The sequence below is a fragment of the Bufo gargarizans genome, chromosome 4 (assembly GCF_014858855.1).
Source record: "Bufo gargarizans isolate SCDJY-AF-19 chromosome 4, ASM1485885v1, whole genome shotgun sequence".
In the NCBI taxonomy this organism is placed as follows: domain Eukaryota; kingdom Metazoa; phylum Chordata; class Amphibia; order Anura; family Bufonidae; genus Bufo; species Bufo gargarizans.
In genome coordinates, this window is record NC_058083.1 from 328401811 (window position 1) to 328473899 (window position 72089).

Below are 72089 nucleotides of genomic sequence, written 5' to 3' on the forward strand. Positions count from 1 at the left end.
ACAAAGAGGGTGAGCACTTTCACAAGGCTCTGTTATGTATATTCAACTCTAATTGAACCCTTTTCAGGGACAGCTGTCATTGGCAGCTACAGAGCTCACCAAAATCACCCAGGAGCCATTACATTACAAAGTCAATCTGTATGACTTAAATTAATTAAGGGAAAACAGAGATTTCCTTGAGTGAAGGATACCACTGAGAGCTGGAGGGGAGAATAGCATCCAACCTCTCTTGTCTTCAAGCAATGATTGATGAGGTATGGCTTGGTTCTAAAGGCCCATTTACACTTAGAAATGTCCTACACCACATTTAGTGATAGCCAGCACCAGTACAAACAATTGTTATTGACCTTTAATTCTTATTAGTAATACAATGTACAAGTCGGAGGGCAAACAATTCATTGATATCACAATTTTCACTAACAATAAATTATATTCTCAATTTTCTTTAGACTTTTTTTTTTATAACCAAATTACCACTTGTTAGTACATATTAGGACCTCCAATCACATTGGACATCTGTTAAAACCATTAAATCAGATGCAATGCAGACACTTTGAATATGAACAATAAACCATGGTCTTTCTGATCTGTCCACTCTTCCAGTGCTTCACAGCAAAATCTTAGACTTAGTTTGAACAGTTATCCAGTTCTACAATTACCAAACCTAAACCCGACTGGCCAGATAAGATTGTCCTATCTAGACATTTATGACATATTCATAGGATACACCAGAAGATGTGAGTCCCACCTCTGGGATCTGCTTCTGTCTAGAACGGTGCCCTGTCACATTTTGCCGTGAATGCAGATGAGACCCATTGCATTGAATGGAGAGAGCTGTACATGCTCAGCATCCTCACCATTCCTGATGACATGTGATGGGGCACTGTTTTTGACATAGGAGTGAGTACGAGAGATGGAACTCATACCCAGGACCATCATCAGGGCAGTACTGGAAGTACTGCAGTCACGGTCTGGGAGAAGCTGGGGTTCCAGGCCCAGTCACATTGTTGGATTTATTAGTATTCACTTCAGTGCAGGGAATACTAATGAAGCTGTGTGACTCTTCCATTTGATATAGGTTTATGGAGCGGTCCTCTCTGAAGTTGCTTTACAGGTCTCTGTTAGAATTGACCCCAGACCTTCTGCATGGCAGGCAGGTTACCTCTACACTATAGAACCACATTGTTGAAGAGATAGCTAGGGATAGATTTTATGTGCCTAAAAAGCTACTAAATGGTATAATTATTTTCAAAAATGTTTATCTGCTTGCTTACTGCCACACGACTTTGTGTCAGGATGATCAGCTGTTAACTGTAACCCACTGTATAAAAGCAGAGGTTTACATTATGATCTGTTGTCACTGTCACTAGACAGCTGCGGTAACAGTGAAGATCCCTGAGACCAGCCGAAGTGTTCTCAGTGCATGACTTTGCAGTGACAAGCTGACACTGTGAAGAAAAGCTGGCAGGGATGATCTTGGCTAAGATCGTTGATGTGAGTGCAACCCCTACTGTCTGTAAAATTATCTATGATCCTGCTGTCTGTGTATTAACCCCTTCCTGCCCTGACTGTGGCTAATTCACATTTTTTTTTCATTAAAAACTAAAACAAATAAAAAGTAAAATAAAAAAGTTATAGCTATAGTTATTAGTTTTAGCAATAGTATAGCAGACTATGTACACAGACACATAGTAAAATAGACTTTGCTTGTAAAATATACAAAAGTACACTCATTTTTTCCTTTTTCTATCATATATCCTTTATAAAAAAACTAAAAACTAAAATCTAAAGCCTAAAATTTCCAAATTTCCCAAGATGAATAACTTTGGGGACCAGTAGATAAGTTACAGAAGTAGCATCCATTTTGACAGTACAAACATACGATAATGGTTTTATAAATGTTTTGTAACAGAAAAAATTGAAAATAACGAGTGGCTCACGAAAATGTAGTCTGCCTCCAGCAATATATATAGAGAGGCTGAGCACTCTCCCAATGGACCACACAGGGACTATTCAAAGATTATTGTATTTATTACACCAATATATAAATAAAAAGTATATAATAAACAAAATACACACTAAAAAAAAAAAATTCTAATAAAAATATACATAAATGTTAAACCTGTTCAGATTAAGAGCATAAATAATTGAATGGCGGTGGCATGCAAAAGAATATTATATGCAACTTGGATGAAGAAATATGTCCTGATTAAAAGGAAAGAAAATCGATGGCACTTCGATATTTAAATCTTCGACAATGTGAAGATAAATTTTCCACAATGTGAAAGTGAGTTTTATGAAGATAAATTTTCGACTAATTGTCCAGACTGAAATTCGATGTTTACTTTCGATTCTTTAATCGATTATATTGTATTCAGTCAATATTCCCTGTATGGCAAAACACACACTCTTGTAAAATGCCGTCTGACTATAGCACACAGTGGCGTCCCACGTGGCTAATGGAGTCAGATTCGGCGGTACCTGTTAGTAGCAGTTCAGCAGGAGCAGTGTGAGCGAAGTGGCCCTCCGTGTAGAGATTCTTTGATAAGAAGATTTTGATTATGACTCTATCAGTTCAAGGGTCGGAATCTTCGCTATATGTCAGAAAAGTTCATCAGGGTAATAAAGTCGATTTAAGTTGTTGAATTCAGGACGTCCATCAGCTGATGTGCGGGTCTCTTGAAACCAATGGACGTCCTGAATTCAACAACTTAAATAGTATGACAAAAAACAAACTATGTTGGCTGATGCTTGCAACTCTTCAGAAATGATGCTGCGGAAGAAAAATTGTCCTGCTTTTTCCAACTAGATGAAACAACATGCTGCACCTCACGGAACTCACTGGCACAGGATCATGAAATGCTTACGGAGGAGCGAACTGTGAATAAGGGGTTATGGCCACTATGTTCCCCAGACTTATCCACAGCGATTTTTATCAGTGAGAAAATTTAAAACAGAAAGTATCCGCTAACAATCCACATCCTCTGGATGAACTCACGGAAAACATCACAGACACCACCCACAGCATAACTGCTGAAGAGCTGCAAACAGTATCGGCCAACATAATACGTCAGAATTTACTGGTCTTCGTTGGGAATTGACCCTTCTGCATGGCAGGCAGCAAGTTTACCACTACAGTATAAATTCAAACTGTTAGGACTCATGCACACCAATGTATTTTTTGCCTGTGTCCGTTCTGTTTTTTTTTGACGGCCCATAGGCGGAACCATCCACAATGGGGCTGCAAAAAAAACGGAAATGGCTCCATGTGCATTTCATGTCTGTATGTCAGTGTGGCCTTCCGCAAAAATAAAAATAAAACATGTCCTATTATTGTCCGCATTATGGACAAGGATAGGACTGCTCTATTAGGAGCTGGCGGTTCTGTTCCGCAAAATTTGAAATGTAGGGTTGTTTCGGGTATCTAATTTTCTATACCCAATTGATACTTTTGTCTGGTATCGACCTCGATATCGGGATTTGAATTTTTTTTCGATACTAGGCTTTGCTATTGCACAGTCTAGTATCAGAGAACATGGAGCACGCTGCTCTCAGCACGCTCCATGTTCTCAGCAGCTCAGGGGATAAGAAAGCAATCTCTCCCTCCCCCTGAGCCGCTGCTGCACTGCGCCACCAATGAAAGTAAATGTTTAATACAAATTCAGGAGGCAGATGCTGGTGGGGAGCTGCGATCAGCGGCAGTTAACCCCTCAGGTGCCGCACCCGCCTCCTGTATTAAATGTTAATTATGATTGGTGGTGCAGTGCGCCCACCCCCTCCTCCCCATTATTAAAATAATTGGTGGTGCAGTGCGCTCCTTCCCCTCAACCCCCCCAGTTTTAAAGTCATTGGTGGCGCAGCGCGCCCCCTCCCCTCAACCCCCCCAGTATTAAAATCATTGGTGGTGCAGTGCGCCCCCTCCCCCCCACCCCCCAGTATTAAAATCATTGGTGGCAGTGGCCACAGTGTCCCCCTCCCCTCCTCCTCATTGGTGGCAGTGGCAGCTTCTGATCAGAGCCCCAGCGGTGTAATCCTGGGATTACGATCGGTTACCATGACAGCCAGGACGCTACTGAAGCCCTGGCTGCCATGGTAAGCTCCCTGTTGCCGTGTGCACAAAGCACAGGACAGCAGGGAGAGTGTGAAGTCCTATTCACCCTAATAGAGCTCTATTAGGGCAATGTTTCCCAACCAGTGTGCCTCCAGCTGTTGCAAAACTACAACTCCCAGCATGCCCAGACAGCCTTCGGCTGTGCGGGCATGCTGGGAGTTGTAGTTTTGTAACAGCTGGAGGCACACTGGTTGGGAAACACTGTATTAGGGTGAATAGGACAAGGGATTTAAAGATCCCAGGTTCTAGCCCCTAAGGGGGGAAATAAGTTTAAAAAACACACCTAAATATTAAGTGTAAATCACCCCCTTTCCCAATTTTACATATAAAATATATTAACAATAAATAAATAAACATATTATATATGGCCATGTCTGAAAATTCCAAACTATTAAAATATAAAAAATGTCCTGTTATGGGCCGGACGTTCCATAAAATGCGGAATGCACGCAGCTTTTTTTGCAGTTTTATTTTTTTTGCATGTTATCGAATGGTATCAAGTATCTCAATACTTTTTTATGATATCAAAACCGAATCAAAATGTTTCTTATCGAAAGAACCCTAGTGGGATGCGCACAGCAGGTATCTGTGTTCTGTGGATCCGCAATTTGCAGACTGCAAAACAACAATGGTCATGTGCATGAGCCCTTAAAAGAATAGGATCTTCAATGCCTAAAAAGATCATGGTTTGCCTTTATGGGACTCCGAATTTCCTGATGGTAGCTCTGCTCACATTTGTAGGAAGTTTTTGGCATTTGTCCAGATTTTTATTTTGTTTTATCTCTTTAAAAAAATAACATTTAAAAAAATTGTCTTTGCGTCGCCATATTCTGACATATATCTAGCTGATTGAGGCTTGTTTTTTATTTGGGGTGAGCTCTTGTTTTTATTTTAAATATGCGATCTTATGATCACTTGTACGATAGACTGCAATAGAGTACTATTACAGTGGAATTTGTACAGGCTTTCTGTCACAGCTTTACGGGCAGCTTACTGTGACAGGCCTGGGAGCCTTCACAAAGCCCCAGGTTGTCATAGCAACCGATCAGAGCTCTGCAATTTTGCCGCTACAGCTGCGATGTGAGGGCAGAGGGAGTCTAAGCACTCAGATGCCATTGTTAGTGACCACAGCATCTGAGCAGCTAAATGATAACTCCTGTCCCAGTCATTACTATCAGGTGCCGACTGTATTACACAGCTGATGACCCCACTTACTATTACATCCAGGGACCTGAAAGGGTTAACGGTGCATCGAAACAAAATTTAAAAAGTCATGGATCTCACCCTATGAGTTGAATTTCACCCTATGCATTGCAAAAGGAGACATCTATGGCAACATTTATGGTGAAAACATGCAGAATAAATTGATATGTTGCAAACTTAAAGGGGGTGTCTCACTTCAGCAAATAGCATTTATTATGTAAAGGAAGGTAATACAAGCTACTTTCTAATGTATTGTTATTATCCATATTGCTTCCTTTGCTGGCTGAACTAATTTTTTCATATTATTCACTGTTTGTTTACATGGTTACGACCACCCTGCAGTCCATCAGTAGTGGTTGTACTTGCACTCTATATAGTAAAAAATGCCAGCCTATCTGGTGGCCAGGACTGTGGGACCACACATAAGCTACAGTTTTTTTCCTATAGTGTGGAAGCACGGCCACTACTGCTGGATTGCAGGGTAGTCGTAACCATGGATACAAGCAGTGTATAATGTGATGAAAAAATAAATCAAGCCAGCAAAGGAGAAAATATGGACAATCACAATACATTAGCAAGTGTCTTGTATTAACTTTGTCTACATAATAAATGCTGTTTGTTGAAGTTAATATCTGTTCAATATGTCAATTTCCATATGAATTCCACACAGATTTAAACAGTGTAATGGATGACATTTGTGTAACTCTCATGCCTTTGCTGCTGCTGTAAAATACTGAGGAATTTCTGTCCACCAATCTCTGTCCACAAAAATCTGAAGTCATTATTTTCTGACCAGGGTCCTATGAAACCCTAACGTTTCTTGGAACCTGGTAAGGACTTACACAGAAAACAGTAATTGCTGAGACTTTTACAGTAGGGCTTAGAGATGAGCGAATCGAATCAGACGAAGTGGAATTCGATCCGAATTTCAGGAAACATTCGATTTGCAACAAATGCGAATTTCCTCGCGCTTCGTGGTAACGAATCGCAATTTGTCCTAAAATGGTGGCTACATGTGTGAGGACATGGGGCAAGGAAGGCCGGTAGACCCATAATGCCGTGCATTGAGCCAATCAGCAGCCAGCCAGCCCTGTTTTGTCACTGCCCTATAAATACACAAAGTGAAGCAGCCGGCACTCCTTTCTTATTCATACGCGGTGCACGTGTCCAGGGTCCGCGTCCCACAATCATACAAAGAAGAAGACCGTCACTCGCTGAGTTAGATGAAAAGGCTTCTGTTTTATTGCCACAAGCAGGACAACAAGTGACACGTTTCGACTCTACAAATCGGGTCTTTGGTTTGACAAATAAATACATAAATACGGAGGCCATCTTAGAGTCAGACATTTTCCAGTGTTCTGAGTGCAGGGACAGACATGAGGAGGCGCTAGGAACTGCAATAGAAAAAAAACTCATTGTGAAAAAAAAATGAAAAAACGATTTATAAGTGCAGGGAAAGGATAGAGAAGAATCATTTCACAGCATCTTAGAGCAGAGAGAGAGAGAGAGAGATGTCAGAAGGCGCTAGGGACAGTGCCAGAAAAGCGATTTACAAGTGCAGGTAAAGAATAGGGAGGAATCATTTCACAGCATCTTGAAGTGCAGGGAGAGATGTCTGAAGTCACTAGGGACAGTGCTAGAAAAACCAATTTGTTCTTGTTCTAGGGTTGCTAGTGCTATATTGAAAATCTTTTAGTGGCTTATATCTGTGGAAAAAGAAAAATATATACGTATTTCACTTCTGCAGTTATATGTGTTGAAATTCTACAGAAATAAAAAAATATACGCACTTCACTGGTGCACTTGTTTGTGGCAAAAGAGTTTAGTGGCCTATTTCATTATAAAAAGAAAAACAAATTACACACTTCACTGGTACATTTATTTCTGATAAAAGCATTACTGTCCTATTTCAGTACAAAAAGATAAAAATATTCTCAGTTCACTTCTGCAGTTATATGTGTTGAAAGCATTTACTGACCTATTTCAGTACAGAAATAAAAATATATAAGCACTTCACTGGTGCATTTATTTCGGCTAAAAGCATTTACTGGCCTATTTCAATACAAAAATACAAATATATTCTCATTTCACTTCTGCAGTTATATGTGTTGAAATTGGTCAGAAAGAAAAGAATATACGCATATCACTTGTGCACTTATTTGTGGCAAAAGTGTTTAGTGAAAAAAAATATAACAGAAAAGAGAAAAAAAAGCAAAGATAAAAACATCCTGCACGATATGATAAATAAATATGTGGATGTCCCTGGCTACATTTATGAAAAAAATAAAAAAATCACAGAAAAAAAAGATAATACACTAACAAAATAGATTCAAGCATTACCGTATTTTTCGCTTTATAAGACGCTTTCCCCCCCCCCCCCCAAAAGTGGGGGGAAAATGGCCGTGCGTCTTATAAAGCAAATACTTCGCTGGCTGCTATGCTGCACAGCGCGGCCAGCAAAGTATCAGTGTGGAGAGAGGAGGCGGGGACACTCATGGCAGGGTGCAGTGACTCTACTCTAATACACCGGACCCCGCAACTGTTAAATACATTCTTTTTTTAATTTATCATATTTTATTTATAATGCAAAAATACATATCCACATAACATTTATAATATTATAAAGTCTAAGATCGTCCCCGACCCACCCCACCTGTCCCCCCCCCCCTCCCAACCTTGCAGGAAATAGAAAAAAAAAAAAAAAGGGAAAAAAATATAATAAAAAGAAAAATTCCGAATTAATTAAACCATATCCCAGTCTTCCCACAGTTTACCCCATTTTAAATAGGATCCTCTTTGTTTATACAGAATCCTCTCATAGCTTTTCACTTTCTCGACCAAGGCCAGCCAGTTGCTGCAATCTGGAGCGGAGGGGCTAAACCATAGACTGTTAAATACATTCAATCTGATCTATATCTAATTGTATATGCTTTGTACCGTACTGTAGTACCGTAAGTATAGCATTAAGACAGCGCAGACCAGCATCTCCCTTGGTCATGCGCCGCCTGCCCCAGCTCCCTCTGTCATGCACCGCCTGCCTGTTAATTCATAAAGTGAGATAAGCAGGTAGGCGGCGCATGAGGCGGGAGCTGGGGCAGGCGGCGCATGACCGAGGGAGCTGGGGCAGGTGGCGCATGAGGAGGGAGCTGCAGCAGGTGGCGCATGAGGAGGGAGCTGCAGCAGGCGGCGCATGACCGAGGGAGAAGCTGGTCTGCGTCGTCTTAATGCTATAACTGTACCGTACAGAGCATATACAATTAGATATAGATCAGATTGAATGTATTCTGTGTAATCCACAGATCCCCCATCAGTGTCATCCACAGATCCCCCATCAGTGTCATCCACAGATCCCCCATCAGTGTAATCCACAGATCCCCCATCAGTGTCATTCACAGATCCCCCATCAGTGTCATCCACAGATCCCCATCAGTGTCATCCACAGATCCGCCATAACAGTGCATCATCCACAGATCCCCCATAACAGTGCGTCATCCACAGATCCCCCCATAACAGTGCGTCATCGAAAGATCCCCCCATAACAGTGCATCATCCACCAGATCCCCATAAAAGTGTGTCATCCACAGACCACCATTAGTTCAAAACCTACCAAAAGCACACCTTTTGGTTCAAAATATTTTTTTCTTATTTTCCTCCTCAAAAACCTAGGTGCGTCTTATAAAGCGAAAAATATGGGATATAAGGACTAAGCCCTCACTCTGATGTAATAAAAGATGAGACTCTTAGCCAATATAGTTTGATCAAAACACTTCTGTGCCCACCTACCCCTGCCAAAGTGTAATAGCAAGCGATCAAAAAGTCATACGCACCACAAAATAGTACCAATCAAACCGTCATCGCATCCCGAAAAAAAATTAGCCCCTACACAAGACAGTTGCCCAAAAAATAAATAAAACTATGGCTTTCAGAATGTGGAGACACTAAAAAATCATTTTATTTTCAAAAATACTTTGTTATGTAAAACTGAAACAAACAACCATATTTGGTATTGTCGCATCCGTGACAACCTGCTCTATAAAAATACCTGTCAGATGAATGTTGTAAATAACAAAAAATAAAATGGCATTCACAAAATGATCCAAACATGAAGTAGACATATGGGGAATATAAAGTAACTATTTTTGGAGGTATTACTATCAATTATAAAAGTCATTATAAAAAAGTGGGCGGAGCCACCAACAACCAATCAAATTTCACTCCATTGATTTTCAATAGAAAACAATAAAACTGCTGCCATTTGCAGTGGATGTGCGATCCATTTCCTATTTTTCTCCAATTGTTAAAAGTTCTTTTTAAACTCCCCACCTTCAAACATATCTCTATCTAGGCATCCACATCTATAATTTTATTGATATTTTTGTATATTTATTTATTTACTGTATCAGCTAATAATTCCCTCGCAATAATGGTAATACTTTTTCCAATTGAATATTTATATTAAATGGGAGTATTAAATGGGAACTAGTAATATATCCCCATTTCTTATTAATCCAGTATATACATTAGGATACAGGTTTCACTTGGCTCTCTCAATTATTAATCGTTGTTCTTCACTTCATGTGGAGATTATATTTATGATTCTCTATGGAGGACAGTGATTGTATTTAATGGGTGATCCCAACCACATACATATGATTAGTTCTTTCTTCTACAATTGTCTATTAGTCTTATCATGGTTCTTTTACACTCCTTTTAGTATGCCGCATTATAAGAAATATCTGGGTCAGACTGCAAAACGGGCCACTGACATTGTAAGATATCGCATATCTGTTGATGAGCCTTGTCATATGAATCTATGATTCTCGGAGTGACATTATCCTTGGTCCTCATTTTGGGGATAAGGAGTTGACCACGGTCAGTACTCATTGAGTGATGAAATGCCCTTTTTAATGTGTACTGTGGGTACCCCGATTCAGAAACCAAGTCCTCAGATCACATGCAACGGCTTTAAACTCACCAAGTTCAGAGCAATTTCTTCTGGCCCTCAGGTACTGCCCTTTCGGAATACCTCTTCTCAGGGCCAGCGGGTGTCCACTCTACAAATGTAGGAGACTATTACTGGATGTTTGTTTTCTGAACAAATTGGTGGTTATTCTTCTGTCCATGCCTATTGTGATCATGAGGTCTAGGAATGTGATTTGGCGCTCATGAATTTCTGATGTAAAGTGCAAGCCTAGCTAATTTATATTCAGTTCCGCCACAAAATTTGTGAAGCTCTCTTTGGTTCCTTTCCATAATGCCAACATATCATCGATGTATCCCATCCAGAGCTGTATAGATTATGTGTACTGCTCCATCATGTCACCAAACACAACCTCCTCTTTTTCCCTCCAGCCCAGATAAAAGTTTGCAAAAGTCAGGGTGCAGGGACTGCCCATGGCAGCCCCCCTGAGCTGGTGGTAAATGTGCCGATCAAAGAGTAAAATGTTACGTGTGAGGACAAAATCCAGCAGTTTGTTCAGGAAGATGTTATGGCGATGGCAATGCTCGCCTCTCTGTTGGAGGAAAACTTTGACAGCCCAAACACCCATTTTTATGAGATATAGAGCTGTACAGGGCCTCCACATCCGTGCTAGCAAACCGCACATCATCCTCACATTGGATGCCGTCCAACTGCTGTAAAACGGGCCTAGGGTGGTAAGACAGCCACAAATGGACGCAATATCATATCAACATACTTGCTGATATTGGCAGTGAGGCTGCCTATACCTGAAACAATGGGTCTACCCTTCAGTTGTGTACCCTGCTTATGTAATTTGGGTAGACTGTAGAAGGTAGCAAGAACCGGAAACTTATGTAGTAGGGTTGAGTGAACCCGAACTGTAAGAACTTTAGGATTTTTAGACCCCGGACCCGAACATTTCAGTAAAAGTTCGGGTTCAGTGTTCGGCGCTTTCTTGGCGCTTTTTGAAAGGCTGAAGAGCAGCCAATCAACAAGCGGTTAACTGTCTGACCTTAGAAGCCATCACAGCCATGCTTACTAATGGCATGGCTGTGATTGGCCAGTGTAGCATGTGACCCAGCCTCTATATAAGCCAGAGTCACGTAGCGCTGCACTTCACTCTGCTGTGCTTAGTGTAGGGAGAGGATGCTGCTGGTGATTTCAGGGAGAGAATAAAAGAGAGTCTTTGCTCAAAATCTGAATCTATGGGGCAACTACAGTACCCTGAAAGATTATCAAAATTAGGGTTATTCACTTTAGAAAAAAGATGACAGACGGGAGATCTAATTAATATGTATTAATATATCAGGGGACAGTACAGAGATCTATTCCATCATCTATTCATTCCCAGGACTGTGACTATGACGAGGGGACATCCTCTGCGTCTAGAGGAAAGAAGGTTTGTACACAAACATAGAAGAGGATTCTTTACGGTAAGAGCAGTGAGACTATGGAACTCTCTGCCTGAGGAGGTAGTGATGGTGAGTACAATAAAGGAATTCAAGAGGGGCCTGGATGTATTTCTGGAGCGTAATAATATTATAGGATATAGCTACTAGAGAGATATCGTTGATCCAGGGAGTTACAGTATTCTGATTGCCTGATTGGAGTCGGGAAGGAATTTTTTATTCCCCTAAAGTGAGGAAAATTGGCTTCTACCTCACAGTTTTTTTTGCCTTCCTCTGGATCAACTTGCAGGATGACAGGCCGAACTGGATGGACAAATGTCTTTTTTTGGCCTTATGTACTTTGTTACTAACTCAGCGATCTGCATACATTGTGTTTTGTGGGTGCAGGGCACAATTTTTTAATCCTGCCCTGAGCCCAGTGACTGAAAAAAAATACCTTTAATAAGTCAGTTAGGTGGGCGGCGGCGCCCATTTCACGGTAGCTCAGTGCACCAGCACTGCATCTGAGCTTTTGGGACATTGAAAATCCCAATTTTTATGGTAATATACAACATCCAGATTAGTCAGTGTGCAATTTAAGCTATTAATACAGCCATCATTTTCTGGGGTTTTAAAAACACACGTTTTTGCCAAAAAACAGTATTTTCAGGCCTTGCAGCATCAGCACGTGTGAAATTACAAGCTTATATACTGCTGTCAAATTAAGTTGTTAAACAAACACTCGTTTAGGCCCAAAAAATTTAGTTGGCAGCCTTTGATGCAGAGGTCATTGTGAGATACACCCTTAATACATTTGGGTTAGATTCAGAGATTTGAAATACCGCCATTTGGTGCACCAATATTTAATTCAGGCCTACGGTGGTTCAGGCCGCATGAGATACACCCTTTACATACAGGGCTTTGATTCAGGCATTTGAAATACAGTCATTTTGGGCAAATAAATCTTTAATTCAGGCCTACAGTGGGTCAGGACGTGTGAGATACACCCTGTATATACAGGGCTTATATTCTTTCATTAATAAAGCACCCATTTTGGGTCAATATACACAATATTTCAGGCCTTGCAGCATAAGCACGTTTGAAATTCCTGGGTTATATACTGCTGCCATATTGAGTTATTAAACAAACACCCATTTGGGCAAAAAAAGTTTATTTGGCAACCTTTGCTGCATATGTCATTGTGAGATACACCCTTAATACCTTTGGTTTAGTTTCAGAGATTTGAAATACTGCCATTTGGTGCACCAATATTTAATTCAGGCCTACAGTGGTTCAGGCCGTGTGAGATACACCCTTTACATACAGGGGTATGATTCAGGAATTTGAAATACAGCCATTTTGGTCAAGGAATATTTAGTTCAGGCCTACAGTGGGTCAGGCCATGTGAGATACATCCTTTACATACAGGGGTTTGAGTCAGCCATTTGAAATAGACATTTTGGGCAAAGAAATCTTTAATTGAGGCCTAGTCTGGTTCAGGCCGTGTGAGATACTCCATTTACATACAGGGGTTTGATTCAGGCATTTGAAATAGCCATTTTGGGCAAAGAAATCTTTAATTGAGGCTTACAGTGGTTCAAGCCGTGTGAGATACACCCTTTACATACAGGGGTTTGATTCAGGCATTTGAAATACAGCCATTTTGGGCAAAGAAATCTTTAATTGAGGCCTACAGTGGGTCAGGCCGTGTGAGATACACCCTTTACATACAGGGGTTTGATTCAGGAATTTGAAATACAGACATTTTGGGCAAAGAAATCTTTAATTGAGGCCTAGTCTGGTTCAGGCCGTGTGAGATATACCCTTTACATACTGTCGTTCTATTCTACTATTAATTAAACACCCATTTAGGGCAAGATCCTAAATTCTAGAAATATGAGGAGAGCGTCAAATAAGGGACCTGGCCCAGGTTGTGGTGCTGCTGGTGGAGCTCCTGTTGCAGGGAGAGGACATGGTCGATCTGTGCCAGCTACACGTACAAGTGAAACCCCTTCCTCAGATGCGAGTAGGCGACAGAACCTGCAGCGGTATTTGGTCGGACCTAATGCGGTTCTATGAATGGTGAAGACTGAACAAGTACAGGCGATAGTAGGTTGCTGACAGTGGATCCAGTTCTTTCACATTGTCTCCCACCCAGTCTCCTGCTGAAAGACCACAGTTGGCACCTGCAGCCCATGTCCATCAGTCTTTCACCTCACCCCCTTGCAAATCAGCCAAGCAGTCTGAGCCCCAAGTCATGCAGCAGTCTCTTCTGCTTTTTGATGATTCTGTTAGCAGGGTTTCCCAGGGCCATCCACCTAGCCCTGCCCCAGAAGTCGAAGAGATTGAGTGCACCGATGCCTAACCACTTATCTTTCAAGAGGAGTACATGGGAGGACCATCGCAGCACGTCTCCCATGATGACGAAACACAGGTGCCAACTGCTGGGCCTTTCGAAAGTGTGCAGACCGACAAAGAAGGCAGGGGTGAAGACTGGGTGGAAGATGATGTGGAGGACGATGAGGTCCTCGAACCCCACATGGAATCAAGGTAATGCGAGTGACCTATGTAGTTCGGAGGAAGAGGCGGTGGTTGCACAGAGCCACCAGCACAGCAGAAGAGGGAGCAGGGTGCAAAAGAGGAGCAGCCATCCTCTAGACAGTACGCCTGCTACTACCCACCACAGCAAGGGACCGAGCACACCAAAGCCAGCTCCTGGCATGGCAGTTCTTCAGACAATGTGCTGACGACAAGACACGAGTGGTTTGCACGCTGTGCAATCAGAGCCTGAAGCGAGGCATAAACGTTCTCAACCTGAGCACAATCTGCATGACCAGGCATTTTAGTACATAGCACAAGCTGCAGTGGAGTAGACACCTCAAAAACCAAGAAAGGTCTCTGGCTCCTCCTGCTTCCTCTTCTGCGGCAGTCTCTGCCTCTTCATCCACCTTTGGAGTGACAGTGCCACCTGCCACCCCGCAAACAGAGGCTCTGCCAGCAACACCAACACCTGGGTCACCAAGCATCTCCACATTGTCCCATGGAAGCGTTCAGCTCTCCATCTCCCAAACGCTGGAGAGGAAGAGGAAGTACCCCCCTACCCACCCGCAATCCCTAGCCCTGAATGCCAGCGTTTCTAAATGACTGGCCTTTGAAATGCTGTCATTCCGTCTGGTGGAGACGGATAGTTTTAAAGGCCTTATGGCAGTGGCTGTCCCACAGTACGTCGTGCCGAGCCGCCACTACTTTTCCATGAAAGCTATCCCTTCCCTGCACAACCAAGTAGGGGACAAAATCAGGTGTGCACTGTGCAATTCCATCTGTGTGCAAGGTGCACCTCACTACGGATACGTGGACCAGTAAGCACGGTCAGGGACATTATATCTCCATAACAGCACACTGGGTAAATGCAGTGGTGGCTGGGCCTGAGGCAGATAGCAGTTTAGCACATGTCCTTCCACCACCGAGGATTGCAGGGCGCTTCAGTTTGCCTTCTGTTGCTTCCTCCTCCGACTCTGCTTACTCTATCAGCTCCTCATCCGGTCAGCGTAACACCTTCACCACCAACTTCAGCAGAGCCAGGGGTAAACGACAGCAGGCAGTTTTAAAACGTATCTGTTTGGGGGACAAACCCCCAACCGCGCAGTAGCGGTGGACGGGACTTGAACAACAGACCGATGAGTGGTTTGTGCCAGTCAGCCTCAATCCCGGCCTAGTGGTGTGCGATAATGGGTGAAATCTCGTAGCAGCTCTGGGACTAGCCGGTTTGACGCACATCCCTTGCCTGACGCATGTGCTGAATTTGGTTGTGCAGACATTCCTTAAAAATTACCCTGATGTGTCAGAGCTGCTGCATAAAGTGTGGGCCGTCTGTGCGTGCTTTTGGCGTTCTCACCCTGCTGCTTCTCGCGTGTCAGCGCTGCAGCGTAACTTCGGCCTTCCTGCTCACCGCCTCATATGCGACGTGCCCACAAGGTGGAACTTCACCTTGCACATGCTGGCCAGACTCTGCGAGCAGTAGCAGGCGATAGTGGAGTTTCAGCTGCAGCACGCACGGGTGAGTCGCTCGGCTGAACAGCACCACTTCACCACCAATGACTGGGCCTCCATGCAAGACCTGTGTTCCTTGTTGTGCTGTTTCAAGTACTCCTCCAACATGGCCAGTGCTGATAACGCAGTTCTCAGCGTTACTATCCCACTTCTATGCATCCTTGAAAAAACGCTCCTGGCGAAGATGGAAGAGGATGTGGCACAGGAGGAGGAGGAGGAAGAGGTATCCTTTAGTAGGGTTTCCAACCAGTCATTCCCATGTGGCTCCGAGGGTGGGTTCCTGCACCCACAAACCCAAGGTACACAGTTGTCCAGCCAGGGCACAGTTCTGGAGGATGACAAGGTGGAGAATGAGGAGGAGGAGATGGAGGAGGAGGAACCATGTTCACAGCAGGGTGGCACCCAGACCAGCTCATGGACATCACTGGTGCGTGGATGGGGGAATATAGAGGACACAGACGATACACCTCCCACAGAGGACAGCTTTTCGTTGCCTTTGGGCAGCCTGGCACACATGAGCGATTACATGCTGCAGTGTCTCCGCAACGACCGCCGAGTTGCCCACATTCTAACTTGTGCTGATTACTGGGTGGCCACGCTGCTGGATCCCCATTACAAGGACAACGTACCGTCCTTAATTCCATCACTAGAGTGTGATCGTAAGATGTGTGACTACAAGCGCACGCTAGTAGATGCGCTGCTGGTGGCATTCACACCTGACAGTGGGGGCACAGTGGAAGCACAAGGCGAAGGCAGAGGACGAGGAAGAGGTCTTAAACGCAGCTGGGGCACCGCCAGCACCTCTGATGGCAGGGTTAGTATGGCTGAAATGTGGAAAAGCTTTGTCAGCACGCCACAACAACCAGCACCACCAGCTGATATGGAACATCTTAGCAGGAGGCAGCATTTCACCAACATGGTGGAGCAGTGTGTGTGCACACGCCTACAAGTACTGAATGACGGGACTGCCCCCTTCAACTTCTCCTGATAGCTAGCTGCATTGACCCTGCCCTTGATAAAACACAGTGGACCAACACCAGCAGCTGACATGGCACCCCAGACCATCACTGACTGTGGGTACTTGACACTGGACTTCAGGCATTTTGGCATTTCCCTCTCCCCAGTCTTCCTCCAGACTCTGGCACCTTGATTTCCGAATGACATGCAAAATTTGCTTTCATCCGAAAAAAGTACTTTGGACCACTGAGCAACAGTCCAGTGCTGCTTCTCTGTAGCCCAGGTCAGGCGCTTCTGCCGCTGTTTCTGGTTGAAAAGTGGCTTGACCTGGGGAATGCGGCACCTGTAGCCCATTTCCTGCACACGCCTGTACACGGTGGCTCTGGATGTTTCTACTCCAGACTCAGTCCACTGCTTCCGCAGGTCCCCCAAGGTCTGGAATCGGTCCTTCTCCACAATCTTCCTCAGGGTCCAGTCACCTCTTCTCGTTATGCAGCGTTTTCTGCCACACTTTTTCCTTCCCACAGACTTCCCACTGAGGTGCCTTGATACAGCACTCTGGGAACAGCCTATTCGTTCAGAAATTTCTTTCTGTGTCTTACCCTCTTGCTTGAGGGTGTCAATGATGGCCTTCTGGGCAGCAGTCAGGTCGGCAGTCTTACCCATGATTGCGGTTTTGAGTAATGAACCAGGCTGGGAGTTTTTAAAAGCCTCAGGAATCTTTTGCAGGTGTTTAGAGTTAATTAGTTGATTCAGATGATTAGGTTAATAGCTCGTTTAGAGAACCTTTTCATGATATGCTAATTTTTTTAGATAGGAATTTGGGGTTTTCATGAGCTGTATGCCAAAATCATCAATATTAAAACAAAAAAAGGCTTGAACTACTTCAGTTGTGTGTAATGAATCTAAAATATATGAAAATCTAATGTTTATCAGTACATTACAGAAAATAATGAACTTTATCACAATATGCAATTTTTTTTAGAAGGACCTGTATACCGGCACTAACCAGCCATTGTTATTCTGCAGCGCAATTGCTCAATCTTGCATTTTGGATATTTCACACTCTTTTAGAGTGTACCCAAATTTTAAAAAATAAAATTAAAACCAAAAACCTGTGTTGGCTACCTCGTCCTCCTCCACCACCGCTTCCACCTACACCGCTACGTCCTCCACCGCCTCCTCAAACTCCTACTCCATATGGAACGCCACCTCATAAATATATATATATTTTTTTATATCATTTCACTACTTTGTCAGTTACATTTTCTGGTGAAATTCGTCAATTTTGGGGTGTATAGTACCACTGCTATACCTAGTTAAAAAAAATAATTAATTGTCATTTACATTTTTGGGAAAAATTCACAAATTTTTGGGTGTATACTATTACTGCTATACCTAGTAGACAGGCAAAAAAAAAAAAAAAAAGTCAGTTCCATTTTCCGGTGAAATTCACCGATTTTTGGGTGTGATGTACCACTGCTATACCGAGTAGACAGGTAAAAATAAAATAAAAAAATTGTGTGAAATGCACCAATTTTTGGGTGTAATATACCCCTCCCTCTACCTAGTTGACAGCTTAAAAAATTTCAATAATTTTTCTGCTACATTCTTGGGTTGACATTATACAATTTTAGACATGAATAAACACCTGCTATGCATAGGTGACAGGGAATAAAATTTAATAACTTTTCAGTAATTAATGTGTGCCACATCCTTTCATTCAATGCTTAAACTTTGAAAAGTTGTCACATTTTTATGCTTTAATAATTTCTCCCATATTTCAACTCTATAATTTTAAATTTGAAAAAATGAATCCTCCCTTGCATGTGGTCTTTCTTTCTCACGCTGCCTTTCTGGCCTGGAACCCTGATTCCCCGCCACCCATGATCACCATGGTAGGTGCTTAAAAGAACATTGAAAGTTGATAGAGCAGATATCAAATTGGATTGTGAACATCACGCCTATGCGAACTAACTGACAGGGGTCAGCCCCTGCAACTTCTGGGTCTCCAAATTGGGCACATGGCCTGAGCTTGCCCTTTACGCTTTGGAGGTGCTGGCCTGCCCTGCAGCCAGTGTATTGTCTGAACGTGTGTTTTTCACGACTGGAGGGCTATATTTCCCAATGTTTTGGGGTGTACCCTAATAAGAAAAAAAATAATGCATTTTAAACAAAAAAGCAGTGTAGGCTACCTCCTTCCTCCACCGCCGCTTCCACCTACACCGCCACATCCACCGCCTCCTCAACCTCCTACTCTATATTAACCTGGTCCTCCTAGATCAAGATTGTTATTTTTTATTTTTACGTATTTTATGTTATTTTAAGTCATTTCCCTATCCACATTTGTTTGCAGAGCACTTGCCATGTTCTTAACCACATTTTGACAACATTTGCAGCCCTCTAGCCCTTTCCATGACATTTTTACAGCCATTTTAGTGCTCAAAAGTTCGGGTCCCCATTGACTTCAATGGGGTTCGGGGTCAAGTTCGGGTCCCGAACTCAAACTTTTTTCCGAAGTTCAGCCGAACCCGTCGAACCCGAACACCCAGGTGTCCTCTCAATTCTAATTGCGAATATCGCAACTTGGCGAATATTACGAATATAGTGCTATATATTCGCTATATCAAATACTCTTAATTTTTTAACATCTGAAAATATGATTCCTCCCTGCTTCTATCCTGTGGGTCAATTAGATCGTGAAAACTCAGATCCGATGGTATATTGTAACCCACAGGCGTTCCCATGCTGATGGGGACGCTTGTCGTGGAGGAGTATGCGAACGACCGTACAGATTGGAATATTCTAAATAATGAATATATTCTCTATATTGCAATAACTTTGTTTTTTAGAATATTCGTCATATTCATCATATTTTAAAAAAGTAGTTATAGCAATATAGCGAATATTTGTAAAATACATATACAGACTGTAATTTTGCTAATATACTGCTATAATTTATTTTATAGTCTAATTTTTTTGCTCTCTTCTGAACTTCAGTTTTGGAAAAAATTTACAGTATAAAGAAATACTAAAGCACTATATTAGCTAAATTGCAGTTTATATGTGTATTTTACGAATATTTGCTATAACTTCATTTTTTAGAATATTTGTCATAGTCTAAAAAACAAAGTTATGGCAACATAGCGAATATTCATAAAATACACATATAAACTGCAATTTAGTTAATATAGTGCTATAGTATATTTTTTTTAATAGTGTATATTACGAATATTCTAAAAAACTAAGTTATAGCAATATAGCGAATATTCGCAAAATACACATATTAGCCATAGCCATCCAATAGGAAAGTTGCCTTATACAGTTAAAAGAAAAACGCAATACGCGAATAATTCAATCGCATATTATTCGCGACAAATAGAATAATGACAAAAATTCGATTTCAACGAATATAAGATGAATATTCAATCGAATATTCGCAAAATATCGCAAAATCGAATATGGCACCTCCCGCTCATCACTATAAGTGACTTCAAGGAGGGCAAGGTTTTTGACTTTGGCCCTAAATGTCAGATCACCTCTGAGATGGGCACTGAATTGTCATCCTCTGAGTGTGATACTGACGTGGACCAAGGTGGTGTACCCTCAAGGGGGCGAGGAACAGCGAGAAGGGGATCTCAGAGGTCACAGGGAGGTAGATCAGGGAGGGGGTTTCGAGGAGGTCTTTTAGATCATACCCCCCGGTGTCCGACTACCTACTACGTCACAAAAAAGCCCAGGAGGTTCCCAAATAGAGGAACTCAAGGTGGTGAACTTATCTAAACGTGACCTATCCCCTTCTGAAATGGAGGTCCTCAAAAAAGCCCTCTCATTTGAGCCCCTTCAGTAGTTTAACCTGTTTAACTGGATTAAATATCTATACTTATACGCATGCAGGCTAAAGTGGAAAAAGTTCTTTTGTATACACGATAAATGTAGATTTTGAGCATTGAGCTAGAAAGCCTTCAGGGTGTACATCTGTTGGCAGGTCTGTCTGAGGAGGGAGATAGGAATATTGGTGACGGTCCCTTTACGGACCTTAACCCCTTAGTGACCACCCATACGTGTTTTTACTGACGTAAACAAAGGGGGTTTTTGCTAAACGGCTGGCTTTAATCAATCATTACATGAACTTAAAATTGTGCATTAAAAACTATAACTTGTCCTGCAAAAAATAAGACCTCATACAAGTACATTTATGAAAAAACAAAAAAGTTCTAGCTCTTGGAATGCGATTTAAAAAAAATGTGCTTGGTCACTAAGGGGTTAAAAACCCCTCCAAGCTGTTTTCTCCAATTAATGACAATACCCCAATTGACACCTTCCCAACAGTGGTGACCCAGGATCTTCATCAATTAGAGGGCAAATACCTGGGAGGTGACAATCTAAGCCTTGATGAAAGGAAGTCACTTGGTGAGTTAGAAAGTGATATGACCATTTTTTATTAAGCCCTCATATAAGGGAAGCAACATCGTCGTTATGGACCATGATAAATACAGAGAGATGTGCCCAAGACTGCTGGAGGACATCAACACCGATAGAAGTCTCCCCACTGACCCCAATCCTCTGTTTAGGGCCCAATTGTTGACACTACTTCTGGGGCTCCTATAAACAAGGCAGACATAGCTGAGCTGAAGAAGGTCCAGAGGAGGGCAACTACAGTAATAACTGGAATGGGGCAACTACAGTACCCTGAAAGATTATCAAAATTAAGGTTATTCACTTTAGAAAAAAGACGACTGAGGGGAGATCTAATTAATATGTATAAATATATCAGGGGTCAGTACAGAGATCTATCCCATCATCTATTTATCCCCAGGACTGTGACGAGGGGACATCCTCTGCGTCTGGAGGAAAGAAGGTTTGTGATGGTGAGTACAATAAAGGAATTCAAGAGAGGCCTGTATGTATTTCTGGAGCGTAATAATATTACAGGCTATAGCTTCTAGAGAGAGGTCGTTGATCCAGGGAGTTATTCTGATTGCCTGATTGGAGCCGGGAAGGAATTTTTTATTCCCCTAAAGTGGGGAAAATTGGCTTCTACCTCACAGTTTTTTTTTGCCTTCCTCTGGATCAACTTGCAGGATAACAGGCCGAACTGGATGGACAAATGTCTTTTTTCGGCCTTATGTTACTATGTTACCTGGATGTTCGGGTTCGACGGGTTCGGCCGAACTTCAGAAAAAAGTTAGAGTTTGGGACCCGAACTTGACCCCGAACCCCATTGTAGTCAATGGGGACCCGAACTTTTGAGCACTAAAATGGCTGTAAAAATGTAATGGAAAGGGCTAGAGGGCTGCAAATGGCATCAAAATGTGCTTAAGAGCATGGCAAGTGCTCTGCAAACAAATGTGGATAGGGAAATGACTTTAAATAACATGAAATAGGTAAAAAAAAATCAAAAAAATCTTGATCTAGGAGGACGAGATCCATATGGAGTAGGAGGTTGAGGAGGCGGTGGGTGTGGCGGTGTAGGTGGAAGCGGCGGTGGAGAAGGAGGTAGCCTACACTGCTTTTTGGTTTTAAATTTTATTTTTAAAATGAAGGTACATACCAAAACATTGGGAAATATAACCTGTGATAACCCCCTCCAGTCATGCTAAACACACGTTCAGACAATACACTGGCTGCAGGGCAGGCCAGCACCTCCAAGGGGTAAAGGACAAGCTCAGGCCATGTGCCCAATTTGGAGACTCAGAAGTTGCAGGGGCTGACCCCTGTCAGTCAGTTCGTGTAGGCGTGTGAACACTTACTGCCCCACCATGTCGCACGTTCCCGTGATGTTCACGATCCAATTTGATATCTGCTCTATCAACTTTCCATGATGATCAAGGGTGGTGGGGAATCAGGGTTCCAGGCCAGAGGGGGAGCATGAGAAAGAGAGACCACATGCAAAGGAGGATTCATTTTTTCTAATTTAAAATTATAGAGTTGAAATATGGGAGAAATTATTAAAGCATAAAAATATGACAACTTTTCAAAGTTTAAGCATTGAATGAAAGGATGTGGCACACATTAATTACTGAATAATTTATTAAATTTTATTCCCTGTCACCTATGCATAGCAGGTGTTTATTCACGTCTAAAATTGTATAATTTCAACCCAAGAATGTAACAGAAAAAAAGATAGAAATTTATTAAGCTGTCAACTAGGCAGAGGAGGGGTATATTACACCCAAAAATTGGTGAATTTCACCAAAAAATCTAACACAAATTTCTTTTTTTACCTGTCTACTTGGTATAGCAGTGGTATATCACACCCAAAAATTGGTAAATTTCACCAGAATATATAACTGACAGTTTTTTTTTAACAGTCTACTAGTTTTTTTTTTAACAGTCTACTAGCTGAATTTCACCCAAAAATGTAAATGACAAAGTAGTGAAATTACCTAAAATAAAATACGTACACATAAATAAATAAACATAGATTTAGGAGGTGGAGTTCCATATGGAGTAGGAGTTTGAGGAGGCGGTGGACATAGCTGTGTAGGTGGAAGCGGCGGTGGAGGAGGACGAGGTAGCCAACACAGGTTTTTGGTTTTAATTTAATTTTTTAAAATTAGGGTACACGCTAAAAGAGTGTGAAATATCCAAAATGCAAGAATGAGCAATTGCGCTGCAGTATAACAATGGCTAGTTAGTGTCGGTATACATGTCTATTCTGCACCAGGTACGGACAAGTCCTGAGGGATCCATGCCTGGTTCATTTTAATGAATGTGAGCTTTTCCACATTGGCTGTGGACAGGCGGCTGTGCTTGTCTGTGATGACGCCCCCTGCCATGCTAAACACACGTTCAGATAATACACTGGCTGCAGGGCAGGCCAGCACCTCCAAGGCGTAAAGGGCAAGCTCAGGCCATCTGCCCAATTTGGAGACCCAGAAGTTGAAGGGGGCAGACCCGTCAGTCAGTACGTGTAGGCGCGTGTACACATACTGCTCCACCATGTTGGTGAAATGCTGCCTCCTGCTAAGACATTCCATATCAGCTGGTAACTCGGCGGTCGTTGCGGAGACACTGCAGCATGTTATCGCTCATGTGTGCCAGATTGCCTAGAGGCAACGAAAAGCTGTCCTCTGTGGGAGGTGTATTGTCTGTGTCCTCTGTATCCCCCCAGCCACTCACCAGTGATGGCCATGAGCTTGTCTGGATGCCACCCTGCTGTAAACATGACTCCTCAATCTCATCCTCCTCCTTATCCTCCACCTCGTCATCCTCCAGAACTGTGCCCTGGCTGGACAATTGTGTACCTTGGGCTTGTGGGTGCAGGAACCCACCCTCGGAGCCACTTGGGATTGACTGGCCGGAAACCCTACAAAATTATTCTTCTTCCTCCTCCTCCTGTGCCACATCCTCTTTCATCATCGCCAGGAGCGTTTTTTCAAGGAGGCATAGAAGTGGGACAGTAACACTGAGAACTGCGTTATCGGCACTGGCCATGTTGGTGGAACAGCACAACAAGGAACACAGGTCGAAACATGGAGGACCAGTCATTGGTGGTGAAGTGGTGCTGTTCAGCTGAGCGACTCACCCGTGCGTGCTGCAGCTGAAATTCCACTATCCAGCATGTGCAATGTGGAGTTCCACCTTGTGGGCACGTCGCATATGAGGCGGTGAGCGGGAAGGCCGAAGTTACGCTGCAGCGCTGACAGCCAAGCAGCAGGAGGGTGAGAACGCCGAAAGCGCGCACAGACGGCCCACACTTTATGCAGCAGCTCTGACATATCGGGGCAATTTTTAAGGAATGTCTGCACCACCAAATTCAGCACATGCGTCAGGCAAGGGATGTGCGTCAAACCGGCTAGTCCCAGAGCTGTTACAAGATTTTGCCCATTATCGCACACCACCAGGCCGGGATTGAGGCTGACTGGCACAAACCACTCATCGGTCTGTTGTTTAAGGCCCGTCCACAGCTCCTGCGCGGTTGGGGGTTTGTTTTAAAACTGCCTGCTGTCGTTTACCCCTGGCTCTGCTGAAGTTGGTGGTGAAGGTGTTACGCTGACCGGATGAGGAGCTGGCAGAGGAAGCAGAGTAGGAGGAGGAAGCAACAGAGGCAAACTGAAGCGCCCTGCAATCCTCGGTGGTGGAAGGACATGTGCCAAACTGCTATCCGCCTCAGGCTCAGCCACCACTGCATTTACCCAGTGTGCTGTTATGGAGATATAATGTCCCTGACCGTGCTTCCTGGTTGATGTATCTGTAGTGAGGTGCACCTTGCCACAGAGTTGCACAGTGCCCATTGATTTTGTCCCATACTTGGTTGTGCAGGGAAGGGATGGCTCTCCTGGAAAAGTAGTGGCGGCTGGGCAGCCACTGCCATAAGGCCTTTAAAACTATCCGTCTCCACCAGACGGAATGGCAGCATTTCAAAGGCCAGTAATTTAGAAATGCTGGCATTCAGGGCTAGGGATCGCGGGTGGGTAGGGGGGTATTTCCTCTTCCTCTCCAACGTTTGGGAGATGGCGAGCTGAACGCTTCCATGGGACATTGTGGAGATGCTTGGTGACCCAGGTGTTGGAGTTGCTGGCAGATCCTCTGTTTGCGGGGTGGCAGGTGGCACTGTTACTCCAAATGTGGATGAAGAGGCAGAGACTGCCGCAGAAGAGGAAGCAGGAGGAGCCAGTGACATTTCTTTGTTTTTGAGGTGTCTACTCCACTGCAGCTTGTGCTATGCACTAAAATGCTTGGTCATGCAGATTGTGCTCAGGTTGAGAACGTTTATGCCTCGCTTCAGGCTCTGATTGCACAGCGTGCAAACCACTCTTGTCTTGTTGTCAGCACATTGTCTGAAGAACTGCCATGCCAGGAGCTGGCTTTGGTGTGCTCGGTCCCTTGCTGCGGTGGGCAGTAGCAGGCATACTGTCTAGAGGACGGCCGCTCCTCTTTTGCACCCTGCTCCCTCTTCTGCTGTGCTGGTGGCTCTGTGCGACCACCGCCTCTTCCTCCGAACTACATAGGTCACTCGCATTACCTTGATTCCATGTGGGGTTCGAGGACCTCATCGTCCTCCACATCATCTTTCACCCATTGTTCACCCCTGCCTTCCTTGTCGGTCTGCACACTTTCGAAAGCCCCAGCAGTTGGCACCTGTGTTTCGTCATCATGGGAGACATGCTGCGATGGTCCTCCCATGTACTTCTCTTGAAAGATAAGTGGTTGGGCATTGGTGCACTCAATCTCTTTGACTTCTGGGGCAGGGCTAGGTGGATGGCCCTGGGAAACCCTGCTAACAGAGTCATCAAAAAGCAGAAGAGACTGCTGCATGACTTGGGGCTCAGACTGCTTGGCTGATTTGCAAGGGGGTGAGGTGAAAGACTGATGGACATGGGCTGCAGGTGCCAACTGTGGTCTTTCAGCAGGAGACTGGGTAAGAGACAATGTGAAAGAACTGGATCCACTGTCAGCAACCTTATCTACTATTGCCTGTACTTGTTCAGGCCTCACAATTCATAGAGCCGCATTTGGCCCGACCAAAAACTGCTGCAGGTTCTGTCGCCTACTCGCATCTGAGGAAGAGGTTTCACTTGTGCGTGTTGCTGGCACAGATCGTCCATGTCCTCTCCCTGCAACAGGAGCTCCACCAGCAGCACCAAAACCTGGTCCACGTCCCTTATTTGACGCTCTCCTCATATTTCTAGAATTTAGGATCTTGCCCTAAATGGGTGTTTAATTAATAGTAGAATTGAACAACAGTATATGAAGGGTGTATCTCACACGGCCTGAACCAGACTAGGCCTCAATTAAAGATTTCTTTGCCCAAAATGTCTGTATTTCAAATTCCTGATTCAAACCCCTGTATGTAAAGGGTGTATCTCACATGGCCTGAACCACTGTAGGCCTCAATTAAAGATTTCTTTGCCCAAAATGGCTGTATTTCAAATGTCTGAATCAAACCCTTGTATGTAAAGGGTGTATCTCACATTGCCTGACCCACAGTAGGCCTCAATTAAAGATTTGTGCACCAAATGGCGGTATTTCAAATCTCTGAATCTAACCCCAATGTATTAAGGGTGTATCTCACAATGGTATATGCAGCAAAGGCTGCCAAATAAACCTTTTTTTTTTGCCTAAACGAGTGTTTGTTTAATAAGTTAACAATTAATATTGTGCTGATGCTACAAGGCCTGAAAATATTGTTTTTTGGCAAAAAAAGCGTGTTTTTAAAACACCAGAAAATGATGGGTGTATTTCTAGCTTAAATTGCACACTGACTAATCCAGATGTTGTATATTGCCAAAAAAGTGTTTTTTTTGGTAACAGAATATGAAATCTGTATATATTAAACTTGAATTTAACACTTGCAGATAAGGAAAATAGTGTTTTTTTTGGCAAAAAGTGTGTTTTTAAAACCCCAGGGAGAAATGATGGCTTTATTTCTAGCTTAAATTGCACACTGATTAATTCAGATGTTTTATATTGCCCAAAAAGTGCTCAGGGCAAGATAAAAAAATTGTGCCCTGCACCCACAAAACACAATGTATGTAGATCGCTGAGTTAGATTCACATTTTGAGCAAAGACTCTCTTCTATTCTCTCCCTGAAATCACCAGCCACATCCTCTCCCTACACTAAGCACAGCAGAGTGACGTGCAGCGCTACGTGACTCCAGCTTATATAGAGGCTGGGTCACATGCTACACTGGCCAATCACAGCCATGCAATTAGTAGGCATGGCTGTGATGGCTTCTAAGGTCAGACAGTTAACCGCTTGTTGATTGGCTGCTCTTCAGCCTTTCAAAAAGCGCCAAGAAAGCACCGAACACCGAACCCAAACTTTTACTGAAATGTTCGGGTTCGAGTCCAGGGTCCAACAATCCTAAAGTTCGGTACGAACCTGAACTTTACAGTTTGGGTTCACTCAACCCTATTCCCGATTAATATCGCTATTCGAATATTCGCGTTTAACACTAGTCACTTATGTCCCTGTTAAACAGCTAGTGCTTTCTTTCCTTAATCTGGGATGTAAAGCGCTCAATGTTCTGTTGTAGTAAGGCCTCCTTCTTGCCAAAGTCAGTGTGTTCACAAAAATGTTGTGCCTGTGTGATACACTCTTTCAAGTCAACCTCACTCTTGGCTAGTAGCCTTTTCTCCTCCTCAAGCAACAATCTCATCAAACGGAGGTAACCATCAACACACTCCTGTTCCCATTTTTTGAGGAAGTCATTGGAGCACACACATGCTGCTGGGAGGACAGGATTTCTCAGTCCCCTCGGGACTATGTTGTTTTTTTATGTAGGTGTTTAATGTTTGAACCTCCCACCAGCACCATACGTGATCTTTATACACATTTTTTTAAGGACACAGTAATGCTCACATGAGCTGACTGTACAGGTAAATCTTTTTCCGAGAACACCTCCTTGGGGTCCCCTAACCAGCATTCAAAACTCAGATTATTTGACCAAAAACTACCATTCCCCAACGTAAACAGACAACTTGTAACTATCACACAACAAACTAATAGATATACTGGTGTACATTCCAAAAAAGTATTAATTTCTCACTGCCTGAAGGAACGTATTAAAAGAAAATAATAAAGTTTTAATAATATACTATTTAAAAGAGGGGATGTGTATATCACTTCAGTGAGATTAAGGCAAACAGGCTCTCCTTGTGTAGAGAGGGATAAAGCACATAACCGCCGGTGTGAACAGCCAATCAGAGATGGAGGCGCGTCCTCGACACACGCTGCCTTTGCAAATGCACGGAGAAGCAATAGCGGTCCAGGGAGGCAGCGCATGCGCACTACAGGTGTCCTGGCCCTGGTCTTGAAATTACATAGTAGCGTTACCTGCTAGTAAACACAGGGCGAGTCCCCGGGCTGCACCACATGTAGATGGTTATATGCTTTATTCCTCTCTACACAAGGAGAGCCTGGCTGCCTTAATCTCACTGAAGTAATATACACATCCCCTCTTTTAAATAGTATATTATTCAAACTTTGCTATTTTCTTTTAATACGTTCCTTCAGGCTGTGAGAAATTAATACTTTTTTGGAACGTACACCAGTATATCTATTAGTTTGTTGTGTGATAGTGATAGAAAATCACCTAAGTCCGGAAACATGTGCAGTAACGATCACCGTGTGAGAAACAGACTAAGTTCCCTGACATGCGCGGAATGAAAGCCGTAAGGGTAAGAAGTTTAAGTCCGGTGACATGAGCGGGACTAGGTAAGATAACGCAAGATTTGGGAGGATAGTAGGTGATACGTGGAGATTCCTAAAGGTAGAGCGTCTGATACACTTGGCCCAATGTCTAAGCAGATGACAATTAAATGTAATGTAATTAATTACATAATTGGTATAGAGATATGACGCAACAGTGGGAGTCTTTAAAAGATCCATGCCACGCCCACCAATGCGTAGACTGTCCAATCCGCTGAAGACGCCAGGTTAGCTGGCGAAACATGTCGGGTGGACAGTTATTGAGAATGTTTTTAGAGCAGGGGTGTAGCCTATAGATATCGAGTGTATTCAGCATAAGGTTACATTCACACAAGCATATTTTGTTTCCGTGTCCTTCCATTTTTTCTGCGGATAGGATGCAGACCCATTTATTTCAATGGGTCCGCAAAAAATGCGGACAACACACCATGTGCTATCCACATCCGTATGTCCATTCCGTAGCACCAGCAAAAAAATAGAACATGTACTATTGTACTTCATCCGTTTTTTTTTGCGGTTCTGCAATTTGCGGACCGCAAAACACATACGGTCATGTGAATGTATCCTAATGGAGTATATTCTGCTATAAGTATATTCAGCCTAACACAAGTGTATTCAGCATAATTATGGAGTGTATTTGGCATCAAGTGTATTCAGTCTAAACACAGGTGTATTCAGCATAAGAATAGGGGGCAGACAGGAACCCGCACGCAGTTTCCAGACCCTTATTGAATTACAGTCCAGATAGTGAACTAAGTATAAATTGATCCATTAACAGAAAATAGACAACACAACTGAGAGTTTTTAAATGGGTAGACTTAATGGTCAGTAATAATGATTCAGCTGTAATAAAAGTTAAGTTTTATGGGAGTGAAAGGCATATGTCAAGATAAGGCAAAAACAGTCTTAGGACTATAGGGAAATTATGAATTAAGTGCCTTTACATATGTCAGGGTCAAATATTTAGTATTGAGGTGTTAATATGATCTCTCTCAAAATCTTGTGTCTAAGATGAATTTACATGGGCAGATCATTGGGAACGAACGTTCCTGCAAACTCTCATTCCCAACAATCTGCCCATCTTAGAGTGCATTAGATCCCCACCTAAAATATAGTTTCTGGGCAGCAGATTGTGCTGTCTAAACAGTGATCTGTTGCCCAGAAACAATACTGCATGTAAATGAAGCAGTCTCCTCCACTGAATGAGCAGCTGACTCTCGGGAAGGAACTCTTCCTTCCCGACAATCAGCTTCTCCTCGTTGCATGTAAATGCGCCTTAAACATTTGAAGCCAGTCATGAAGATATGTTTAATGACTCTATTCCGTTGACTGGCTTAGTACTGACACAGAGAATGTATTCTCAGAATTACTCAGGAATGATGAACATTTTTTGTTGTCTGAAAACATATGTGCATTTCAGAGCTAAACCAGATGAGAACACAAGAAATTGGAGTTCCTTATTAATATTAGCAAGAGCTCTCAGCAGACTGTCACGGGCGTCCCAGATTTGCTCCGGATGCGCCGCATGTGCATTGCAGGAAAACCGCACGAGTAGGCACGCAATTGAAGTCACTTTTGACTGCGATTGTGTTCCGATGTTCAGTTCTTATTGTGCAAGTGCAATGCGTTTTTGCACGCACGTGAGAAAAAACTGAATGTGGTACCCAGGCTCGAACCCAGACTTCTTCACTGAAGTTTGGGTTAGGTGTTCTGTAGATTTTTATTATTTTCCCTTAAAACATGGTTATAAGGGAAAATAATAGCATTCTTAATACAGAATGCTTACTAAAATGTGGCTTGAAGGGTTAAAAATAATTAACTCACCTCATCCTCTTTTTCGCGCAGCCGGCATTGTCTTCTTTCTTCTTCTTTCAGGACCTGCAAAAATACCTTTTATGAGGTAATCACTCTCATCAGCAGGACCTACACTGACGTCACCGCACTCACCACGTGATGAGCGCGATTACGTCAAAGGTCCTTTTGCAGGTCTTAAAATAAGAAGAAAGAAGACGATGCCGGCTGCGCAATCAAGAGGATGAGGTGAGTTATTTTTTTTATTTTTTAACCCCATAAGCCACATTTTAGTAAGCATTCTGTATTAAGAATGCTATTATTTTCCCTTATAACCATGTTATAAGGGAAAATAATACAGTAATTTGACTTTTATCAATTTACTAACATCATCTCCTAGCAACCATGCGTTAAAATAGCACCTCATCCGCACTTGCTTGCAGATGCTTGCGATTTTCACGCAGACCCTTTAATTTCTATGGGGCCTGCGTTGCGTGAAAAACGCAGAATATAGAACATGCTGCAATTTTCACGCAACGCACAAGTGATGCGTGAAAATCACTGCTCATCTGAGAAGCCCCATTGAAGTGAATGGGTCCGGATTCAGTGTTGGTGCAATGCGCTCAGCTTACGCATTGTACCCGGGCTGAATTCTCGCCCGTGTGAAAGGGGTCTAAGTCTTGGCAACACCAGTTTCATTGATCTTAATACTTTAGTCATCAAACCAAATTCACAATAATTGTGTAAATTACAGTCATTGACAAAAACAAAATGCACAAAGTAACTCATTAATGGGTTTGTCCCATCTCAGACATTGGGAGCATATCACTGGGATATTACCCCGATGTCTGATAGGTGCGGCGCCAATGTATAGAACAGAGGCTGCAAAGTCCCAGAGGGAGCACCGTGGCATGAATGTAGAAGTGAATAGAGCTGTGGCCACGCTTGCACAGTGCGCCTTCCATTCATTTCAATGGGACTTTCGGGACTCCCATAGGAATGAATGGACTTTGCGGGCTCTGTTCTAAGTATAGGTGTGGATCCCAGAGGTGGGACCCGCACCTATCAGACATTGGGGGCATATCCTAGCAATATGCCCCCAATGTCTGAGGTGGAAATAACCCTTTGAGAAGGAGCTGTTGAGATCAAATGAAACTATACATGTGTGAATTCAATGTTGATACAATTGAAAAGAAGCTCTAGTACCCTGTTGAGCCACCTCTAGCCTTGATACAAGATAAGATACAGGGCATGAAGGCGTACAGGTTCCGTATGATATCCTCAGACACATTTGTAGCTGGGCATTTAGATCCTGCACATTCACAGGTTACCAAAGCTGGCATCTTAGCTGCTGAAAAGATGCCAGTTAGAAGCCTTGCCATAACATTGACATTTCTATCTGGATGTGTTATTTTTATTTTATTGTTAATCAGTGCACAAAACAGATTTTAGGCATGCTGCAGATGTTTAGAAACATTGGCTATGTAATCAATGAGCACAGTCCCAGGAAGAAGGGGGATAAACCAGCGAAATGCACCATTGCATGTTTTGGACTTTTTAGTCAGCTAAGGGTCCATTCACACGTCCGCAATGTGTTTTGCGGATCCCCAGATCCGCAAAACACGGACAGCGGCAATGTGCGTTCCGCATTTTGCAGACTGCACATTGCCGACACTAATAGAATATGCCTGTTCTTGTCCGCAATTGCGGACAAGAATAGGACATGTTGTCCTCAATTCCGTGTCCGGGCAGCACATTGTGCTGCCCCAAAGAAAAGAATGGGTCTGCAATTTGCGGATGTGTGAATGGACCCTAATAGCATGAATCAGTAATATCTACTATTGCAATGTCACCACTCATCTATCGCAACAATAGGGAGCTTAGTGCAGGAGGTCACATTGTACTACAGCCTTTCTTGGGGTGTATTATTTTAAATTAATTATTTATTAAACAGTATGTCAAACAGACAGGTGACAGGACCTTCAAAGGGAATTGGCAGTGGCTGAAATGTTTCTGTCGCAGGCAGAAATAGCAGCAGAAGAAGGGGGGTGGCAGCAGGAGTTGCAGCAAGAGGCGTGAGCTCCCAGCGTCATCTAGCGGTCATGTCTTGACCAGCAACCCAGCGGTGCTTGAATGGTTGACTTGGTCTTCGACTTCGTCACAAGTGACATCAGACACCTCCAGCCAAGATTCGGTGGGTTCCTCTAACATGAAGCTTAGTTGGCATGGCCCAAGAGCAGGCCCTGTGCCCCCAACTGTCCGCAACCTGCCTATGTCATTTTCAGTTCCCTCAGCGTGAGAAGTATTACTGTATATGCCGTAGGCTTGGCTCCACTTTTTAGCGAAGACGAGCTACTAGAGGATGGTCAGCAACTACTGCCTAGCCAAGATCTGGAGGAAACATCCACTGCTTCCTCCGGTAGGTGGGCAAGTAGTAATGATGAGAGACGCGTGGGAGCAGGTGTTGCGAGCGGTTAGGCTCCTGGCCCTAAGATTGTTGAGGGGGATATCAGTGACATGCAGACAGTAGTGGATGATAATGATATAACCGATCCCATTTGGGAGCTTGGTGTAAAAGGGGCATTATCATCATCAGGAGAAGAGGGTGGCAGCTTGTGCATAAGGCAGCAGCTGAGCCAGCAGGGTGGTAGTGTGGCCGTGAGTCAGCAGGGTGGCAGCAGTGGGAGGTCGGGAGCCAAATGTGCCCGGGTTTAGACCACGCCCTTCGCAGGAACCTACCTGCCTGGAAAGTAGCGGTGCAGGGTGCAGTGGTTCACAGAGGCAGTGGTAGCAGGCAGTCAGCACAGAGTGTTGGGTGAAAAATGCCATATTCGGCTGTGTGACAATTTTTTGTTAGGCCGCCATTTGCCAAATTTGTGGGCAGAAGGTGAAGGTGTTGGCACCACGGCCCTGCGTCTACACATGCAGCGTCACCATAAACTGGCCTGGGAGAACTGTGGCTCCAATGTGGTGGTCCAGCCTGCCGCAGCATCACCCAATTTCATGCAGTCAATGTTCCACCACCTCAGCCGAAGGGAGCTGTCTGTCCTTCCCATCATCTGCTGGTCCTGATGCTCCTGCTTCTCCTACTCCTCGTCAGTCATTCCGTCAGCAATTAATCACCGAAGCGATTGCCAAGAGACAACAGTATGTGTGCACACATCCAATGGTGCAGAAGCTGAACGGACTCCTTGACAAGTTGCTGGTGCTGCAGTCCCTCCCTTTAAAAGTGGTGGACTCTGCACCTTTCAGAGAAATGATGGATTGTGCCGAGTCAAGGTGGAGAGTCCCAAGGCGTCATTTCTTTTGGAAAAAGGCAGTAACAGCCCTGCACACATATGTAGAACAGAAGGTGGGCCAGTCCTTGAGCCTATCGGTGTCTGCCAAAGTGCACAGCAGTGTCGACGTGTGGAGCTGTAATTATGGTCAAGGACAATATATGTCCTTTACAGCCCACTGGGTACATGTGGTTCCTGCCCAGCCACACCAGCAACTTGGCCAGGTGCTGCCACTACCGCCTCTATGTTCTCACGCCGTTCGTCCTGCGACAGTGTCCGCCTCTGCCTCCTCATCCTCCACCATGTCCTTAGGCTCCACTGCAGGGACAATTCACAGTGCTCCTCCAGCATACCACATGTGCAGGGAATGGTGGTGTCACGCTGTTATGCAGCTCATTTGCCTGGGCTAACAGAGACACACAGGGGAGGAACTGCTCTGCATCCTTCATCAAGGAATCAAATCCTGGCTTTCTCCCGGACAACTCACAATCGGAACCATGGTGACCGACAACAGGAAAAACATGGTGTCAGCGCTGCGACCAGGAGTGCTGAACCATATGCTCTGCATGGCGCACGTGTTCAATCTGGTTGTAAAGCAGTTCCTGAAGTCTGCACCCCATCTGCAAGACATCCTGAAAATTGCCAGGAAACTTGGCACGCACTTCAGCCACTCATACAACGCAAAGCACACCCTCCTGGAGCTGCAGCGGCAGAACGTCATTCTCTAATATAGGCTGATATGCGTCAGTTCCACCCTCCATATGTTGGACCGATTACATGAACAGAGAAAGGCCATAAACGATTTCTTGATGATACAGGTGGACAGAGGTACTCCCTTTTGTAACTTCGATGTTAGCTAGTGGCAGCTCATGCGTGACACTTGCCATTTGCTCGGGCCCTTTGAGAAGGCCACTTTATTTGTCAGTCGCCAGGACTACAGGGTGAACAACGCCATTCCACGTTATGTCCTGGAAGATGCTGCTAAATCTGGCTGGCCAGGGCAGGACTGGTGCAAGGATTTTTGCCACCCTAGGCAAAAGCTAATTTTGCCGCCCCCCTTGACTCCGCCCATTGGCCACCCTCTTTGACCCGCCCATTTTTGTCGGCCACCTATTTATTGATTGTTGCATGCAACATTTTACTTGACCAGCTAATTTTAGATATTCTACAGCAGTCCTGTTACAATCCCCCCTGCCCCCCAATCAGCATTTCGACCAAATAATAAAAATAGTAAAATAGAACATTTAATTAAAACATTTTAATTGTAAACATTTTCTCATATGCAAAACATAAAATAGCAGCATTGCACATATACAGCAGCATGTACCTCTCACATCCAGGGCCTCCAGGTGATGTCTCCTCCAATGTAGATCTTCTCTGTCATCATCTTCTCAATTCGGTCCGGATGCAGTACGCTGCCCTGCAGGGTATTGCGATGTAAGGTCACGGTAACTGGGCAAGCGAGGGTTACTCAGTTTTGTAGGAAAACCCTGGGTAGGCATACGGCAGTGAAGGAGAGGTTGGCACAGGAGACCTCTGGGGCACACTCCGTATTTAGGTGTTTAATGTGCCTGGGGAAAGGTCCCTTTAAGATTTGTGACGCCAGTGCCTGTAACGGTGGCACACCGATTTATAGTTGTAGTAAATGAGGAACACGATGGTATGGTGAACCAAACTTTGCTTTACTGAGAAACAGTTCAACTTTGTACAATTCAGCTTCAGTTCCACATTGCAGCAATAATGATTTCCAGGCTTTTTATAAATGGCAGATAATGTTCTTTGCAAGATACTCAGAGGGTAAAAATCAACACTCCCAGACCAGGCTGCACTATTCCTTAATTATTCTGGCTGGCTGTATTCCAAGGCCCGTTGTCACGGCTGAGGATGGGGAAAACCCTCAGCCGTGCGATGCCAGAAGATGGAGTCGCTGCAAGGCCAGGACAGAGACTGAGGAGCAGGTCACCTCCTATCATATAAACATCCAGCAAATTGAGATAAGTATTATAGTGGTGGGTTAAGTATTCAAAATTAGTGAAGTCCAGCTAGAGCCTAACCCTAACAAAAAATGTAAATGATTAAAGTTTAATATTACTTATAACAAACACATTGTCCAATAAATGTCCAGGCCTACACCAGACCATCCAGATACATAAGCTTACGGGGATGTTAAAGAGAACCCTAAGTTATAATCCCTAATACTAGGCCCTGAGCCCAGGGGCGGCTCCTAATGGTGGAGGCCCCCTGTCCTCGAACCTAACTAGACACTCCTGATGTGCCCTAGCAAGTAAGGTGATTGAGAGTAAGGATTAAATGTGGTGGGCTGGTGTAGGCGTGGACAAGGAGGATCAATAACACGCAATGCACAGTGTATACAGCCCTGTTGATGCAGGTGATCAGCAGGTACACGGTACAGTAAACTACACTACAATTAAATGAAGACACCAATTGAATGATAATCAATAATGTCACAGATCTAGTCTGTGTAAAGCCCCGACGCGTTTCCCCCACCGTGTGGGATCATCAGGGGGTGGATACATATAAGATAAATATTCAATAAAGATAATAAGGAAAAACCATGTCAGACGGGTGGAGACCCAAGCAATGTTGGCATCTCTATAATATAGCCGTCTAGCAGGCGGTGTCAAACAACATACATAGTTAAAAAGTGGACCAGATAGTATTCCTGGGAGGTCTAGAGGGGTAGACACAATATCAAACGTCTTGATAAAGCGGGCATGTGCAACTCGCATATGGCCATCAAACATGGATGTCTGTAGAGAAAAAGATAATACACGCTATATATATGCGTTCAAGTGTATACAAGTTAAACACCCACTATTGTGAGATGCCTCCACCAACATCTATCAGATTATAGGAGATCACTCACTAGAGTAAGGCAACATATAGAGCGCATACGTGATCATGGTTGATGCCAAGAGATATAGATGACAGTCTTCTAAATAGTGGTGCTTTAGACAACAGATTGTGTTAATGTTGTCCACAGTCTGTTTGACTCACATCCAATATGATGGGATACTAGGAAAATAGTCATAGATGAAATCACAGCGAAATATCTAGTACCCATGTAAAGTAACAACAGATAGACTAATTACCTTTAAAGGTGATCTGGATAGTGTAGTCCGGCCCCTCAAGATCTGGCCGTCCACTAGTTGAAATACACTTAGTGACAAAGGAGTGTATATATGTCAGATATGCCAAAAAGTCATCATCACATGCCTAACTATAGTGAAAATAGGGGTACTTACTTATGATGATGAGTGCCTCAGATCCTAAAGAGCCTCCCAGGGTCCACTGCTTGGTCAAATCCAAATAGCCCTCCATTTATACGGATTCTCTAACTAGACATGCAAAACACCTGTTCAGAGGTGAATCCACTCCTGGTATGTGGTTCGCATGCCTGAACAAGTGACGGCGTGCGTTCCACTGTGGAACGCACGCCGCAGGATATCCGGTTCAGTCGTCCGGATATGACGTCATAAGATCATGCGTTCCAGCGTGGAACGCATAGCGATCTCAGCGTCTACATGACCAGACTGAGCCCTGTATTCCAGAATAGAGCGCAGGGGGCCAGATCGATTACAGGGGCATAAAATCCTACCAATGACATATAGAAACATTGGGTGGAAAGAATGCTTGGCCATAATGTATTATCGATAGTTAAAAGCCACTTTTATAAGCCCATTTTGATGAATGTATAAAGATAGGTAATGTAAGAGGAGGCTAAGTAAATAAAAGAAGTAGCTTTATTATTCTGGATTAATGCTCAGAGGGGTATATATAGATAGAGAAGATATCTAAATGGCAAATAGCTAAATGGAGGGCCATAATGAGGACAAGGGGTTGTTGCAGTAATAGATATGGGATATATAGAAAGACGATAATTACGACGGTGAAACATTTGTTATTCACCGTTTAAGATAACAAAAGTTTGGGTACTTCACGCACCCGGCTCAGTCCACAAGGATACAAAGGTCCATCCGAGCCCATATGCTGCAGGGACAAAAGAAGAGGTAGGGAGGGGACATGGGGAGGGGGGAGGGGAGGGAAAGGAGAGTACGGATATAGCTAGCATAGGCCAAAGGCCAATAGATAAAACAGGTTATAGGAAGCAGGAAAAGGTCAATCTTTCATTTAGGCCAAGGGGGGACTGAGACCGGAGTCTATGGATCCATTCGCTTTCCTTTTGAAGGATCCTCCTGTCCCAATCCCCTCCGCGTGGCGATGGATGTATCAATTCAAGTGCCGTGAATCGAAGACATCCTGAATCCCCACCGTGATGGTCATTAACATGTATGGCTATCGGAGTAATTTCCTTATTTTTGACATCATTGATGTGCTCCAGAATACGCCTTCTAAACTCTCTAGTAGTTTTCCCGACGTAGTCTAGAGGGCATGTGCATTGGCACAAATACACCACCCCCTAGATCTACAATTGATGAAGTCACGTGCCTGAAACGTCTGGCCAGAGGTGGATCCTACAATAGTTTTGGCCGTATTCAAAAAAGGGCAGGCTTTACAACTACCACACTTATAAATGCCTACTGGTCTACGGTCCAGCCAAGTACCTGCCCTGATAGGTGGTGTAAAGTGACTCGCTACCAACCAACCTGTCTTTGAGACTCCTGCCCCGTCGATAGGACACAGATGGACGTTCCGTAATGATCTGATAAAGATCGGGGTCCATCTTCAGGATAGGCCAATATTTATTGAGTATTTCTTTGACATCCGGATTGGCGGTGTCAAAGTTTGAAACAATCCTCAACGGTTGAGGGCTATCCATGATCCTCTTTTTAGGACTTAGTAGATCATTACGTTTATAAGTTGATGCGTGCTTAAAGGCTTCCCTAAGTACCGATTGTGGATACCCCCTTGCTATAAATCTATCCTGGAGAGCCCTTGCCTCATTGAAGAATGCTTCATCACTGGAGCAGTTCCTCCGAACTCGGAGATATTGTCCCCTAGGGATACCCCGTTTCAGGGGGGTAGGGTGGTAACTGCTCCAGTGAAGAAGAGAGTTGGTTGCAGTTGTTTTCCTATGTATGTTCGTAGAAAGTCGGTCCCCCACTATTGTTACCTTAACGTCCAGAAAAGTAATACTCGACGGATGGTATTCAGAGGTAAAATGGAGTCCGATTTCGTTCACATTAAGATCGGACACAAAGCGCTTAAATTGGCAGGCATCGCCCTTCCAGACGACGAAAACGTCGTCTATGTAGCGAGTCCATAGCTGGATGTTCTTGGACCACCAGACATCACGGTCTGGGAAGACATGGGTATCCTCCCACCAGCCCAGGAAGAGGTTTGCATAGGTCGGGGCACAAGGACTGCCCATCGCCGTCCCCCTGAGCTGGTGGTAGAATTTAGAATTAAACAAAAAGAAATTGTGAGTAAGGGTGTACTCAAGTAGCCTGATGATAAAGGCATTATGTAGGTCAAATTGAATGCCCCTGGCACATAGAAAATATTCAATGGCCTTGATCCCATGCTGATGTGGAATGGAGCTGTATAGTGACTCCACGTCAATACTACACAGCATACATTCAGGGTCAAGGGTAAGGGCATCAATTTTGTTGAGGAAGTCCATTGTGTCCCTCGTATATGCTGGGAGGGACACAACGAACTCCCTCAACACCCTATCCAAATATACCCCACAGTTCTGGGTAAGCGAATTTACACCTGACACTATGGGGCGACCTTTAAGTGGATTAGTCCCCTTGTGGACTTTCGGGAGTCCGTAGAAGGTCGCTATCATGGGTTTACCAGGTAAGAGAAATTCGAATTCTGATGTTCCAATCACCTTATTCTCCAAACCGTGCAATAAGATGTCTCTAAGCTCGGTTACAAACATCAGAGTCGGGTTAGACGGTAAGATTCTATACCCCTCCTTGTCCTTTAATAATTCCAGGCACATGTGCATGTAAGCCTCGTTCTCAAGTATCACCAAGTTCCCGCCCTTATCTGAAGATTTTATTACGATACTATGATCTTTCTCCAGGGAACGTAGTGCATTAATCTCTGAGATGGATAGATTAAAAGATTTTGGACCTCGTTGGTCAAGCTCTTCAAGGTCCCTTATAACCATCTGCAGAAAAATGTCTACATATTCGTAATTGGCTGGTGGTGGCATTTTCTTACTTTTGTAACCGAGCTTAGAGACATCTTATTGCACGGTTTGGAGAATAAGGTGATTGGAACATCAGAATTCGAATTTCTCTTACCTGGTAAACCCATGATAGCGACCTTCTACGGACTCCCGAAAGTCCACAAGGGGACTAATCCACTTAAAGGTCGCCCCATAGTGTCAGGTGTAAATTCGCTTACCCAGAACTGTGGGGTATATTTGGATAGGGTGTTGAGGGAGTTCGTTGTGTCCCTCCCAGCATATACGAGGGACACAATGGACTTCCTCAACAAAATTGATGCCCTTACCCTTGACCCTGAATGTATGCTGTGTAGTATTGACGTGGAGTCACTATACAGCTCCATTCCACATCAGCATGGGATCAAGGCCATTGAATATTTTCTATGTGCCAGGGGCATTCAATTTGACCTACATAATGCCTTTATCATCAGGCTACTTGAGTACACCCTTACTCACAATTTCTTTTTGTTTAATTCTAAATTCTACCACCAGCTCAGGGGGACGGCGATGGGCAGTCCTTGTGCCCCGACCTATGCAAACCTCTTCCTGGGCTGGTGGGAGGATACCCATGTCTTCCCAGACCGTGATGTCTGGTGGTCCAAGAACATCCAGCTATGGACTCGCTACATAGACGACGTTTTCGTCGTCTGGAAGGGCGATGCCTGCCAATTTAAGCGCTTTGTGTCCGATCTTAATGTGAACGAAATCGGACTCCATTTTACCTCTGAATACCATCCGTCGAGTATTACTTTTCTGGACGTTAAGGTAACAATAGTGGGGGACCGACTTTCTACGAACATACATAGGAAAACAACTGCAACCAACTCTCTTCTTCACTGGAGCAGTTACCACCCTACCCCCCTGAAACGGGGTATCCCTAGGGGACAATATCTCCGAGTTCGGAGGAACTGCTCCAGTGATGAAGCATTCTTCAATGAGGCAAGGGCTCTCCAGGATAGATTTATAGCAAGGGGGTATCCACAATCGGTACTTAGGGAAGCCTTTAAGCACGCATCAACTTATAAACGTAATGATCTACTAAGTCCTAAAAAGAGGATCATGGATAGCCCTCAACCGTTGAGGATTGTTTCAAACTTTGACACCGCCAATCCGGATGTCAAAGAAATACTCAATAAATATTGGCCTATCCTGAAGATGGACCCCGATCTTTATCAGATCATTACGGAACGTCCATCTGTGTCCTATCGACGGGGCAGGAGTCTCAAAGACAGGTTGGTTGGTAGCGAGTCACTTTACACCACCTATCAGGGCAGGTACTTGGCTGGACCGTAGACCAGTAGGCATTTATAAGTGTGGTAGTTGTAAAGCCTGCCCTTTTTTGAATACGGCCAAAACTATTGTAGGATCCACCTCTGGCCAGACGTTTCAGGCACGTGACTTCATCAATTGTAGATCTAGGGGGGTGGTGTATTTGTGCCAATGCACATGCCCTCTAGACTACGTCGGGAAAACTACTAGAGAGTTTAGAAGGCGTATTCTGGAGCACATCAATGATGTCAAAAATAAGGAAATTACTCCGATAGCCATACATGTTAATGACCATCACGGTGGGGATTCAGGATGTCTTCGATTCACGGCACTTGAATTGATACATCCATCGCCACGCGGAGGGGATTGGGACAGGAGGATCCTTCAAAAGGAAAGCGAATGGATCCATAGACTCCGGTCTCAGTCCCCCCTTGGCCTAAATGAAAGATTGACCTTTTCCTGCTTCCTATAACCTGTTTTATCTATTGGCCTTTGGCCTATGCTAGCTATATCCGTACTCTCCTTTCCCTCCCCTCCCCCCTCCCCATGTCCCCTCCCTACCTCTTCTTTTGTCCCTGCAGCATATGGGCTCGGATGGACCTTTGTATCCTTGTGGACTGAGCCGGGTGCGTGAAGTACCCAAACTTTTGTTATCTTAAACGGTGAATAACAAATGTTTTACCGTCGTAATTATCGTCTTTCTATATATCCCATATCTATTACTGCAACAACCCCTTGTCCTCATTATGGCCCTCCATTTAGCTATTTGCCATTTAGATATCTTCTCTATCTATATATACCCCTCTGAGCATTAATCCAGAATAATAAAGCTACTTCTTTTATTTACTTAGCCTCCTCTTACATTACCTATCTTTATACATTCATCAAAATGGGCTTATAAAAGTGGCTTTTAACTATCGATAATACATTATGGCCAAGCATTCTTTCCACCCAATGTTTCTATATGTCATTGGTAGGATTTTATGCCCCTGTAATCGATCTGGCCCCCTGCGCTCTATTCTGGAATACAGGGCTCAGTCTGGTCATGTAGACGCTGAGATCGCTATGCGTTCCACGCTGGAACGCATGATCTTATGACGTCATATCCGGACGACTGAACCGGATATCCTGCGGCGTGCGTTCCACAGTGGAACGCACGCCGTCACTTGTTCAGGCATGCGAACCACATACCAGGAGTGGATTCACCTCTGAACAGGTGTTTTGCATGTCTAGTTAGGGAATCCGTATAAATGGAGGGCTATTTGGATTTGACCAAGCAGTGGACCCTGGGAGGCTCTTTAGGATCTGAGGCACTCATCATCATAAGTAAGTACCCCTATTTTCACTATAGTTAGGTTTCACTTTTTGGCATATCTGACATATATACACTCCTTTGTCACTAAGTGTATTTCAACTAGTGGACGGCCAGATCTTGAGGGGCCGGACTACACTATCCAGATCACCTTTAAAGGTAATTAGTCTATCTGTTGTTACTTTACATGGGTACTAGATATTTCGCTGTGATTTCATCTATGACTATTTTCCTAGTATCCCATCATATTGGATGTGAGTCAAACAGACTGTGGACAACATTAACACAATCTGTTGTCTAAAGCACCACTATTTAGAAGACTGTCATCTATATCTCTTGGCATCAACCATGATCACGTATGCGCTCTATATGTTGCCTTACTCTAGTGAGTGATCTCCTATAATCTGATAGATGTTGGTGGAGGCATCTCACAATAGTGGGTGTTTAACTTGTATACACTTGAACGCATATATATAGCGTGTATTATCTTTTTCTCTACAGACATCCATGTTTGATGGCCATATGCGAGTTGCACATGCCCGCTTTATCAAGACGTTTGATATTGTGTCTACCCCTCTAGACCTCCCAGGAATACTATCTGGTCCACTTTTTAACTATGTATGTTGTTTGACACCGCCTGCTAGACGGCTATATTATAGAGATGCCAACATTGCTTGGGTCTCCACCCGTCTGACATGGTTTTTCCTTATTATCTTTATTGAATATTTATCTTATATGTATCCACCCCCTGATGATCCCACACGGTGGGGGAAACGCGTCGGGGCTTTACACAGACTAGATCTGTGACATTATTGATTATCATTCAATTGGTGTCTTCATTTAATTGTAGTGTAGTTTACTGTACCGTGTACCTGCTGATCACCTGCATCAACAGGGCTGTATACACTGTGCATTGCGTGTTATTGATCCTCCTTGTCCACGCCTACACCAGCCCACCACATTTAATCCTTACTCTCAATCACCTTACTTGCTAGGGCACATCAGGAGTGTCTAGTTAGGTTCGAGGACAGGGGGCCTCCACCATTAGGAGCCGCCCCTGGGCTCAGGGCCTAGTATTAGGGATTATAACTTAGGGTTCTCTTTAACATCCCCGTAAGCTTATGTATCTGGATGGTCTGGTGTAGGCCTGGACATTTATTGGACAATGTGTTTGTTATAAGTAATATTAAACTTTAATCATTTACATTTTTTGTTAGGGTTAGGCTCTAGCTGGACTTCACCTCCTATCATATCCCTAACTCTGACCCTGACTCCTAGCTGTATGAGCCGACCCTGAACCTTGAAGTCCCTACTAGCCCTCAGGGTTGCCCTCAACTAGGAGCAGGGTAAGATGACCTGTTCCTCCTAGGCATGGAGGAACAGGAGTCTCACAGGGCAGGCTACAATAAAGGGGAAACATAAACAACTTATGGCAATGGCAGTTAAATGTCATGGTCTTACCTTCTTGCTGTTCTCCTTCGTTTGACATGTGCTGGCGGCCATCTTGGTTTCTGGGTTTCTTGTAGCCTCCCACCCTGCGGCTTCTCCTTCCCACTGGGAGGAGCTGGATGCCTAGCTCATATATATAGGAGGTCTGTGGCTTCAGTTCCTTGCTTGGTCCTCCTGTGTTCACATGCTTCTAAGACTGCTGCTGCTTCTGGTTCCTGATCCTGGCTTCGTCTGACTACCCTGCTGGTTCCTGATCCAGGCTTCGTCTGACTACCCTGCTGGTTCCTGATCCAGGCTTCGTCTGACTACCCTCCTGGTTCCTGACCTCTGGCTTCGCAAGACCCTGCTTCGGTTTAGCCATCCGTTTGGACTTTTGCCTTACAGCTTGATTTTCAATAAAGCCTTCTTATTTCCACTTATCTCTTGTTGTACGTCTGGTTCATGGTTCCATGACATTAGGACCAAGCCATGAATTCTGACGGTACAGGGCCATCCTCGCTACCTACGCTGGTTGCCAGACTTGATCAGCAGGATCACCTGTTGGGTCGGTTCGCTGTGGCGTTGCAAACCCTGCTTGAACGCACGGCTCATTTAGCTTCCGTTGCCGATGGGTCGATTGTCGCTCCTGGGCCCGCTCCTACTGCCGCTCCGGTTGTTGCGCCAGAGTCTACCCCGACACCTGTTGCTGCGCCTGTGGTTTTTCGGGGTATGACCGGTTCTGCCCCCCTTCCACAGCGCTTTGGGGGAGAGCCAACTCAGTGCCGAGGTTTCCTTAACCAGGTGGGCATTTATTTTGAGTTGCTGCCACATGCCTTTCCTACTGAGAGATCAAAGGTGGGCTTCTTGATCTCGCTGCTCTCGGACAAGGCCTTGGCCTGGGCCAGCCCTTTATGGGAGAACAACAATCCGGTGGTTGCCGAGTTTTCCGGTTTTGTTGCTTCTCTTCGGAAGGTATTCGATGTGCCGGCTCGTGCTGCCTCTGCTGCGAAGCTCCTTATGTCCATCAGACAGGGTTCACGATCCGTAGCTGAATACGCCATTGAGTTTCGTACCCTGGCAGCAGAGGTGGGCTGGAATAATGAGGCTCTGGTCGCTGCTTTCTCTCATGGTCTCTCGGATGCCTTGAAGGATGAGGTTGCAGCTAAGGACCTACCAGTGGAGCTCGAGTCTCTTATTTCTTTCCTGATTTTGATTGACACCAGACTCAGGGAGAGACCTTCCTTTAAGGAGAGCCTGCGGAGGTCTTCTAACAGATTGGCGCCTACGTTTGCTGTCCCACCCGTGCCTCCCTCTCCTCCCACGCCTCCTGGGGATGACTTGTCTGGGGGTGAACCCATGCAGCTGGGGTTTGCTCGCCTGTCCGAGGGGGAGAGGGTACTCCGGAGACGCGAGGGCCGATGCATGTACTGTGGTCTCGGTGGGCATTTTCGGTTGGCATGCCCGAACCGTCCGGGAAACGCTCGCACCTGAGATCCTGTCGGGGGCAGATCTTGGGTGGAGTCTCCTCGTCCCCGGTTTCCCGTGTTGACAAACCACTGATTACTGTTGTCCTCTCCTGGGTCGGGGGCTCGGTGACGACCCAGGCGTTGGTGGACTCTGGTGCTGGTGGTTTGTTCATTGATAGTGAGTTCGCTGCCGCCAATTCCATTCCTCTGCAGCCTCGAGGTTCCCCACTGGCTCTTGAGGCGATAGACGGCAGACCCCTTCTGCCGCCACACGTGACTCAGGAGACCCTTCCAGTGGGGATGGCCATTGGTGCCGTTCACAGAGAGTCGGTCTGTCTCCAGGTTATTTCGTCTCCACACTACTCGGTGGTCTTGGGGTACCCCTGGCTCCAGAAGCATAATCCGACTTTCGATTGGAGATCGGCCGAAATCCTCTCGTGGTCACCGCAGTGTGGGGCTAGTTGCATCCATGGGCCTGTCAAGTTGCTGTGTACTTCCTCGGACTCTCTGTTGCCTCCTGAATACGAGGAGTACCGGGATGTATTCGATAAGGTGCGTGCGGTTGCCCTACCTCCGCACCGCCCATACGATTGTGCCATAGAGTTACAATCTGGTGCCGTTCCTCCTCGTGGCAAAGTCTATCCACTGTCGGTAGCGGAGAATGAGGCCTAGGAGGAGTACGTGAGGGAGGCGCTTTCACGCGGACACATTCGCAAATCCTCGTCCCCGGCAGGGCCTGGATTTTTCTTTGTGAAAAAGAAGGGCGGTGAGTTGAGGCCTTGCATCGATTACAGGGGTCTCAATCGCATCACGATCAAGAACGCTTACCCGATACCCTTGATTTCCGAGCTGTTCAATCGCCTCAAAGGGGCCACAGTCTTTACCAAACTCGACCTGAGGGCGGCATATAACCTGGTAAGGATCAAGGCGGGCGATGAGTGGAAGACCGCGTTTAACACCAGGACCGGTCATTATGAATCCTTGGTTATGCCCTTTGGGTTGTGCAATTCGCCCGCAGTCTTCCAGGAATTCATCAACGATGTTTTCCGTGACCTGTTGCAGCAGTGTGTGGTGGTCTATCTGGATGACATCTTGGTATATTCTGAATCCATGGAGGCCCACATTCTGGATGTCAGACGAGTGTTGCAACGGTTACGAGAGAACAAGCTGTTCGGTAAGCTTGAGAAATGCGAATTTCACCGATCTCAGGTAACCTTCTTAGGTTACATCATTTCCGCTGAGGGGTTCTCCATGGATCCTGAGAAGGTTTCGGCTGTCTTACAGTGGCCCCAGCCCAGTGGTCTTCGTGCCCTGCAGCGCTTTTTGGGCTTCGCCAATTATTATCGGAAGTTCATCAGGGACTTTTCCATGCTAGCCAAGCCCCTCACGGATCTGACCAGGAAGGGCAGTAATCCCCAGGTCTGGCCGCTCAAGGCCATCCGAGCTTTTGAGGCTCTAAAGTCCGCCTTCGTGTCGGCTCCGATTCTGTCGCATCCCAACCCTGGGTTGCCTTTTGTCCTCGAGGTGGACGCGTCTGAGACGGGAGTAGGCGCCCTTCTGTCTCAGCGTAGAACACCAGAGGGTCCTCTGCTTCCTTGTGGGTTTTACTCCCGGAAACTGTCTTCCGCGGAGTGCAACTATCAGATTGGTGACAGGGAGTTATTGGCCATCGTGCAAGCCCTTAAAGAATGGAGGCACTTGTTCGAGGGCTCGGTGGTTCCGGTTCTCATCCTGACGGACCACAAGAATCTGACCTACCTCTCTGAGGCCAAGAGATTGACACCACGTCAGGCCAGATGGACTCTGTTCTTGTCACGTTTTAATTACGTGGTCTCCTACCTACCCGGTTCCAAGAACATCAGAGCGGATGCCTTATCACGGCAGTACTCCGAGCTGTCCGGGGAGGAGTCGATTCCGACTTCGGTCATACCTCCGAATCAGATCCTGGCCGCCATTCGCACCAGCCTGACCTCTCCCCTGGGTGAGCAGATTTTGGCGGCTCAATCTGGTGCTCCCTCTGGGAGACCCAACGGCAGATGTTTTGTGCCTGAGGAGTTGCGCACTCGGTTGTTGCGAACCTACCATAACTCCAAGGCCGCGGGGCATCCTGGAAAGAATCAGCTGTCCTGGGCTGTTTCACGTCTGTTCTGGTGGCCTTCTCTACGTTCCGACATCGCCGCATATGTAGCGGCATGCTCCGTTTGTGCCCAGAGTAAGTCCCCTCGGCACCTTCCGTTGGGCCTTTTGCAACCCATAGCCACCGGGGAGCGTCCATGGTCGCACCTGGGGATGGATTTCATTGTGGACCTCCCTGCATCCCGAGGCCATACGGTCATTCTCATGATTGTGGATCGGTTTTCCAAAATGTGCCACTGTGTTCCTCTCAAGAAGTTACCCTCTGCACAAGAGTTGGCCTCGATTTTTGCCAGGGAGGTCTTCCGGTTGCACGGTTTGCCCAAGGAGATTGTGTCGGATCGGGGGAGTCAGTTTGTGTCCAGGTTCTGGCGCGCCTTTTGCTCCCAGTTGGGGATTCATCTCTCTTTCTCCTCGGCCTACCACCCTCAGTCCAATGGGGCCGCAGAACGATCCAATCAGGCCTTGGAGCAATTCCTTCGTTGCTATGTCTCCGATCACCAAGACAATTGGGTTGACCTCCTGCCTTGGGCTGAGTTTGCCAGGAACACGGCGGTGAACTCTTCCTCTGGGACGTCTCCCTTCATGGCCAATTATGGGTTCCAACCTGCCGTGTTACTGGAGGTATTCTCTCCCCAGGATATTCCGGCTGTGGAGGATCACCTTTCCGTCCTACGTGCTTCTTGGGTACAGATCCAGAGGTCCCTTGAGGTCTCTGCGCAGCGCCAGAGACTCCAGGCTGATCGCAGACGAGCGCCCGCTCCTTCCTACCAGGTCGGAGACCGCGTATGGTTGTCCACCCGCAACCTCAACCTTCGAGTGCCCACTCCCAAGCTGGCGCCTCGCTTTGTTGGTCCCTTCCGAGTGCTTCGCAGGGTAAACCCGGTAGCCTATGCCCTTGCGCTTCCTCCTGGCATGCGGATCTCCAACGTGTTTCATGTCTCCCTGTTGAAGCCACTGGTGTGTAATCGTTTCACTTCCTCGGTTCCTCGGCCTCGTCCGGTCCAAGTGGGCAATCGTGAGGAGTATGAGGTGAGCAATATCCTGGACTCACGCCTGGTCCGCGGTCGGGTGCAGTTTTTGGTCCATTGGCGTGGTTATGGTCCAGAGGAGCGTTCCTGGGTTTCCTCCGCAGATGTCCATGCTCCTGCCTTGCTCCGAGCCTTCCACGCACCTCAGAAACCGTTCTTTACTCCACGGAGGAGGGGCCCTTGAGGGGGAGGTACTGTCATGGTCTTACCTTCTTGCTGTTCTCCTTCGTTTGACATGTGCTGGCGGCCATCTTGGTTTCTGGGTTTCTTGTAGCCTCCCACCCTGCGGCTTCTCCTTCCCACTGGGAGGAGCTGGATGCCTAGCTCATATATATAGGAGGTCTGTGGCTTCAGTTCCTTGCTTGGTCCTCCTGTGTTCACATGCTTCTAAGACTGCTGCTGCTTCTGGTTCCTGATCCTGGCTTCGTCTGACTACCCTGCTGGTTCCTGATCCAGGCTTCGTCTGACTACCCTGCTGGTTCCTGATCCAGGCTTCGTCTGACTACCCTTCTGGTTCCTGACCTCTGGCTTCGCAAGACCCTGCTTCGGTTTAGCCATCCGTTTGGACTTTTGCCTTACAGCTTGATTTTCAATAAAGCCTTCTTATTTCCACTTATCTCTTGTTGTACGTCTGGTTCATGGTTCCATGACAGTAAATGCAACAAGTATAGCACCTACCTGCCACAGACACAAAGACTGGAACCCATGCAGACGCGCTGCTGTCCAAAGAACACACACGGACACAGCACACACCACACAACACACAGGAACACAGGACCATAATCTGCAATAAACAAGCATACCAAAAACACACCTTCATAACATCATGTGTGACATAACTTATGACCACAAGGGTGGCCCCCACTGGCAGATGGTGAATTACCAGAAGGATGTCTCCAGCAAAGCATGGCTGAAGAACCCCTCAGCTTCAGGTCTCCAAAGAGACTTTATAGCCCAAAGTGGCCACACCCACACAGACACACACAGGAAAGGGAATTAACCCTTCCAACACCAACCAGGGAAGTGAAACCACTTAAAGGGGAATACACACACAATAAACACACTGGAGCTGTTACCGCCGGCAACGACATGCGTGGCAACCATGTCCTGGGAGTCAGCCAAAAGGCCGAGACACTGCCACCACATGTACACAATACAACACATTGCCACGGGCAGCCACCAGTGAAGAGAAGTGTCACAGTGCACACACCTAAACCTCGTGCACACCAAACACATAAAAGGCACACCTACAAAGACAGGTAGCCAGGTGCAACCGCATACACAAACAGCAAGCTGCCACATAAAAATGTTGCCAGCTGCAACCACAGTGAGGCAAACTACTTCAGCCCCTCACCTGTGATTGACAACACAACTAAGACCGCAGGCAACTGCATGCAGTTACAGGAGTCACGACCATGACCATGGTCGTGACACCCGTATGCCCTAATACTGGCTTTTATCCTTGGTAGCAATCTTCCTCAGGCATATGTCCTTGCTTTACACTTATAATCCTTCTGCCCTTCAGTTTACTTGGTTAGCTGGTACACTGGCTCTGCTCAGCTTGTGGGAACTGCAGGTTTCTCCCAGGAGGCAAACTCTTCTCTTGAGGTGACTCTTCTGAGCTAACATAGGCTCAGGGACTTCAGGTTGGCTAGACTGCACTACTAGCCCCCTGGACTGCACTACTCTCCCCTGTCAGGACCGACCTATATATACACTCGGGGCTCTCTAGCTCCCTCTAGTGTCTAGGAGGCTAAACTACAACCCAATAGGCCTGCTACCCAGATAACACAGGGAAATGAACATAAAAACATTACATTAATACAATAGGCATATTAACCCTTGTGTAGTGCACACATTTACCTAGTGGGACACTACATAGACACTTCTTTCAGCCACCTCGTATCTGCAGAGTGTGACACACAGACATCTTAGTGTCCTCACTTTTCTATCATCATCCCCCAACCTGGAGTCCCCACAGTGTTATCCTACTGATTGCTGTGCCCCGGCCCCAATACCACAAATACTATCCTGAAGAAATAATAGTGCCCCCATAGTAATAGTGCTCCTCATAGTCCCACCAATAGTAATTCCCTTCTAGAATGCCCACATTAAGTAATATGCCCCCAATTAAGTAATATGCCACCCACACTGCCCCACATTATGTAATTTGCCCGCACATTGCCCCACATTATGTGATTTGCCCCTCACATTGCTCCACATTAAGCAATTTTCCCCCCACCACACTGCCACATTAAGTAATTTGCCCCCGACACTGCCTCACAAAATGTAATTTGCCCCCATACTGCCCCACATTAATTTGCCCCCTCACTGCCCCACATTATGGTGTTTGCCCCACACTAAGTAATTTTGCCGTCACACTAAGTAATTTTGCCCCCACACTGCCCTCCATTATGTCGTTTGCCCCCCCGTACTTGTGTCACTGATCCTGTACAGTCTGTACTTGCCGGCTGCGTGAGCATGAGTTCAGTTATGATCAGTGTCTTCAGTGCACAATCACACCTCGGGAGGTCACGGGTCTCGCGGGATTGCACGCTGAAGTGACTGAACTCATGCCCGCCCAGCTGGCAAGTACAGGATCAGATCAGCGACACAAGTACAAAGAAGGTGCTAGTGGTGTTGGGAACTTGGGTCCGGCGTGTGACACCCCATCAGACTGGTTTCACCCGGTGCGGCCCGCACCAGCCGCACCCACCTTGCAATGCCACTGGTGGCCAGACTCCAGAGCACCAGTGCCCCCAGCAAGAGTGCGCTCTATGTGGTGGCCTACTCTGCTTACGGGTGGTGCCGGCCCTAGGCCACGGGACATGAGGCGTGGTGACTACATCTCATGGCCACATAAGCCCTGTTGGGGCTGAACTAGAGGAGGAGGAGGACATTGAAGCACGAGCAATATATATAGAAATGGCTTGTTTTTCTACACAGGTGACAGGAGAGGAGAGGCAGCCGGAGGAGCTACATGGCGATGAGGAAGATAAGGCAGATGACCCAGACATACCGTGACAGTATGCAGTGGAGATGGAGGCAGGGAGTCTCTTTGAGTCACTTGCGCAAATGGCCCAATGCATGCTCAGTTGCTTGTGTAGTCACAGCCGAATTGTCACAATTCGGCAGAGGGATGACTACTGGCTCTCTACCATGTTAGACCCTTGCTACCGATACAAAATAGAGGCCTATGCGCCATCGCCCATCCTCACGTAGGTCTGACTGTGTACTGGTGCTTATTCTGACACTAGGGCTGGGTTCACATCCTATTTTTGCCATCCATTTAATGCATACCAAAAATGTATGCGTTACCAGATGACTGAGACTAATGCCGTACAGTGGCATCCGTTCACCATACAGTTCCATGGTAGAAAAAAAAATTACGTTAACGTATGCATTTTTTTATGGACTCTGCAGGATACAAAAACGTGGACTGCTGCACATTTGTATACATCAAACCGATAGGAAATCATATTTTTCTAGGCTCCAGCAGGGCACATTTTTGAGAGTTTCCCTTTAAGAGGCATAAAAATGGCCCCTGATTAAAATACATATTTTTTGTGGGAATTTTTGCCAGTGATCCCCCTCTGGTATATCACTGTCCATGTTGTGGGACTATTTGTGTACTTCTAGTAAGTGTTTGCTGACTGCAAATAAGACCTGAAGGTTTTTCAGGTTCGCCTGCCATTAAAGTGAATGGGGCCCGCCACAAACGTCCGGTTCACAAACATTTGATTCGCGATTTGCGAATCGTCCCGGACGATGTTGGTCCATCACTACTGTCCATCCAAAATGTGTAGAAACTGACCTTTTTGAAGATAAATAAGGTGTGGATCAGACAGGATTTTCAAACACCAGTGCTTTATGCATCAGACTAGATCATCCATGGTGTCACACCTGAACTTTGTCAAAAGAGACCTATTTCTTCTGCCTACTTGCTTCAGCTACTATTCTGATGCTGCCACCCGCCTGATGCCACACCTGCTGCCAGGTGCTCCTACTGCCAGCCACCATCTTCAGCTGGTACTGGTATTGCCCCCCCACTTCCCCACTTTGTCACTGGGCCACTCTCTGTTGTCCTCATGCTACTGCCACCTCACCACTCTGAGGTCTCCTCATGCTCCTGCCACCTCACCACTCTGTGGTCTCCTCATGCTGCTGCCACCTGACCACTCTGTGGTCTCCTCATGCTGCTGCCACATCAACACTCTGTGATCTCCTCATGCTGCTGCCAGCTCACCTCTCTGTGGTCTCCTTATACTGCTGCCAATTAACCACTATGTCACTAGGCCACTCTGTAGTCTCCTCATGCTGCATCCACCTTAAAACTCTGTAATTTGGCCACTCTGTGGTCTTCTAATGCTGCCTATAGATGAGCGGCATGGGCTATATTCGAATTTGCAATATTTCACTAAGATTTTGTAGAATATTCGTCATATATTTGCGAATTTGGAGAATTCGAGAATATTTTATTGAACGCGGAAATAAAAATCGACAATGTAAAAATCGCGTAATGCAAATTCGTAACGCGAAATACAGGCATCGGTCACTTTGGCTACATTTTTCCAGCTGGTATAAGTTTCCTTAGACAAGATAAAATGGTTGGCATGGCAGAACATTAGAATAGCTTTATATGCAGATAGAGTCAAGTGTTCTAATATATTTGCAATTGTGCTAATAGGCAGTGATTAGAATATTTTTTCGCACTACTTGCAACTTCACATTTTAGCAGGTCTGACTACAGATTACTGATTGGTGCACTAAGTATTGTTGTGAACTTGACATTGCTTCCTTCTCATTGGCCCACATGCAAGAAGCAGAGAGGAATCATGTGTTCAGATGAAAAAAAATAGGCCAAATATTCAATAAAACGAATATCTAGCACTATATTCTAAATAATCGCAAATTCTCCAAGTGGCAATATTTGCGATAAAAATTTGCTCAACACTAATGGTGCCACTTCACCAGTCTGTGGTCTCCTCATGCTGCTGCCACCTCACCACTATGTGGTCTTGTCATGCTGCTGCCACCTCACCACTATGTCACTGTGCCACTCTGTGCTCTCCTCATGCTGCTGCCACCTCACCATTCTGGCTACCTGCTTCAGCTATTATTCTGATGCTGCCACCCACCTGATGCCATACCTGCTGCTAGGTGCTCCTACTTCCAGCCACCATCTTCAGCTGGCATTGGTATTGCCCCCACTTTCCCACTCTGTCACTTGGCCACTCTGTGGTCTCCTCATGCTGCTGCCACCTCACCACTCTGTGGTCTCCTCATGCTGATGTCACCTCACCACTCTGTGGTCTCCTCATGCTTCTGCCACATCACCACTCTGTGGTCTCCTCATGCTGCTCCCCCACCAGTCTGTGGTCTCCTTATGCTGCTGCCTCCTCACCAATCTGTGGTCTTGTCATGCTGCTGCCACCTCACCACTATGTCACTGAGCCACTCTGTGGTCTCCTCATGCTGCTGCCACCTCACCACTCTGTCACTGGGCCACTCTGTGGTCTCCTCATGCTGCTGCCACCTCACCACTATGTCACTGTGCCACTCTGTGGTCTCCTTATGCTGCTGCCACCTCACCACTATGTCACTGAGAAACTCTGTGGTATCGTTATGCTGCTGCCACCTCACTACTCTGTCACTGGGCCACTCTGTAGTCTCCTCATGCTGATGCCACCTCACCACTATGTCACTGTGCCACTCTGTGCTCTCCTCATGCTGCTGCCACCTCACCACTATGTCACTGTGCCACTCTGTGCTCTCCTCATGCTGCTGCCACCTCACCATTCTGGCTACCTGCTTCAGCTACTATTCTGATGCTGCCACCCACCTGATGCCATACCTGCTGCCAGGTGCTCCTACTTCCAGCCACCATCTTCAGCTGGCACTGGTATTGCCCCCACTTTCCCACTCTGTCACTGGGCCACTCTGTGGCCTCCTCATGTTGCTGCCACCTCACCACTCTGTGGTCTCCTCATGTTGCTGCCACATCAACACTCTCTGGTCTCCTCATGCTGCTCCCTAACCAGTCTGTGGTCTCCTTATGCTGCTGCTTCCTCACCAATCTGGTCTTGTCATGCTGTTGCCACCACACCACTCTGTCACTGGGCCTCACCAGTCTGTGGTCTCCTCATGCTGCTGACACCGGAACATTATGTCACTGGGCCACTCTGTAGTCTCCTCATGCTGCTGACACCTCACCACTATGTCTCTGGGCCACTCTGTGGTCTTCTCAGGCTGCTGCCAGTTCACCACTATGTCACTGGGCCACTCTGTGGTATCGTTATGCTGCTTTACCCTCACCACTATATCACTGGGCCACTCTTTGGTCTCCTCATGCTGCTGCCACCTCACCACTTTGTCACTGGGCCACTCTGTGATCTCCTCATGCTGCTTCCAGCTCACCAATATGTCACTGGGCCACTTTGTTGTTTCCTTATGCTGCTGTCACATCACCACTCTGTGGTCCCCTCATGCTGCTGCCACCTCACCACTATGTCACTGGGCCACTCTGTGGTTTCCTCATGCTGCTTCCAGCTCAGCAATATGTTAATGGGCCATGCTGTGGTCTCTTCATGCTGCTGCCACATCACCACTCTGTGGTCTCCTCATGCTGCCACCCTACCAGTCTGTGGTCTCCTCTTGTTGCTGCCACCTCAACACTATGTCACTGGGCCACTCTGTGGTCTTCTCATGCTGCTTCCAACTCAACACTGTCAATTGGCCACTCTGCGGTCTCTTCATGCTGCTGCCACATCACCACTCTGCGGTCTCCTCATTCTGCTGCCACCTCACCATTATGTCACTGGGCCACTCTGTGATCTCCTCATGCTGCTAACACCTCAACACTCTGTGGTCTACTCATGCTGCTGCCACCTCACCACTCTGTGGTCTCTTCATGCTGCTGCCACCTTACCACTATATCACTGGGCCACTTTGTAGTCTCCTCATGCTGCTTCCACATCAAAACTCTGTGGTCTCTCTGTCAGGTTGGCCATCCCTGATCTAGACTGTAGCAGGGGTGGAATGTACAAATGTTTGAGCGATTCAAGTGAAAGGGAGAGAATGTTGTAATTAAACACTACAGAGAATGCAGCATTCGCACGAGCACCATGGCCTTTTCAAACAGCTGATGGGCTGGGGTGAAGGGTGTCCACCCCCACCTGACGTTGAAAACCTATCCTGAGCTTAAGTCAACACTGTTGTGGTACTGCGCAATCCCTTTAAACTTTTAATAATCATGGCTTCTCAAAACTTTTAAACCTCACTGAGAAAAAGTATTTTGCATCAGCATTTTCTAATATAGTCAGTGGAAGATTGCTTAATTCGGTGACCTAAATGGAAATGGGATTAGTGATGCAGATTCTGAATATACAGTGCAATACTGTACAAAAAGAAGGAAATGGTTTCACAAACATAAACAGAAGCCACCCATTAATTTCCTTCCCTATCAGGGTGTTAGACAAGGTTTGCTCTACAAGGGAGAATAAATATCCAGCACAATTGTATCTGATGATAAGTTTTGTGAGCACATAAAGTTACCAATTGAACTAATGAACAACAAAAATGCAATAAGTTCACATGCAGGAAACATATCTGCAAGTGCTTATGTGCAAGTAGAATTCTGGGCCAGCAGCATAAACCTTAGGGCTCTTTCAGAAGTATCATCTGAAAGGTGTTTATGTACTGGCTGTAAAAAACGTACACATGGATGCCAACAGTGTCAGACTGGGGACCTTGGGCCCACCAGAGAAAATTATTCTTGAGGCCCAACCTCTATATCTATATATATATAAAGAAGGACGTATACATTATACAGTGTATGTGTATGTATGTTCCGAGATAACTCAAAAACGCAACCATCGATTTCAACTAAACTTGGTATACACAACCCTTGCTACCTGGAAATAAATCTTGTGGGGGGTCATAAGCCCCTACACAGCAGCTGCATGGAGTTTGTATGCTCCAACAGTTTTGCTACACACATATTGCTCTGTAACTCAAAAACTTATCGATCAATTTCTACTAAACTTGGTACACATATCACTTACCATCTGGGAAAGAATACTGTGGAGGTAACATGCCGATACACAATGAGTTTCTGTCTGTCCCGACCTCTGTCTGTCTGTTCTTTATGCGCGACCAAACGACTGGACCGATCTTCACCAAATTTGGAACACAGGTACATTAGACCGGGTCTCAGCTCTCTAGGACGTACTTGGATAGATTTTTTGCAACTGTCGTGTCGCTGTCGCAGCATGTCACATGTTGCAATGCAACACCATAGCCTATCATTATAAAAATTGTTGAGACAAAATGTCGCGCAACACATGTCGTCGTGTAGCCCTAGCATTAAAGGGGCAGGGCGCTGTCGAGGTCACTGTCAAAGGGGTGGGGACTGTGGAGGTCACTGTTAAAGAGGCGTTCACTGTTACTGTTAAGGGATCAGGCCGCTGTTGAGGTCACTGTTAAGGGGACAGGGGCCACTACTAAAGCGGCAACTGCTGTGGAGGTCACTGTTAAGGCAGAAGGGTACTGTGAGGTCACTGTAAAGGCAACAGGGTACTGTGGAGGGCACTGCTAAGGGGCGGGCCCCTGAGGAGGTCACTGTCAAGGGAGTGGGGTGCTGTTAAACTCACTATTAAAGGGGCGGGCTGCTGTGAAGGTCAAAGTTAAGGGGATGGGCTGCTGTGGAGGTCCTATTTTTAAGTGGCGGGGCACTGTGGGGGGGTCAGTGTTAAGGGGTAGGGGACTGTGGAGTTACCTGTTAAGGGGGCAGGGTGCTGTACAGGAACCGCAATGAAATACAGTCCTGATCAAAAGTTTAAGACCACTTGAAAAATGGCAAAAAATCATATTTAAATTAAATATAATCAACAGAATCCCCGATAACAGTGGGGGATTCTGTTGATTATATTTAATCTAAATATGATTTTTTGCCATTTTTCAAGTGGTCTTAAACTTTTGATCAGGACTGTATTTCATTGCGGTTCCTGGGTGATTCTTATGCGTTTTTGGTCTATAGTGTTTAAATCAACTGTAGCACATTTCTAAAAAATTGTTTTATAAAACGTACTTTGCTTTTCTTGAAAATAAATCTAAAAGTAAATAGATCAAAAATAAAAATGTCAAGATCATGCACAATCTGTATAAAGTGCTATATGTATGGAATGTAGTGATCTGTTCCTGATTTTTATCTCAAGAACAAAAGGGGAATAGATCATATTATATTGTGTTGATTTTTCAAAAAATTTGTTTTTGTATTCATATGTCCAAAGGAATTTTCTAAAGGATGGCTGGAGTAGGTATATTCCGGATATGTATCGGCCTAACAAAACTAAATGTATTCAATAGAAGTAAGTAGGATGGGGGCTCTCCGCCAAAAAGGGATTGCAGTGTTGGTAAACAGCCTGACTGCGATCCCTCGTCGGCAAGGGGTAAACCACCCAAATAGATTTAAAAAACACGAAAATTTCAAGTTCATCATTCAACCCATCTGGTAGAAGACTGCCAAAGTAAAAAATCTGTCTGGATTCTGCTCTTGACATTCCTGCGATGTGCCCCCCCCCCCCCCCCCCCCCCCCGCCCTCCGCCAATGGCGCTCTATCTGTTCTAATGCAGCAAATGTAAGTGGCTTTAGTTTTTTGTTATGGACTAATTTAAAATGTCTAAATGTCTAGACAGAGAATGTTTCTCATATCCATTCTTGATATTTGTTAGATGTACTGCTAATATGACTTTGAGGGATTATTTGGTCCTTCCGATTGATTGTTTAGAGCATGGGCATTGGATGATATATATAACATTAGAGGAATTGCCGTTCTATACAAAACAATACTTTGCAACAGATTTCTGATAGGTATTGCAGATGTATTGTTCTCCTCTGGTGGCGATTTGTAAGTCTAGGAATTCTGTGTACTTGTTATTGATTATAAATGAGAAAGATAAATTGTGTTGATTGTTATTCATTTTATCTAAAAAATGTTTGTAATTCTATCGTCTATATACCTATGCCAGAGCATTAGATCCGCCCCCAGCTTGGGCGCGATGTATCGGTGTTCCCACTGGGCCAAAAATAAATTAGCCTAGCTGTGGGCAAATCTAGTGCCCATGGTGGTGCCACGAATTTGAAGGTAATACTCTTTCTCAAAATAAATATAATTGTGGGTTACTATGTGGTTTACACCCTCCACTAGAAATTTTATTTGTCTCCTGCCAAAATCTCCACTGGCTTCCAACTGAGATTTGATTGCTGTCATTCCCTGATTATGATCAATAATGGTATAGAGTGATTGGATGTCTAATGTTCCAATTATCCAGTGGGGCTGCACTTTCAAACTTTCTAAAATTTTGATAATTTGTGTTTTGTCTTTTATATAGGATTTAGTTTTCTTTACAAGTAAAGAAAACACATCGCAAGAATGTCAAGAGCAGAATCCAGACAGATTTTTGACTTTGGCAGTCTTCTACCAGATGGGTTGAACGCTGAACTTGAAATTTTCGGTTTTCTTTGATCTATTTCGGCGGTGCCCCACTGACGCTGTTTAGCAGCACTGCAATCCCTTCTTGGTGGAGGGCCCCCATCCAACTTACTTCTCTTGAATACATTTAGTTTTGTTTGGACGATACATATCCAGAATATACCTACTCCAGCCATCCTTTAAAAATTCCTTTGGACATATGAATACAAAAACTAAATTAGAAAAATCAACACAATATAATAGGATCTATTCGCCTTTTGTTCTTGAGATAAAAATCAGGAACAGATTACTACATTCCATGTATAGCACTTTATACAGATTGTACATGATCTTGACATATTTTTTATGTCTATTTAGAAATTTTTTATGTCTATTTACTTTTTGATTTATTTTCAAGAAAAGCAAAGTACATTTTATAAAACAATTTATTAGAAATGTGCTACAGTTGAATTAAACACTATAGACCAAAAAACGCATCAGTATCCAAAAAAACGCATAAGAATCGCACAGGAACTGCAACAAAATATGATATGTGATTTTACACTCCCGAATCCGGTCCAGCTTTTCGAATTAGCTTGAGAACTGAGGATATAAATCCGGCAGTTATCCTGCGCAAGTGTAGCCACTAATGAATGAGTAAGGAGATACTCCAAAATGTGTTTGGCGTTCTTAATATACTTGCAAATCCCACATAGGAGTTATGGACATTATCGATATCAACTACAGATATGATACATAACCCTATATTTAAAGATTGATGAAGCGCTTCACAGAAAACACAGATGAGATAAGGCACACAGCCTTAGTCGATATCCACTGGACCCAGGAATGGGCGTTAATCGTCTGATCCCTACCACTAATACACTTGAAAGATCTGGGACACCGAGCGCACACTCCCTATACTTTACAATTCATAGCTCTACAGTAACTTGCCGGGACACAGAAGATGGTGAGCATACACTGCTCAGACACCACGCATCGCATCATTCTACAGTTGGCCGGAACAAATGAGACGTCGAGTATACATTGCATAAACTCTGCTACAAAGCGATAAGTATTTGTCTCCATTATACTAAATATTATACCTATAGAGGTAAGCATTCCATCCAAACTTCCACTTGGGATGCCACAAATGGATGTGCACCTCATACAACAGTGAGTATAATTTATGGAAAACAACACGGTACTATGAACTGTAGATGAATCAAAGATTTTTTTTAAATAGAGCATATTAAGTAAATGGTAATCTAACAATAGACTCTGCAAGCAACTAATTACAACTATTTACAATATAATAGAGATCTCTGGAGTATAAAACTATACTAACTCCACTATATTATCGGCAACAAATAATTGCCATGTTACCAGCATAAACTCTACTACCTTACGGGTATCGAGTAATTACTATATGCAAATAGGTAACATCAGACATTTGGATGTAAAAGCGGTTGTTTCCTATAGACATTTAAGGGATATCCCTAATTTTTCTATTTTTACTTGATAGATTGAGATATAGTATATCCTTAAGAGGAGGAATAAGCAACATTTTATTATTTCTTCTATTTTTGTTTTATCTACACTGTGTTTATATTGATGATTTACTGCACAGTGCACTACAGATTGGATGCTATTGTAGCCATACAGATGGTAATATATTTACCATCCCTGTAGACTATCCTCATTTTTTATATTGTTTTTATTTAATTGTATATTATATTGTTTTCATTTAATTGCATTTTATTGGTTATTGTGTTTAGTGCTTACTAAATTGTTTACAAATAATATCTCCAGGTGGTCCCAAGTGGATGAGTGCCCATCAATACTACTTTTTTCTTTAATAAATGAACATTTACCTGTATGTAAAGCATCATGATTCCACGTTAGCCAAAAGTTGGGGATGTTCCAGTTTAGATTAACAACCTTTAAAATAATGTATTTCTGTTACCTTTATTGCGCCTATGTTCTGTTCTGGGCTGTCTGTGCAGCTCTTTATTATTTCTTGGAATGTTATTTCCATAGGTGTCTCAGTGATAGGGGAGAGTCTATGTAACTAGCTAGGTAGGAGGAGCTATAAACTAGCTGGGTGTTGTAAGGGGCAGTGCTGACGCTGTTGCAAAGAAAGGAGAAGTGCATCATGGGTTTGGTTGGATCCATGGAGAAAAAATACATTAACATGGATGTTGCGCTTGTATATTGTATGAGGAGGGATATTAAGGTAGATTGTTTATCCAGTTTCCATGCCGGCTGCTGAAAATGCACTGCACAGGAGCAGGGAGCCTGATGCCGTGCCTGGTCTATTCATGTGTTGGGCGCGCATGCGCAGTATACACATGGAGACGTGGGGACGTGCGTTTGGTCTCAATGACGCCTGCCGGGAGTGCTCTGTGCAGGCGCCGGGGGACAGGGATAGCGCCGCATGGAATAGACATTGAGGAACGCCGGACAGGCATGGATACGAATAGGAAAGTGTCTTCTGAGAAATGCTTCCCAGGATTCCACCAAACATTGCAGTAAGCACGATTTTTGATTCTAAGGCTACTTTCACACTAGCATTCGATCGGATCCGTTCTGAACGGATCCGATCATAATAATGCAGACGGAGGCTCCGTTCAGAACGGATCCGTCTGCATTATTTTAGCATATAACAGCTAAGTGTGAAAATAGCCTCGTACGGATCCGTCCAGACTTTCAATGTAAAGTCAATGGGGGACGGATCCGCCTGAAGATTGAGCCAAATTGTGGCATCTTCAAACGGATCCGTCCCCATTGACTTACATTGTAAGTCTGGACGGATCCGCACGCCTCCGCACGGCCAGGCGGACACCCGAACGCTGCAAGCAGCGTTCAGCTGTCCGCCTGTCCGTGCGGAGGCGAGCGGAGCGGAGGCTGAACGCCGCCAGACTGATGCAGTCTGAGCGGATCCGCTCCATTCAGACTGCATCAGGGCTGGACGGCTGCGTTCGGGTCCGCTCGTGAGCCCCTTCAAACGGAGCTCACGAGCGGACCGACGAACGCTAGTGTGAAAGTAGCCTAATATAGCACAATGTGTATTATGAAGGATTGTAAACTGAATAGGGTGAAATGTAGAATCTAGAGTTGGGGTTATAAGGAGAGGTGGTACATATTTTGCATACACAAATGCTAATTAGCATACTTAATTGGGTCATGTGACCCTTTGGAGAGAGTATATATATATATATATTTGATTGTGTTCACATTGTTAGTTGCTTGAAAAAGACCATACCGGTCGAAACGTTACATTGTATTGGTGAATAAACATTTTGGATATTGAAGACAAGAGAGTGCTGCGGTTTTCCTACAAAGTCTGTTTGGTTGGATCCAGCAACAGAAAGTGTTACATACAGGATGTAATAAACCAGAGGGATTTGTTTAAATGGTGAAAATGGGTCACAAGAGTCCAAATTGAAACATTGTGTTTGTGATGAATACCACCCCTCGTGTCCGCTGACGTCAACCACGTCGAGCTCACGAGACCTGGTATGATCACGGGGTTTACCAAAAACGTGAAGTTACGCCCTCCAGAGGAGCACGTAAGGTCAGGCTGGTATAGTTTACACACACACCTCCTGTCCACGCGGGCACAGAGAGGCAACAAGCTGGAAGGGCCTTTTCACTGCCGCAGTGAAAACAGCCCACACTCAGCCCGGGTAACTGCCACCAGTTTCTCGTTTGATATAAGCCCGGTCCGCTAACGGGATTATATAGGGTCAGAAACCAACCCGCGGTAGCTTATAACTAGGCCAAAACACGGACGTGGGGATTCGTGATCGAGATACAAGATAGCACAAGATTAAATTATAGATTTAATCGCTATAAGAGCACACTAGATATAACACACTATACACAGACAATATATATACAGTGGTCTGAGGTTACAGATTACAGGGTATATGGTTACAATAGGATTAAGCAGTGTGAAAGTAAGTTACCAAGTATGATGAGAGTTCCTTGGCGATGTCCTGAGCCGGAGGCCACCCGAGGGGCTGTGTTCTCCTGCTATTTCCTGGGTCCCTCTAAACACATGTGTAGCATGTGACCCCTCTTCAGAAAAAGACGCCCCCTACTTGCTGGCACCAGGCTTTTAACCTGGAGCTGGCCCACCCCCTCCCTGCCTCAGGGAGGGGTCAACTCCCCCTCTTCTGGGCTGACGGTGAATGACCCACAAAACCCTTTAGGGGTCATAGCTCCAGACCAGAGGGTCACAGGGAGATGGTTCTGGGACTAATGGACCTGCCTGGGTTCCGGCTACAATTAGAGCCCAAACCTGGTACCGGTAGGTGGCTTCTATGGGGAGATATGGGTATCTCCCTACCCCGACTGGGTACGAGTAAACAAAGACCATGGGACCGTACCTCGTGGCCACCGGGACACAAATATGTATCCGGTTTGCGTCTGCGGTGGCCAGGTGATTCATAATTCCTTATGAGAGGTAGGTGCCAATATGTCTAGGAAATCTCATTGATCCAGGCCAAAGCAGATACCCCCTGCTGGGGGTTTTTCCTGCAGATTCAGGTGGCTCCCAACTGCTGCACAGAGGTGTGAACTTCTCCTTGAAGCTTGGACCCCCTGAGGGGTGTCTTCCTGGCCAACTGAGTCATGCCAAGAGGTGCATAAAATTACAATCAGGGCTGGGGGCTTTGAAGCAGGGAAATCCTGTCAGCAAATGGGGGGTGTGAGGACATGGCTGACAGTAAATATTAATCCATATTCCTCACACCTCCCCCTTTTAGAGGGCGCCAGGGGGCAGCACATTCCTGTGCTCCCCCGTGCGCCCATCCGCGCCCTCCCTGGTGGTTAATGGCAAAGTGGTACGGCCGGAGAGCCAGGCTCCTGCGTACCAACCTCCCATTCGTTCCTGACCCAGGTGGTCACCTGGATTGAGCCTGACCCTGAGGCCACAATGGCTGGCCTCAGACGGTACCATAAACGGCCGCACGCAGTCGGCTGCCTGTAGTACCGGGAAGCTGGAAAGGGCATGCTCCAGCGCCTGGAAGGCCGTCTCGCATTCGTTGGTCAAATCGACTGCGGAGGGCAGCTTCTTCCTGGTGCGGTCCGTCAGGGGCCTTGCCAGGCTACTATAGTGGGGTGCGAACTCCCTATAGTACCCGGCGGAGCCCAGGAAGGATATCGCCTGGTGCTTGTCCCGGAGGGTGATCCAGGATGAGCTGGCATCCCTTCTCCCAGGTTCCGGTTCCGAGGCTTCCCTGCCTACCCGGGGCCCCTCACTTATGCCCAGCTGGCACTTTCCTGGCGTAAGGGTCAAGCCTGCCTGGCCGATCTGCCCGAGCATCTGCGCCAGATGCTCTCGGGGATCCTCCCATGTAGGACCGAAGACGGCAATGACCTCCAGGTACGCAGCCCTTCCATGCTTGTTTGCTAACATTTCCCGGAAGGGGTGGCCTTCTGGGAGGGCACCTGCCTCCCGTGCCTTCTGCCTTCCCCGGGCATGGTCCAGGGTGACCAGGTGCATCCTGGCATTGAGCTGCTGGTGTGCGAGGTACGGTCCCTCCCAGGCCGCCTGAAGCTTAGTCTGAGGTACCGAAACCAGTATCCATGCTTGCGGACCCACGTGATGGGTCCTCTCACAAGCTAACTGGTCGTACCCCTGCTTCTGGACGGTCTGGGCCTGCCCCATACTGTCGTGCACCAACCGCGACAAGGCCGGCGCTTTTTCCTGGAAGCGCATGACACACTCGATGACCGACGCCCCAGGGGTGGCTAGGTCTCCACTCCAAGCCTCTGCCTTAGCGGCCCCTGGGTATCTGGTTACCGGAGTCTCATGCACAGTCCACAGAAATTCTGCCCTGTACGGATAGGATAACACAAATGGTCGGTCCCTAGGCCACGCCCCTGGTGAGCCCTGTGGGACCGTTTCCTGGCACAACCGACCTTGGTCCCAGACCGCCCTCTGGAGGTCTGAATCCAAGGGAGGCCGTGCCATATGCTCTGTGAGAGCTTTCAAGCTGGCGCTAGCCCCTAACGCCCCCTGAAACCCCTGGTGGGACGTGGTCAGAATGGATGAGACTGCCACGTCTCCTGTCAGTTCTACTAACTGCTGGTCCCTAGGCCACTCCTCCGGTGAGCCCTGCTGGACCGTGACCCGGCACAGCCTTCCTTGGTCCCAGACCACCTGCTTGAGGTCTGAGTCCGAGGGAGGCAGCGCCGCTTGCTCCCTGAGAGCGTTCAGGCTGGCGTCAGCCACTAACGCCACCTGAAACCCCTGACTGGACGTGGTCAGAATAGATGAGACTGCCACGTCCTCTGTCAGGTCCCTGGGACCTGTCTCTGGGCCTCCATCTGACTTGGCAGACACTTGGTCGGAAGGGGGAAAGCCATCAGACCCCTGAGGGGCCCCTAGGGCCCCAGCACTCCCACTGCGCGTGACAGCCGCTGCCACCGCTGGTAGTGCCTGCTTCCCCTTAACTCCCGACCAAGTCGCCAGTCCAGGCGGACTAACCTGGCCCTCTGACATCCCAGTGGTGGAGGAACACTGCACTGAGGCTTCACCTGGCAGTCCCACTTCTCCTGGGACAGCCCTGACCTCATTTGCATCCTCCCCCCCTGCAGCTGTCTGCCCCCTGCTTGTCCCCCCAGTCACCACACTGGAGGACAACAGGTCCCAGCATGCTTGCTGGCTACATCCTGGGGCTTCAGCCCAGCTGACAGGAATGACCCCCTCCCCACTGAGGGGAGAGGCACACATTACATCCCCCACATCCCCATCAACATGCATAATAGGTACATTCACAGTATTATCAGGGGGGGACATCACATCACATTCTGGGGAATCGGACCTTGGGGTGTCAGCGGCCACGTACTTAGACACAAGCCGCCCCAGGCCCTTCCCCAGCAAAACACTGGCGGGGATATTTGCGGATACCCCCACCTCCCTTACCCCTCGACCGGCGCCCCAGTCCAGATAGACCTTGGCGACGGGCAGCGGCGGTTCCACTCCTCCAATCCCGGAGACAGTGAGGGATCTCCCGGGCAGTAAATCATGGGGTGTCACCAGTTCAGGTCGTACCAGTGTCATTTCAGCGCCGGTGTCTCTAAGTCCCATGGCCACAGCCTGGCCCACGGTGACCGGTTGAACATTGTCAAGGGACCTCCCACCACCCCCACCCACACACAACACAGTGGACGGTTTCCGGGTTGATGACTGGGACGGATCCCTCGGGCGCTGGGGACACATGGCTTGGAAGTGTCCTGGCTGCTTACACAGGTGACAAAGTCGGGGTTCCCCCACCGACGTGGAAAGTGCAGCAGGGGCCGGTGCCCACTTGGGCCTAGGGGCAGGGGTAGCAGGTGCAGCGTGCGTCTTACCCCCTCTCCAGCCGACAGGTTTTCGGGCCTCTGAAGTCCTGTTGTTGGTGTATTCATCGGCCAGGGCTGCGGTTGCGGAGGCCCCCTTTGGCTTCCGGTCACGGAGGTACTGCTGGAGATCCTCTGGGCAGTTCCACAAGAACTGTTCTGTGGCGATGAGCTCCTTCAGCTGCTGGACGGTGGAGAGCTCCAATCCTGTGGTCCATTGGTCGACCGCTCTCAGCAAGGCCCGCATGTGATCGGCCCAGCTCTGGGTAGAACCCCGGTGCAAATTCCTGAGCCTTTTCCGATACGACTCAGGGGTTAAGTTATACTGCCTGACCAGAGCCTGTTTGATGTCCTCATAGCTCAGGATGGTCTCGCTGGGCAGGTACCCGAAGATTTCAAGGGCTTTTCCCCTGAGCCGTGGCGTGAGGAATCTGACCCACTGGTCCTCTGGCAGTTGGTATTGATGGCAGGCTGTCTCAAATGCCAACAAAAAGGTGTCCAGGTCCCCATCTTTGTCCAGTAGGGGAAAGTCCTCCGCCCGCAGTTTGGGAATCCGGACCTCTGGAGACTCACATTGGGCTGGGGAGGGCTGCTGGAATTGAAGCTTCAGCTGGAGCATTTGTAGCTGGTGCTCACGCTCGGCCTGGGCTCGCTCGCGACGTTCTGCAGCCTCTGCTCGCTCGCGACGCTCTGCAGCCGCCAGTAGGAGCTCAGAGGCTGCCTGGTCTCCAGCCTGGAGACGGTCCATGGCAGCTTGTAGGAGAGCAGCTGAGCCAGCTTGGCTGGGGGGATGGGCAGGTGGAGTGAGGCCCGCCGCGGACCTCACCTCTGGCGACTGGCTCCTTGGGGAGCTTTGGCTGTGCTCCCCCTCGCCTTCCACCTCCTCTCCGCCCCCATTTAAAGCATCGGCCATCTCCTTCGATTTGCTCCTTGTGATACTGGCCGTCATTGCAACGGATGGTCACTGACACCACTGCAACCTGATGCACACACACCTTATTGTATCTGCCCTCAGACAGTCTAGTGTTGAACTGATCTTAAGACTCCAGCAGCAAGAGCTACTGCTGGTCGTCTTTAGTGTCTGGAAGTATGGGTCTCACACTCACAAACACTAGTATCTCGATCCCACTTTGCTGCCACCAATATGTGATGAATACCACCCCTCGTGTCCGCTGACGTCAACCACGTCGAGCTCACGAGACCTGGTATGATCACGGGGTTTACCAAAAACGTGAAGTTACGCCCTCCAGAGGAGCACGTAAGGTCAGGCTGGTATAGTTTACACACACACCTCCTGTCCACGCGGGCACAGAGAGGCAACAAGCTGGAAGGGCCTTTTCACTGCCGCAGTGAAAACAGCCCACACTCAGCCCGGGTAACTGCCACCAGTTTCTCGTTTGATATAAGCCCGGTCCGCTAACGGGATTATATAGGGTCAGAAACCAACCCGCGGTAGCTTATAACTAGGCCAAAACACGGACGTGGGGATTCGTGATCGAGATACAAGATAGCACAAGATTAAATTATAGATTTAATCGCTATAAGAGCACACTAGATATAACACACTATACACAGACAATATATATACAGTGGTCTGAGGTTACAGATTACAGGGTATATGGTTACAATAGGATTAAGCAGTGTGAAAGTAAGTTACCAAGTATGATGAGAGTTCCTTGGCGATGTCCTGAGCCGGAGGCCACCCGAGGGGCTGTGTTCTCCTGCTATTTCCTGGGTCCCTCTAAACACATGTGTAGCATGTGACCCCTCTTCAGAAAAAGACGCCCCCTACTTGCTGGCACCAGGCTTTTAACCTGGAGCTGGCCCACCCCCTCCCTGCCTCAGGGAGGGGTCAACTCCCCCTCTTCTGGGCTGACGGTGAATGACCCACAAAACCCTTTAGGGGTCATAGCTCCAGACCAGAGGGTCACAGGGAGATGGTTCTGGGACTAATGGACCTGCCTGGGTTCCGGCTACAATTAGAGCCCAAACCTGGTACCGGTAGGTGGCTTCTATGGGGAGATATGGGTATCTCCCTACCCCGACTGGGTACGAGTAAACAAAGACCATGGGACCGTACCTCGTGGCCACCGGGACACAAATATGTATCCGGTTTGCGTCTGCGGTGGCCAGGTGATTCATAATTCCTTATGAGAGGTAGGTGCCAATATGTCTAGGAAATCTCATTGATCCAGGCCAAAGCAGATACCCCCTGCTGGGGGTTTTCCTGCAGATTCAGGTGGCTCCCAACTGCTGCACAGAGGTGTGAACTTCTCCTTGAAGCTTGGACCCCCTGAGGGGTGTCTTCCTGGCCAACTGAGTCATGCCAAGAGGTGCATAAAATTACAATCAGGGCTGGGGGCTTTGAAGCAGGGAAATCCTGTCAGCAAATGGGGGGTGTGAGGACATGGCTGACAGTAAATATTAATCCATATTCCTCACAGTGTTATTTAGACATTGTTGTCAGAAGTTGTTGGAATATATTTACACATGCAGTATAAAAGTTCTTGTTAAGTATATTGTTCTAATTCAGTAAATGATGAAGTGTTTCTAACTGGCTAAACTGTTTTTAGTGAAAACAGAATGAACACTTTCATTTTTGTTTTTTTACTAAGACCACATACATCATTGTTGTGTTCTTTTCTGCTTGAATTATAAGAACTGAAGATAAGACATGTGATATCACATTTCATGACCATATTAATGAGCAATTCTCTTAATGGGTTAAGGTCGATAACAATAGCACAAGCTGACAAACAGCAGCTGCTTGTAAAAATATCAGATGATCAGTAAAGAGAAAGGCACCAAATGCTGTTTATTTGTCTAGAGTTGATCTGAACACTATATTCAGATCAGGTTTGTTAATAGGTCTTCCTTATAATAGTCGTCTACCTTTCTGTACATGTACTAACTACAGCATAAATTGCTCTTACTAGATGAGGCCATATCTGACATCTGTCTCAAAATGAATAAAGAATAGGCACACTGAGCAGTCTAATGGCCCGTCATGAGTCTCCATTATGATAATTGGTAAGTGTGAATGAAGGGGATGATCAGCAGTAAATGTGAAAATTCCTCAATATGCTCAGCTAGGCATCACATTATCATCGTCATCAATAGTGTGTACATTATTGCATTTATTTACCTTATTTTCTACTGGGAGTTCTATGTTTTCACTGTGTGGCCTAGCAAACCATTTATAAATGAAGCTAAAATTAAGCCCACCTTACTGCAACTCTGGAATGCAATTATTCATTGAGAAGTATAAAGCATATTGAAACTTACTATATTGAAGCTGTTTCTTAGTTGAGACCTCAGTAACTTGAACATCTGCAGATTATCTGGCCAAATGTGCCACTGAACAACAAACGGTCAACAAAAATCATTATTTCTCAGTAGCGCATCGCTCTGTGTAAACTTAATGGGAGGATGAAAAATCGTAACAACAATGGCTCAGTGGTTAGCACTGGTGCCCTGCAGGCTGGGGTCCTAGGTTCAAATTCGACCAAGGACAACATCTGCATTGAATTTGTATGTTCTCCCCATGTTTGCATGGGTTTCCTCTGGGTACTCCATTTTCGTCCCACGCTCCAAAAACATACTGATAGGGAACTTATATTGTGAGCCCCATTGGGGACAGAGTGATGCTAATGTCTATAAAGCGCTGCGGAATATAATAGTGCTATATAAGTGAGAAAAATAAATAAATACATTTTTGCCCTGTTCACTTTGCAACCAGCTATGTTAAAAGGCCCTTTAAACGAGCACCAGTCAACTTGTATTTTGTTGGTTGGTGCTCATTTAGGGCTATAATTGCCATTTGAAATTGACCCCAACTGCTCTTAGGTGTATATACCATACTCCACCATACTCTGGCAGTTCTCAAAGTTTGAGGTGAGACTCACCAATTATGTGCTCCTAGTTGTTAGCGTACATATGTGTAACTCCCCCTTATGTGTAACTCCCCCCTTGAACTGAGAGCTGTTCATGGGGTGGTCTTAAGATGGAAAAAGCAGATATATAACTGTATACATTACAAATTGTAATAAATCTTTTCCCACAAAAATATTCTATCTCTTTAGCTTCTCCTGCTCTATAAAGGTGGATTTATATTGGGCAATAATCAGGTAGATTATCAGGAATTAACGTTCTGCCCATCTAAAGGTGTCATCGATCACCTGATGAACAAGCGAAACCCTCATTAGGGTGCATTCACACGACCATATAAATGGATACGGAACAGGTGCGGACCCATTTATTTCAATGCCGCAAAAGATGCGGACAGCACACCCCGTGCTGTGTGCATCCGTTGTCCCGATCCCCGGACCCCGCCAAAAATATGAAGCATGTCCTATTCTTGTCCGTATCAAGGCATTCTCTATATAGCGCCAGCCCTGCGCGATCTGCAATCTGTGGACCGCAAAACACGTACGGTCGTGTGAATGCACCCTTAATTATTGTTTCTGGGCAGCAGATCATGCTGTCTATACAGTGATCTGCTGCCCAGAAACAATGCAGCTCATACTGCGGAGGTGATACCTGGATGTAAATACAGTGCTTAACAAGCAGCGAACTGACGGGAAAGAAAATTTCCTTCCCGACAATTGGCTGCTCCTCGATGTGTGTAAATGTGTCTTTACATGCTACCTGCAGATTGTATTACATTTTGTGGTGAATTTCTTTAAAATCAGCAATATTTGTGGCCTGCACTTCACTTGTGAGGCCCAGGCATCACCTTATTATGGTTGGGACCCCTGTCAAAACAAGTTTCAGAAGCTCTTTGTACAAATAGTTTAAACTATTAATAGAACAATCGGTGCAGATTTCCAGAGATCTAAATGCGCATTTGCACATGCCAAGGAGCAGCCAATTGTTGAGAAGGAAGCTTTCCTCCCGACATTCGGCTGCTCATCTAGTAAAGGTGGTGCGCTGCATTTACATGCAGCCATAATCTCCACAGTATGAGAACGAAGAATTGCTATTGCAATCTCTCATCCTCATGCATATGTATTGTTTCTAGGCTGTAGATTGCTGTTTAGACAGAACCTGCATCTACTGCCCAGAAACAATCATTTAGGTGTCTGCACGAACGTAAGGATCACCCGATGAACAACCATTTCCCTCATTTATCGGTGATCGGTGGCAACTTTAGACAAGCAGATTGTCCTGAACGAGCATTCGCAGCTACGTTCGTTCCCGATAATCTGCCCAATTGTTTCCCTGTCTAAATCCACGTTTACTGTCAGATAATCAGTGGGATAAACAGGCAGCCGTGTGCATTATTTCCCTACTCAATAACAGATCCTAATGAATCCCACCGACTTATGGTGAAGCCTTCGTGTTTCCAATTTTTGTACTGAATAAACCAGGACAGCATGCTAAACTATTCTATCCATCAGAGTAACTAAACCCTGATGAAAAATAAATAATGGAAGCATTAACAGAACCTAGGCAGAAACATTCAATAGGCTACAGTCTATGGACTGCTACACTTGTCATTTCCTTGCAGCAGACGTATGCTACCTAGGTGTCACGGAAGGTAGGTAAGCAGGGAAATAACCAA